This window comes from Podarcis melisellensis (assembly GCF_964234715.1).
Source record: "Podarcis melisellensis genome assembly, chromosome: 1".
In the NCBI taxonomy this organism is placed as follows: Eukaryota; Metazoa; Chordata; class Lepidosauria; order Squamata; family Lacertidae; genus Podarcis; species Podarcis melisellensis.
In genome coordinates, this window is record NC_138528.1 from 62,843,584 (window position 1) to 62,915,672 (window position 72,089).

At 43.2% G+C, this 72,089-nt stretch overlaps 2 protein-coding genes across 2 annotated transcripts; one reads left to right on the top strand and one right to left on the bottom strand.

The window, feature by feature from the left end:
• Nucleotides 1–382: 382 nt before the first annotated feature.
• KCNA4 (potassium voltage-gated channel subfamily A member 4) lies at nucleotides 383–7,200 on the bottom strand. Its single transcript, XM_081917861.1, has 2 exons — nucleotides 6,164–7,200; nucleotides 383–5,084 (listed from the first exon to the last, which is right to left on the bottom strand). Exon 2 carries the CDS (start codon nucleotides 4,294–4,296, stop codon nucleotides 2,311–2,313), a length of 1,986 nt encoding a protein of 661 aa, XP_081773987.1. The 5' UTR covers nucleotides 4,297–5,084; nucleotides 6,164–7,200; the 3' UTR covers nucleotides 383–2,310.
• Nucleotides 7,201–48,209: 41,009 nt separating this feature from the next.
• Nucleotides 48,210–63,508, top strand: FSHB (follicle stimulating hormone subunit beta). Its single transcript, XM_081883383.1, has 3 exons — nucleotides 48,210–48,345; nucleotides 62,352–62,511; nucleotides 63,033–63,508. Exons 2-3 carry the CDS (start codon nucleotides 62,353–62,355, stop codon nucleotides 63,267–63,269), a joined length of 396 nt encoding a protein of 131 aa, XP_081739509.1. The 5' UTR covers nucleotides 48,210–48,345; nucleotide 62,352; the 3' UTR covers nucleotides 63,270–63,508.
• Nucleotides 63,509–72,089: the final 8,581 nt, after the last annotated feature.

The window sequence follows — 72,089 nt, forward strand, 5'->3', positions numbered from 1 at the left end:
GAAAAAAGATCAGCCAGGACTAGAATCTTCAGTCACTATGACAAAGTGTGACTGAAAATGTACAGTACCAGTTTGGGTAATCTATATTTTTTCTCGATCCCAAGGAAATATCTTCTTTCATTACTAGTATTTTCAAGCATTTCTTCTGACTAAAGCACACATTTATTTTCTGCCCCACAATTGCATTGGTATACATGCATGCTTTGTAAATGGATTTTGCTTTTTAGAATTCCGAGTCCTAGCCTCAACATTCTTTTTTATAAATAGCATGAAGTCAACTGTATTAATTGTGGAAATGCCACAAGGCTTCTCCCAGCTCATATAGTCCATCATCAGTAACTCTGGATTCATCATCCCTCTTGTTCTTTGCCTCTACAAGTACCGTATTTTTCGTTCTATAAGACGCACCAGACCATAAGACGCACCTAGTTTTTGGAGGAGGAAAACAAGAAAAAAAATATTCTGAATCTCAGAAGCCAGAACAACAAGAGGGATCGCTGTGCAATGAAAGCAGCAATCCCTCTTGCTGTTCTGGCTTCTGGGATAGCTGCGCAGCCTGCATTCGCTCCATAAGACGCACACACGTTTCCCCTTACTTTTTAGGAGGGAAAAAGTGAGTCTTATAGAGCAAAAAATACGGTATGTGTTAGGTTTATGAAGACCTTCTCAGCTCCTGAATGCAGAGTGAGTCTTGTGGTGGCACCACAGCAACACCACAGCTCCCACGATCTATATGAGGCATTTGGGTATGAAAAGGTTGTTCCATTGGCCCAAACAGAAACCACATGGGGTGAATATATACTTAGCTGTTTTACTGCCTAGGCTTAACCATGTTTATTACAAATCTCACACTTTTTTTATCTTTAAAGCTGTTTCAAAACACGCGGAGAAGGGTGCATGCCGCATGTAAAGGTGGGTGGAGAAATTCAGACCCACTAATAGCCCATTTGCAAGTTAAAGATTGCTGATCCCAATTTGCCAGTTCAACGGTATATTACTATGTCTGGTCCACAGAAATATTTAACCAATATCAAAGTGCATTCTGTTACTCATAGACTTTGATTGTGAAATTACGTGGTAAACAAAAAACAAAAAACATACAATACATTGCAACCTCATTTACCTGATCCTGTGAAATCTTTTCTGCCCTGGATTTGCTTATCTATGGCTATTGCTATATTTGATTCCCATTCCCTGCTTCTCCAGTTCAAACACATGTACATACATGCATGTACACACACGCACACACACACACACACAACCCCTATTCAGAATACATTTTCTATCCTTTAAGCAACTTTTATGAGTGAGCTTGTTGTTATTACTTGGTATGATGGTTTGAAGAAGATTGATTTAGGGGGGGAAATGATTATAAAATTTTACTTCACAATCCTTTTTTGTTCAGATAACAGATATTCATAATTAAAAGACTATGGAATTCATGTAAAGTCAGCTGCTTAGCCAATCAGCATCGCGCAAAAAATAATACAAGAAAATAAATATGCAGGATTCACCCTTCCAATGATTGTCATTGAACATTAGTAAACATTCACAGTATGAAGTCTCTGTCAGAATATCTCCAGCATATAAAGTAGTGCAAAAAAAGCAATCCAGTCACTTTTCCACTGCATCCAGACCATGTTAAATCATTTTCTAACTTCAATTCTTCCATGTATTACTCAACAAATGCCACACGGTCTCCAAAAAAGCATTATAAAAATAAACATTTTCTGGGGGTTTGGTAGTATCTTCAACAATTACATATCCAGGTTGGTTGGTTTGTTGTTGTTTTTTAAAAAAACAATGATTCTTTAAATATATTAGGATCAAATTTGAAGTTTCGATAGAATAATTTTTTCCCCACAACCATCTTTAGCATTTTAAAATCAAAGATTATGGAATCCACTGAATCATGGTAGCTGTTCTTAAAGCGTTAACAAATGAATGCATGGCTACTGAACTTCATTGTTTCTTACATAGTAAATACCTTGAAATGCTAACTTTTACCACTGGGCAGTGAGTGAGGTGGATAAACACATCCTCCTTAAAAGTAAAATTGTTTCCCTCATGTGCAAAACACCTGCATTCTAGTAAAAATATAAACTTTGAAACTATTTCAGGTAAAACCCCCTCCACAAGGTATATCATTGACTTGATATGCAATACAAGTTTCCTAATGCTTTGTAATTCATGTTTAACAAGTAAATGGCATATTTCTATATGCTTGTTTAAACTCCTGTTTGCATATTTCATATTTTTTAAAAACCAATGTGCACTTTAATGCATAAATAGATTTGGAAACAGTCAAAGTTAAACATCCGTTTCCACAGATTTTGCATTAACACAGTTCTGTTTTGCTGTCTCACTGCCGTTTCCTGTGACCTGACACTTTTTCTCCTTCACACAAAGAGACTCTTTAACCCCTTCCTCCATCTCCAAATACTCTGATTTCTCCTCCATGGACGAAGATGATGAACTTCGGATTTTCTTGAGTATCGTCGGAAGGTACGGACAGCTGACTGCATTTTGTGTCAGCTGGGTATTTTCCTCATTTTCGGTCTCTCTGTGATAAAAATAGTTAAAGTTGGAGACAATCACTGGCACTGGTAAAGCAATGGTTAACACACCTGCAATGGCACATAGGGACCCGACTATTTTCCCACCAACAGTGACGGGCTTCATGTCCCCATAACCAACTGTAGTCATGGTCACAACAGCCCACCAAAAGGCATCTGGGATGCTGTGAAAATGAGTGAGAGATTCATCAGCTTCTGCAAAATAAACAGCACTGGAAAACAAAATGACGCCAATAAAAAGGAAGAAGATCAGGAGGCCCAGTTCCCTCATGCTGGCCCTGAGAGTATGGCCCAGGATCTGCAAACCCTTGGAGTGTCTAGAGAGCTTGAAGATGCGAAACACCCGGACGAGGCGGATGATCCTCAGGATGGCGAAAGACATAGCCTGCTGGCCGTTGCTGCCCTGCTGCTGCGCCAAGTCTGTACCCAGGGTGATGAAGTAAGGCAAAATGGAAACAATGTCTATGATGTTCATGATGTTCTTGAAGAAGACTGCTTTGCTGGGGCAAGCAAAGAAGCGCACTGTAAACTCAAATGAGAACCAAATGATGCAAACGGTCTCAACAATGAAGAAGGGGTCATTGAAAATCGTGTGTCCCCCACCCGGCATCTGCAACGTCTCATTCACATTCTCCACGTTGTAGGTCAAAATCAGCTCCTTCTCATCTCTGAACTCCGGCAGCGTCTCCAGGCAGAAAATGACGATGGAGATCAAAATGACCAAAACCGAGACGATGGCAATAATTCGGGCAGGGCTGGAGCTCTCAGGGTACTCAAAGAGCAGCCACACCTGCTTCTTGAATTCGTTTTCAGGCAGTACCTTGTCATCTTCTTCCTTGACGAAGCCTTCATCCTCTCTGAACTTCAGCATGGCCTCCTCCCCGAGTTCGTAGAATTTCACCTCCTCGCTGAAAATGTCAAAGGGGACATTGACTGGCCTTTTCAGACGCCCTCCGGACTGATAGTAATATAAAATTGCATCAAAGCTGGGGCGGTTCCTGTCAAAGAAATACTCGTTCCGGAGAGGGTCAAAGTACCTGCCCCGCTTTGCCGGGTCACCCAGCAGTGTTTCGGGGAACTGAGCCAAGGTCTTCAGCTGAGTCTCAAACCGCAGGCCAGAAACATTGATGACAACTCGTTCGCAGCATTCGTACTCGCTGTAGCGGACAGAAGTGTAGCCACCGGGCCCAGCACCGTCATCAGGAAGCTGATCGGAAAACGAATACTCATCTTCACCTTCTTCATCACTGCAGTAGAACTTCCTTTCCTCGTCTTCTTCATCCTCCCCGTCATCTTCCTCCTCTTCTTCCTCTTCGTCCTCCTCACTCAAGTCCTTCAGGATCTTCTCCTCTGAGCCACTCAGGGGCAGCAACTCAGAGCAGGGGAAAGAGGCACCAAACTCCCTGCTGCCAAGACAGTAAGCTTTTTTCCTCCTTTGCTTCCTCCTCCTGCTCTCACGATAACTGCTACGTGATGTGTTCCCACCACAGGAGGAAGAGGAGGCCCCACGATTCTGTTCCTGGTGATAGTGGTGCTGAGGTCCTCCTCCTCCAGAGACCCCCGTTTCTACGGCAGCCGTTGCAGCTGCTACAGCTGCCGCCGCCGCCGCCCTGGACTGTGCCAGTCGCTCTCTTTCTCTGGCTCTTGCTTGGGCTGCATATCCATAGGGCATGTGGCTGTTGCACCCAGAGCTGTCTGCACTTACCATTGCAACCTCCATGTTGGATTTCTTTGTTTAGGACACTCAAGAGGGGAAGAAAATGTCCCGTTTCTCAATAGTCATCACTGGGTGTTTTGCGTGAGAAGAGCATGACCACCGAGGTTTGGAAAACAGTATCTCGGAAGCATCGTCCCTCCTTGTGAGCATAACCTGGGTTTTCCCTCTGCATTACTTCTCAAGGAGAAGTGTTCCACATCTTACTGCCCAGAAGGTGCGATACAAATTATGGAGATGTGTTTGTAAAAGTCCTCTGGTGTCGTCAAGAGATAATCCTGGACCATGTCCTTTTACACTTGAGATCCCACTGCTTACGGTATTCTTCAGTGGGTCACACAAAATCCACAGGTCCGAGTTCATGATTTTCTGTGGACACTTTGAATCAAGCAAGGAGTGCACCTAAGCAAAGTCAGAACTCTTCGAGAACAAACACTGGTCTTGAGTTCCTCAGGACAATCAAGTGCAAAATAGCCAACATCCCCAGAATTGCCTCCACATGATACTTTGGCCTAGCAATGAAATTGCTGGTGAACACAGCTGTTTAGAAAGTTGAAGGAACTTCCAGTCTTCACTTTGTTTACACAGTGCGGAGGTCTGAACACACTCTCGCTTTCGCCAATCTGTCAGCAACGTCTTAAGCTTGAGAAAGCATCGCCCAAGTCAGCAGCAGGAGGGACTGCGGCCAGAGAAGGACAACAACAAGAAGGCTGAAAAGCTGGCTCTGAGTTCCCCATCGGAGAGGAAGGAGTGGATCACCCTTTGGTTACTCTCATGCAGTAGAAATGTCTATCCTGAAACACATACATGCACACAGACCAAAAAAAAAAAGTGGGGGGACAAAAGAAAAGGATGGGTCATATTCTATAGATGCAAGTGATGGTATTTCATATTAAAGGGTTCAGATTTGCCTACTTTCACTCCTCATCATTCTCTACCATTGTACACCCACCCACACTGCATGCACAGTTTTTCTGTGTCTGTGTGCATCTGTCTATATATAGATATAGTTGAGGAATATGAAGGCATATACACACCCACATCTCACACAGTGTTCTTTTATCTCCAGAGAGAGGATTTCAAATGCAAATCTCTATTGCAACAGAGATGTAGCTCTGTATTGCATATATATGTAGAAATATACCTGTGCATAGCATAGGTATGAATGCAGACTAGGTGTTCCTGCACACAACGCAGCAAGGTGCATAGCTATGTATGGTTTGTGTCTCCATACACTATTTCACACAGAGCATTTGACTGCAAATCTATATTGCAATATGCATTTAGACTGACATTATTTATCTCTGGGTAACAAAGGTACGGTATTCACTCTCTCTCATACACATACATCTATTGTCCATACAATAGAGAAATTGTGGGTTGCATAAATCTAGGTAGGAAATATTTCCAGGTACCCACCATGGCTACAAATGCATGGATGCAGACGTATTATGAATAATTGGATCATGAGAGCACCACACATAAATTCCACCCAGCCTCTGTAACAATACCTATATAGCAGAATACATAATTAATCCAAGTCCGCCAGCTTGCATGCTACATCTTTGGAACTCATTAGGTATAAAGAACATCCCATCTCTCGCTAAAAGTCAAATTTCGTTCTTGGAAGTTGATGCTGGCAATTTTCACCCAAAAGGCGAGCGTTGGGAAATATTATAAGAGGGTGACTGTGCTGCATGAGGAATAGTCAAACAGCAGGGGCAATGAAGCTCTAACACGCGTACGCGCGCGCGCACGCACACACTTAGCATTTAAAAACATGCTCCCGAGACAATCTTCTTAAGGATAGCGCATATAACCCCTAAGCATCATGCGGGGAGGGGGCCGTGGGGAGGCATTGCTGTCTACTTACCGCGACGGGCTGAGAAAAGGCAGCACTCAGGATCTGCAAAACGAGAAAGAGAGAGCGAGAGATCTTGGTCGGCGGGGGCGGGGAGGCTTTTCTGGGCAACCTGTTTTCGCAGGTGCCGCGCTCCGAAGGAGGAAGGTGCGCGGCGCGGGAGGGGTGGGGGGCGCATAAAGCGGAGGGGCCACGGCGAATCGCCTTCTCCTCTCTTCTGGGCGAGCCGAGGCAACAACAACAACAAAAAGACTCCTGGAGGCTTTGGGCGATGCAAAATTCCGGGCGCAAAAAAAAAAAACCAACAAAAAAAACCCCGGCTGCCACTCCTTTCAGCTTTGATCTTGACCAAATCGAGGAGGATGTGCAGAAACCCCAGAAGTTGACAAAAAGGAGGGGGCGCTTTGGGGACGAAGAATGGGGCGGGGGTGGGGGGTGAGCGCCGGGGCTTGTCTGCAATGGTCTCGGATTATGGATGTTGCGTGTACAGCTCTCTGTTCTTTTCCAAGCGCAGCCCCACCTCCCCGCTTTTCTCTCTTTTGGCTGAGCAATTGTTGTAAATCACCCGTTCCCAACAATCTCTCCTCGCGCCCAGACAGGCTGTTGCTCTCGCAAGGATTTACAAAGGAGATGCGCTGCTGCTGCTGCTGCTACTGCTACTGCTGCTGCCTGGGGGCGCTTCCCCTCCCTCCTCCCGGCTTGCGCGCTCCAAGCTGCAGCCCCTTCGCCTTTCCCCACCACCACCTCCCAATTTCGGCGTGCAAAGTCAGTCGCTCGGCTGGCGGCGTCCACTTGTTGTTGTTGTTGCTCTTCCTGGGCACCGTTTCCTCCCCTCTCCCTAACCCCGACCGAAAACGATCTATATGCTAATCGATAGAGGGTGGTGTTTTTTTTATCCCCTCCCGGAATTCTCCGACCCCATCCAAGCGCCCGCTGCGCATCAGTTAGTTCAACATTCTTCTGGGAACAAGTCTGCTGCGGCGCGCGCACTGCGCTCTCTTGCCCGGTCCCCCGTTGCAGAAGTCGCCTGCCCAATTCTCAATCGTGTTTACGTATCTATCCACTGACGGACAAACGGCGGGGCTAGGTCTGATTTGTTCCCCAGGTTTTCCAGCTCGCGATCGGCCCCTAGCGGTCGATACTCCCATTAACACCTTCTCCCCCATTTGTTTCCTTCTCCGGCCCTCATTCCCACCCCCACCTCTCATTTCATTTTTGCGTCCCCTTTCGGTGTTAAATCTATGGAAAGAAATATCCCCAAATCCAATGATCTTAACTAATAATCAAACTTCCCACTCAAGGGAGGAACCCAAGGGGGTCAGGTTTTCTTTAAAGTGATGGTGATGATAAGCTCTGCGCCGCTGATGTGGCTGCAGTATCCGGGTTTCAGGGAAAGGCAAGGAAACAAACAAACAAAAAGTTTCAAAGGGGGAAAGGTGGAAGTGAAACTGGATTAGTGGGCGAGACCAGTTGCGTGGGTGGAAGCAAAGGGAGTTCTCCAGATCTGGGGGCAGGAGTGAGGCGGAGAAGGAGAGAAAAGGGAAGTTCTGTTATGCAAGCAGAAGGCTGTTGTGGTTGCGTCTGGGCACAACTGGGTGTCACCCACTCTGCACTGTTGGCCAAGGAAAAGTCACTGGACTTTAGGGCATGGCCCCATTCAGCAGAATGAGCATTGTGCCCCCCACCCCAAGCAGTAGGGTTGGCCATTGGCTTACTACACTTGACATAAGTGAAGGAACAGCACAATATAACAGAGTGGCCTCACCATCCAGGCAGGCTGGTGTCTGGTGCAGGGATTCCTTAAGCCATGCAGGACTTGAAAAGTCAGAATAAGCAGCTTGAACCAGCCTCAGAGATGAACCGGTGAAGCGTCTGTTCCATAGCTGTCAAGTGTCCCTTATTTGAAGGGACAGTCCCTTATTCCAGCACCATGTCCCTTATTGATGGATGTCCCTTAAATGTCCCTTAAATGATGTCCCTTAAATTTCAAAGGAAGCAGCTCCTCTCCCTCCCTCCCTGCCGGCCAGGGAGGAGGGAGGCTCCAACTGTGTTGCTTGGCTGTGTTGCTCACCCAATAAGAAGTCTAAGAACGACTGGGGGGGTGGAGCTTGCATGCCTTGTGTGTGGCTAGTTAATGCAAGCTGAGGGGTTTTTTGAATGCTGGACGCCATTTATTTGCATGTGCTGCTGTAAACTTTGCACTGCAAAGCCAGGCCAGGGAGCCATCTTAAGCTGAGGCTGCATAGGCCTTGTGGTGCATGTGATTCAGATTCTATTCAGTTGAACCTATGGTTACAAAGTTGGTTGGACAGTGTTCTCAAAGCTACCAGCATGAGTTTGACCAGACTGCAGGAGGACAGGAAGACTGGAATGCGTGGAACAGGTGAGACTGCAGGTCCCTTATTTTCAAGGCTGCTGGTCCCTTATATTCAAATCTGTAAGTTGACAGCTATGATCTGTTCCAAGTCCTGATCCTTAAGCAGGATGACTGCCACTTCCCCATGGGTACACCCCACAATGCTCCTGAGAACATAAGTGAATCAGACCATACAGGAGGGACAAGATCATGTGGGAAGAAGCATCTAATACTGCTGCTCCTTCAGCCACCTAGAGGCTGGTGCTGGGATGGTTCTTCCCTTCTGATTCTTCCCCTCCTATATGACCTCTATCTTCTTGCTTTACTGGTAGCAGGAATAATATACTATGGCCAGAATACACAGCTATGCACATGGACTCCCCATTAAAATCAATGGGAATTGTGACAGATATCGAGCAATGTGAATGCTTTATATTACTATGGATATATGTGTGTGCATTGTGTGTACATGTGTGTGTGCATGTACATCATTGGCTATATGTTGTGTATACCGCATACTGCACAAAGGAGTGTGTATACTCAGTCGCTCTAGGTGCTGTACAAAAGCCCCCCCCCCCCGGCCCATTTATCAGCATCATCCTTTCCTTGATGCTTCCCAGGAAACAGGTGTTGGAGATGAATTTCTATAAGCAGGCCCATAATTAGAAAGTCATTCCATTAAATCTTGGCCTCCCACCAACAAGGTCCAATGCCAAAAGACAGAATACCTGACCATGCCTAATGTGCCTTAAAAATAATCGAGATTGTGACAAGTCCTGACTGATAGCAGCTGTAAAAACCAAGAATGGCATACAAATATTGCCGGGACTCTCCATTTTTGGCTTTTGCTATCCACAAATTACATTACCAATGGCAGGGGGGAAACAGCGGTTTTTACTTCTCGGAAACCCTCGTTCTCCTGATGCATCCAAGTGGATGAGTGCCGAAACATCCCAGACAGGGTTAGTCATGTTGGGCCTGATCCAGCCATACTTCACTTTTAACTCCCATTGATTTCAGTAGAAGAGGGCATTTGATTGGAAGTGCTTAAGCCTGGGCTTGAAATGTCTGCAGTGAAACTCAGTTGCACTTTAATGTACTTAAATTTGGCTTTGAGTTTGCCCTAAATTTGTCACCATCATCTGCCTTATTGGCCATTGTTGTTGAAGATGACCGTGGCTTCACGTAGCAGGAAAGCATCCAAGCAGTAGCCTCCAAACCAACTGCTATATTTTCACGTGAAGACAAGGTTGTGTGCCTTGCCAGTACTTGCTCCTCCTGAGATTCTGTGACTGACTGCAAGGCATGAGTGGAGAACTGGGTCTGAGCTGCAGACAGGATCCAAAACACCCCTGCCTTTGGCAGCTTGGTTAGGTCCGCTCTGCTTCAAAGAAAGAATCAGGAATGTAGCTCCGATTTCTTGCTTTGCAGCTTGAACCCAGAATCTTGTCTTTTACCATTCTTTGACTATTCGTGGTTCTGTGAACAATAGGGTAATTCCATGGGCCTGGGATGGAGTGGCAGATCTTCCACCATCTTTTATTGATTTGTTTTTATTTCCACAACATTTATATACCACTCAGCTGTAATAAAGCCTCTAAGCATTGCACATGCTAGCTCCTCGGGAACAGGGAAAGACCGTATGCGAGATCATCTGTTCTGTCTCAGCTTCAATCCCAGGCTAAGAAATACTTCTGCATGAAGCCCTGGAGAGCTACTGCTAGCCAGTGTAGACAATACTGGGCTAAAGGGACCAATGATCTGGCTGAGCATAAAGCGGTTTCAACTCAGTGTATGGCAGACTCCTATGTTCCTCTCATCAATCTTTTGCATGTAGCCAGTTTGTACCATGGATATGTTTATTCATTTATTTATAAGAACAGTAATAAACCACCAACTGAGATAGATATATAGGTTACGCAAGGCCATGTACAGTAAAAACTATTTACTTATTTATTTATTTAAATCATTTGTATATTGTTTTATAACTTTTAAATTTAAACTCAAAGCAGTTTGCAACTCAAAGCATCAAATAGAGCACTGGAAGATATCAAAACAAAACATTACAGATTAAGGTCAAATTTAAAATACAATGGTACCTCAGGTTAAGTACTTAATTCATTCTGGAGGTCCATTCTTACCCTGAAACTGTTCTTAACCTGAAGCACCACTTTAGCTAATGGGGCCTCCTGCTGCTGCCGTGCCACCGGAGCATGATTTCTGTTCTCATCCTGAAGCAAAGTTCTTAACCTGAAGCACTATTTCTGGGTTAGCAGAGTCTGTAACCTGAAGCGTATGTAACCTGAGGTACCACTGTACACATTTAAATTCTTGATACTTTGGAATCTGTGTTTTCAGTTGGGAGTTCACCATGTGTGCCAACAGTATTGTAAAGCATTGTGATATAGCGTCAGGGTTAGCTTCAAGTTGAGAGCAGAGTCTGGTGGGGGCTCCTGACATCATTGCCCCACCCCCCACCCCAGGGAGTGACAGGCAGCTGTGTTATGACCTGCGTTGGGCAGATTCAAACCACCCACTGTTTTAATTATGCACCACGTCCCAAAGTAGCATCACTCTAGGGTATCATGCAAAAATCTAAAACAGTGGGCATTTTATTTTTGGACAGTGAACTATGCTGCAAAAAACTGATTCTAAAGTTTCACATGGTTCCAGCCGGACAGAAAAATCAGTACAGGCTGTCTCCATTCGGTTATGTGTTCATAAAAGTCTTTTAAACCCCTTTTATGTCAAAGAGATTGCCATGCAGCCTTGCAGGTGTACAAATGCCAAGCCTAATAGCAAAAATGTCCCCGACTTCAACAGAACAGCAAAATGAGCCATCCTCAGCCATGGCACGACAAATGGTTCTTTCCACAGGAGGATGTGGAAAATAAAACAACAAGGCCAGCAAGCATGTATAACCTGTAAGGTGATAATTTTCTGCTTCTTGCCCATCACAATTCAGCATTATTTGGCTGCAATCAGAGGCTACATAGCTCTGCATCACTTGCAGCAGTGGTACATACAGGAGTGAGGGAGAGTGCATTATTTGGCAACTATCAGGGGCAACTCAGATGAGGAGTGGGCTTTCTTAAAAAGTAGCTGAAGAGAGAACAGACCACAGGCAGACACTGAGTATCTGTCTACTGCTGCCACTATGTGGCAATCATTGATAAAACAACAAAAACAAGAAGTCTTTCTTCCTCCTCCTACTTCTACATTCTCTGCTAGCGGCCTTATGTATGGCGCACACCTCCAGTGCAGGAGATGAGAGGTTTTATTTCCCTTCTCCCAATCCCTTCACCAGTCCCCACTGAGCCATTTAATTAAAAGGAGCCAATATAGAGGCAGTGCTTAGTCCTGTCCCTGGCACAGAACACCCCCTTGCCCCCAATAGCAAAGTCGAAATGTGCACCATAGAGAATGCATATGAAAGAAGAGAGCAGGGGTGGGCAGGTAGTCATTCCCATTTGCAGTGCAGAACCCAGGAGAAGTCTATCTTGTCAAATGACCACCTCTACACGGTATTGATCTACATTTACCATCATGAGTAGCCTAGGCATGTAATCATCAGTTTTTGAGGTCATCTGTTCCATTGGAATGGTCATAAGAACATACAGTAATTCTGAGTTATCCGAAGCTTGCAAGCATAATATTTCTTTTTTAAAATGACTTTGGTGACTTTGCTCTTATGTCTGACGTTCACTGTTAATGAACAAAAAACAGCAGTGTACAATCAGAATATAACATTAAGCAGCTTATATAAGATGCAGTGGTTGAGAGTGGCATGCTTGCGTTGAAAGTTGGAGAATCAGTTATGAAGGGCAGCCATGACATTCAATCTCTCATGGTCTTATTAATCTTATTAGAAGCAACAGGTAAGATGAACTACAATGCTTTCAGGGGGGGGGATTAAAGTTAGAGCTACAGAAAGACACCTATCCATCACTGATGTAGCACCTGAAGATATTCCCCATAGCATGCAAAAGCAGCCAGGAATATATTAATATATCCAATCTCTTCTCCACCCCACCAGTTCTTCCATATGCATTTACTAGGCTGCAAGAGTTTAACTGCAAGGACAAGTCTGTGTTCACTCAGAAGTAAATCCTGTTGAATTGATGGGGCTTACTCCCAGAGAAGTGTGATTAGCATTACATCCCCAATGGGATTTCACTTTTCGATGGAGGTCTATGTCAAGGACTGCATTCACACAGCAGTTTATTCCATTTTCATGACCTCTCTAGAACTATTACGTTTGGCTTTATATCTGACCTTTCATATGAGGTAAAAACCACTTCTGAAACAACAGTGGAATTTAGTGCAGGTTTAATGCTCATTTCTGTCTTATTTGTTTACAGGAAAAAATCCATTTTCAAAGAAGGTGGAAATGAGTGCTAAACTTGTGCTATAGTCCAGTATAGTTCTGCTATACTCTACTATATCTCTGGAAGTGACTTTTACATCATGTGAAAGCTCAAATGTAATGTGTGCAATATCTGAAAGACCACCTCCTTCCCTATTGACCATCTTGGGTGTTAAGAGCAGCAGAGGGAGACCACATGATCCTTCTGCTTCCCTCAGAAGTCTGCCTGGTAGTGACCAGGTAGAGGAAGCCCCTAAGCTGGTACCTTAATTATGTAGCTTTCATCGCATGCTGAAGCTGCACCAATTTACCCAAGATATATATTTCTGGACCCATCCTATTCTCTTGACTGTAATTCGTTTTAAACTGATTTGATTTTAAATGGTTATAACCTGCTTTGGGACCCATGGTGAAGGATGGATAAGAACTCAAATTAACAACAGCAGCAACAATCAACATCTGCATGAACTAAACTAATCCCAATATATGAGCCCTATTATTTACAGTTTGTGTATATTCAAAAGTTCCCATGCTAAGGGTGTTAACGGGGAACAGATGAACAAATAAGGGTTGTCAAAATATGAGCTTCTCTGTGGTTCGGAAGTCCTTTCCTGAACCATATTTGTGCAATGTCTTGTGCAACACTGGAAAAGCAAAGGGATGTGAAACTAAGGCTTGAAGCTACATGAGACCTTCATAATGCTGGAATTGTGATTTACAAAAAAACCTCGGTAACAATTCCTGTAATTAATTGCTTTAGGGCTGGACAGCTAAGCTTATGTGCATTCATTTAATCATCTTTTCCTTCACGCTTTTACTCTTCCTTCCTACACTTTTTCCAGTAGCTCATTCTTTTTAATTAGGATAGCTGTGTCTTGTAGGCAGAAACATTTAGCTGACTGCTGCCAGATGCCAGCCTTGGTAAGGGAGATGTTTAAACTGACCCATGTGTTGACTGAATCAGCAGCAGGTGAGAGCAAAGCACCTTCTTCCAAGCAACAGAGGGTGTAAGCTGAGGGCCAAACTGCACTTTACACTGCAGCTCTGTGTTTGGATCACTCAATGACATGTTATGTTTTGTAGAGGTATCTGTAGGAGTCCCCCCATATTTGGACTGGGGATGCTGTTTGTGGACTGGGGCTCTTTCCTCCATATCCATTTTGTCTCTTCCAGAGCAGCAACTAGTCACAGAAGGGGGAAACTTGCAGACTGAAGAATTTAGGCCTCCTCCATGGCTCAGACTAGTTTGAGAGGAACAACCTAAACTGGGACTGCAGCATGGGGAAAGGGTTGGAGTTCTCCATGCCAATACAAAACAGCTCAACTGGATATTGGGGATGTCTGCAGCAGCTGTTATAGAAAGTAAATTAAACTAAATATGTAGTCTGGTCCTGCGATCCCCTTTGTTGCTATCAGAGGCTGGGAAAAGAGAGAAACAGGTGTGTTTTGCCAATGATTCCTGCAGAAGTAAATGTGAGCAGCCAGTTTGTGCCAGGACAGAATTCCATTTCAAGAGGCTGGCCACATATGCAGTGCTTTAGATCATGTGTGATTATTATTCCCTAGGAACATCACCTGGCAACTCACAACTATTGAGTAATCTGTGTCTCCGTGCTTATGTCTACTGAAGGCATATTCAAATCATCCAATCAAACAAATTACAGCCAGGACAGGCAATTCATTCTTCTCTCAATACTGTTTCGTTCAGAGAATGGGGTGCAGGTAGCAATATGTTGGTTGCATCATAGGACATTGTGGGGTGTACATACATCATACCTGTGCGTGCAGCATTTCTCAGTTTGGGTTCTTCACATTTGTAGGTTCAATATCCCATTACTGCATCATTCATCAGCAGCAAAATGAGAAGATGCTGATAAGCAAGATCTTTTGCTCAGGGTTGATGGGAATAAGAGCACAGATATTTCATTGCCTAAACATGACAAACTTGCTCAGTCTAAACTGAATTCCTGTTCTCTTCGAATGTTTTGACATTTTAGTTATAGCTGACATTTACTCATTTACTGCAGACAAAACGTACAGGAGCGGCCAATTATCATTGTTTCTTCCCTTCTCCCACATCATCACTTGCTGCTGTATGTGCAATTGAGTTTGGACAACAGTTTGGCAATGAAGTGTAAGGTGCCCTCACAGCTCCATCCTTGCTTGCAGGGAAAGCATATCTTTTGGGGGCTGGGATGGAAGCCAGAAGTTCCGTATTCTTTTGTATAGAATGGTTTTGTTTTTGTTTTTTAATAGAAAGAAGTCAGAAAATCAACACTGCAAATAGTTTTGAAATACACTGGTTTCAGAAATGGTTATTTAGAGGCCTTTCAAAAGTGCAAAGTGAAGACCAATAAGTGGAGGGAGATTGGGAGAGAGAGCCTGAGATGTGGATTTTGTCACTGTGGTGGAGGAGATTCTTGTTTCTATTTATCTTCCTCGGGGATATTCTGTATTGGAGGCACTGAGCTGCATTCAAGGTTGTCCTAGAAACATAGGAACTTAGAAAGCTGCCTAATACCAAATCAAACCATTGATCTATCTAGCTCTGTATTGTCTATACTGAATGCCAGTGGCTCTCCAGGATTTCAGCCAGGGAGTCATCTTCCAGGGAAGAACATTGGCAGAGATTTCATGGCGGTCACCCTGGAGGAGATGTTTCTTCAGCTGAACAAGGCAGCCGCCTGGCAATGATTGCACTTTCAGACCACCATCCAGGAGCAAACCATTGACTTGATAACCCTGGACAGTTCCTCAATGCCTGCCTTTGGGAATACAGACTTGGGTAAGAGCAAAGAAGCCACACACTAAGAAGGGGGGAGCTCAGCTGGCTGAGGTCTAGTGGAGGTAGTTGTTGCCTGCTGAAAAGGTGCCTGTGGCTCCCAATGAGATGTCTATAATTTTCAAGGATGTGCTTGTGAATTCCTTTCATGAATGGGCTGCCTCAGGACCTGTGGGAAAGGCCTTTTACTATGATCACATGACAAAGAATTTTGAAATAGTGCCCTCAGTAGACTGTTATGTACTGGTGAAAGAGCTAAATTTGGAGCTAAATTTCCAAAAAGAAAGTTTCCGTGAGGTTTTCCAAAGGAATTGTAACCCAGAATCCTGGGCAAAAAGATTACAGTGAGAGTTAGCATGAGGCAAAGAATTGGTCCTGGGCAAATCATCCAAGGGAAAAAAGAAGGGACCTTCAATTGTGATACTGAAGGAAGTTTGATTCATGATAGTGATAGGAAAAATATTGAACCAGAATATGTCTTCTGCATGTGCATCCAATATGGACAATTCTTTGCATCTTCTTCTATGCTTACTGCTCATCAAACAAGCCACACACAAAAGTCCGAGCAAATGCTAGACGGTAGTTCCCTATATAATGCATTTTCCTTTGGCTTTTTTATTGTTATTTCCACTAAGATAAATGCCGGCCAGCTGGAACTTCCACTGCTGGAAGCAGAATCAGCATGGCGTGGCCTTGAAAAATCATGATGGTAGTCCAACATGGCACACCCTGCGCCATTGACCCTCCAAGGGCTAGTCTTCATTATTTTCTGTAACTTTCACCCTCAAACTAATCTTACTACCCATTCAGACTATATTCATTTGGAAGAGGGCAGGAGGAGGAGGAGGAGGAGGAGGAGGAGGAAGAAGAAGAAGAAGAAGAAGAAGAAGAAGAAGAAGAAGAAGAAGAAGAAGAAACTTGCCTAAACTGAAAACATTGTAAAAAAATATATATAGAAAGCAAAAGGTATTGTAGCAAATTTGTACTTTAATCCTAATCCTGTTAAACAATGTAATTATGTCAATGAGACTGATGGCTAAGATTATGTGTGCCAAATCCATTTTATACACAGTGGTTCTCAATTACGGGTGCTAAGCTGATAAAAAGGCTAAAATAATGCAGATACACAAGGCTAGCCCTCATTCTGAGCTGGTAAATATTAATTTTGGCAACGGGGCTTCAATCACATTTCTATCTGCATGATACTAAACAAAACTAAGGTGTGTAGTCAAAGAGCATAATGGCAAAGTGACAAGTATTTAGAAGCAGTTTTACCTGGGATCATTTCACAGCTATTCTGGCTCCAGTTCAAAATGTGCCATTCATGAACATCTCAACTAGCTGCTAAAATAGGTAGCAAAAAGAGAGACAAAGGCACAGGCAGCCTACACACCGTCCATTTAAAGTACATTGAATGTGCATTATTTGGAGGAGGGGAATGTGCTTTAAATGTGTGGCATGTACACAGCCCAGGATGTGCTATGTTATTATTCATCATATTACAACACATTTGCCTCCTTCATTTCCTCCAAAGACCTTAGGGCAGTGTATACAGGGGTTATCTCATATTATATTCAGAACAGCCCTTGGTATGTACACATTGCTGTTTTAAAATGCAGCTAGGTTCTCATTTTTCTAAATTCACATCAAAGCTAGTTCTGGAGGAAATGTATGGGAAAATGCAATATTTCATAAGAAACAACAGGATAGATATGGGTGGTGTCTAACATCCAGGGTACACCGATTCCCAAACCAGCAGTGGGAGTGTAGTGGATGCAGAAAATTTTCCTGTTTTTACTCTCGTATCATCTACTTTCAAAGTCTCTTCCTTGATTTATAATCTGTTGGTTCAGAAAAGCTTAGCAAACCCATTGGATGTGTTCTGTAGCATAGAATATAGGAGTGTGTCTATTCCCCGTTCTGTCTCCTTTTGCAGTACATTGTTGTTTTGTTGTTGTTGTTTTATTTTTTAATATTTGATGTTTTATTGTGCTTTTATATACTGTATGTTGTAAGCTGCCCAGAGTGGCTGGGGAAACCCAGCCAGATGAGCAGGATATAAAAATTTTAAAATAGCATTATTATTAAACACAATTGTATACACAGGGCCTGAGAGGTAAGATAGGTTGAGAAGTAGGGAATGGCCCAAGGTCAATGGGCCAGGGAATCTGATCCCTCCCACAGTGGCAGTCAAGAAGCAGATAAAAAAGAATTCTTACCAAGCCTTATATTCAAGATTCACAGTGAGAGACACAGCAATGCTGCAGCTCTTAGATAATGGTGTTGCTCCGAGTAAAGTCCCACCCCCTCTGTCTCTCCTATCAAACATCACCCCTGCACTGGCTGATCTGTGTTTTCTGCCTCTGAGCTTTCTGTTCTACTACAGTGGTACCTCGAGTTACATACGCTTCAGGTTACATACGCTTCAGGTTACAGACTCTGCTAACCCAGAAATTGTACCTCGGGTTAAGAACTGTGCTTCAGGATGAGAACAGAAATCATGTGGCGGCGGCACAGTGGCAGCTGGGGGCCCCATTAGCTAAAGTGGTACCTCAGGTTAAGAACAGTTTCAGGTTAAGAATGGACCTCCAGAATGAATTAAGTTCTTAACCTGAGATACTACTGTACTCTCAATGCTCGCCAGGGCCTGGGAGTGGGGGCATGCTTTCCAAAGACACTGAGTCTGTCAGCTGTCTCTCCTCTGGTGCATCTTCTTCCTCCCCCAATATTTCCCAGCTTCTCCCCTCTGCAGCCTCTGAACTTTGCCCTTCTGCAAACCACTGTTCTGAATCTATACTGTCTCCCTCTTCTCTGGGAAGTGCAGTGGGGGCAGCCGCCACCATTCCTCCTCAGGCCAGTCCCTGACAATGGGTAATTGGGGGTGGGACGATCCGCTATGATAAAAGCAGTGGTCCCAAACTAATATCCAATCAACTCACAGTGTCCACCCTGCAGTCCCAACCAGTCCCTGTTGTCCTGTTACAGGAGATGGAAATTGTTAACAAGAAGTACATTTGACTCTACTGCAGGAACGAGGAGGTGAAGAGTCCCAGCTGTCCAGGGTAAAGAGGCATTAAGGCTTAGGCAAGTGTAAAAGGGTATGTGGAATGCTATAATAAATGAGGATCAAGAGACCCTATTAGAATAGTCTATGGATAGTGTGTGTGTGTGTGTGTGTGTGTGTGTGTGTGTGTACACAGCACATACTAAGAAAAGAAAGCAGTGGTGTAAGCTGATAGGACAACATGGAAAAATGCTTGAAGCCAGCACTGGTAGAAGACAGGATGGGTCACTGATCAGACCTGTTGATACTCATCTCGTGTTTCTGTGAGTCCTTTGAGGATTTCAATTTGAATCACACCACAACTTCAAAGGGAATGGGATCCTATGACATGGAATCTCAGATGTCTAGAAGGCCTTTGCATTTAGTAAGGGCCCAGGCATCTATGGAACAGGCCTGCACAAACACAACTGGCATTCATGTAGCTGAACATGATAGGCCATTAGCTAGATACTGGTCAGTCCCAAAAAAGCAAGGAGATCAGGAATATCAAGCCACTCTCAGGCTACCACACATGACTGCTAGGTGGTAATGACTCTCTCCATGCCAGTCTCCCCTTGTGGGCTGTGATCAGCTTAATGGGTCTCAAATTCTGCAGCCCCCTTAATAGTTTGTTCCTTTGTAACATTTATCATTGTTCCCCCAAAGGGACCACTTAATGTAAAATTGAAATTTATGCATATAAACTCAAATTTCACAATGCTATATTATTCAGTACATGGATCTACTGCTGAGCAGAGACTATTTCATCTTCCCCCCCCCCTCCCTTGTTTGGAATTTATTATCATAATGGGACATAATGGTTTGAATTCTCTTTTTTTAAAAAATGAGGCTAAGGTCATGCATGCCTTGCACTAGAAAGGAAGGTAGTAATACAACAATCCTTAGATCGAGCAAACTGACATTTTAGCATCCTCATCCAACTCCTGAGAAAGCTCTCTCTTACATAAACTCTACTTCCACGACACCAATACACTCTATATTATCCAGCATGTTGATCTACTGCAGTGCTGGGTAGAGATTATTTAATCCTTTTTCCCCTCCCTAGTTTGAGCACTGTGCTTCTACAAACCAATAAACTAAATGCCAAGCAACCAATAAGCTGGCTGTACACAAAGATACCTGCTTTCTATTTTTACCTGCAGCATGGAAAATCCTAGGGATTCAGCAGCTCTTAGTTCTTTCTCTGTCACTTCTGCAAATGTATAGCTTTTTGAGAAATATGTTGTACTTTGCCCTCAGGTCGGTATAAAACAGATGTCTTGATCCGGTGGAGCCATTGTACCATCAAATAAGTGTGCAGGGTCTGTGAAAGGAACGGTTTGCTGCTGCTACATAATCATTTGTCCTGTTTCACACAGCATTATGAGCCAACCATGTACGTTGCATCTGCACAGCAGCATGGAAACTACTATCCCAGCAACAACTGCTGCCACCAAATGATACTCAGAATTGTTATGCAGGAAACATAGAGAGGGAGATTGGCAAATTTTGGACAGACTCTTCCATGCATTTTCTCCACATGTTTATGCTTGTTGAATATTTGACATGTTTTTAACAAATTCTTAATGAATTGGTAATGTATTCAAGTTGGTCAATCTTCTGTGAACTGCTCTAAGCACATTGTATTGTTGGGAAATGTAATGGATAAACACACACACCCAAACATCCATATGCATATACATGCAAAGAATCATAGAATTGCAGAGTTGGAAGGGACCAGAAGGGCCATCTAGTCCAAACCTCTGCAACCCAAGAATCTTTTGCCCAACATGAGGCGTGAACCCCCGACCCTGATGCAACTGAGGTACAGTGAACCACAGGAAAACCAGGAAAGCAGTGTCAAGCAACATAATGATGATGAGCAACTTTCAGTGCTCAAGGTGCTGAACACACATTATATCAATAATACAATAACAACGTAAGGTCGTTAAGTCAGTCTCATTATCCCCATGCTATTAAAGTGGTGATTGAGGCTGAGAAAGTAGCTTGGAAGTTGCTGACTGAAATAAAATTTGAACCAGGTGCTTAGCATCACAAAGCTGAAGGAAGAGGAGGCAAAGAGAAGGTAAAAAAGAATATACTGAAGGTGTTCATCACAGCTATTCAGATTCAAGAAACTGCATAAAAGAGAAAATTAAAATTCCCTAGAGTGAGGAGCCTGTCTGTTGTTCCATCACTTATGCTGTACTGCTGATCTCTCAGAGGCAATACATTAAAAGTCTCACATTCCTTTCTGAAAAAAGAAAAAAAAGAAAATAATGATTTTCATGCTCCCCAAATGTGCCTGATTTTCAGGGACTTCTTTCTTTTTTGCATCCAAAATGTTGCCTCTTCTATTGTCAGGCTGTTGTTTTTCTCCTTGGGAGCAAGTAAACAAAATAAAGAGCTGCAGAATATTGCATTCTGGAGTCATATAAAATAGGATGAAGCTCTCAGGCTTATCATTGCAGTTCAAAGAATGTAGAGGATTTCCATTAATATCATCCCCAGCAGACTTTAGAGGCATGTGAAGCTGACAGATTTCAAAGTACCTGCCTGCCAGTGGTTTATTACAAATATAGAAGATCACATCCAGTTATAGGTTTTGTATAAATGTGAGTAACGGTATAGGTAGCTTTTCTTCATGCACAGGAAGGAAGGAAGGAAGGAAGGAAGGAAGGAAGGAAGGAAGGAAGGAAGGAAGGAAGGAAGGAAGGAAGGAAGGAAGGAAGGGAAACATCTTCCTGTTAAAGAAAATAGTTCGTTTAGATAGATAGAGAAAGAGAGAGAGAGAGAGAGAATGTTATTAGAAAATTATCAAAGTCTATCTAACAATAACACAAAACAGTTCCCATTCAACTTTATGTTCACGTGCTCGTTTCTTACAGCAATGTTAGGAATCTCAGGCCTAGGTGCCAGGCCTTTCTATTTAACCCAGACTTTTGGCTCTCAAATTTCAGCAACGCCCTGTGTAACACTAAAATCCCCACCCCACCCCCCACACACTACCCCTCGCTCTCTGTTCTACAGCACTCTTGGGACACTCTGTGCAGTTGCACTACCCTAAAACCACCTCTGCCCTTGGCATTCTCCTCAGGCCACAGCCACTCTCCAGCCACACTAACTCTTTCCGAGCCACATATCTCAATGGCCTTGCCTCATATGCTCCTTGTGAGGTTTTTTGCCTGGCTAAAATGTATCATAGAACTCTGATAATGACCTTTGCTTGCCTGGGTGGAGCATAGAGAGAGGAGTGTGAATGTGTGGAAACTCGCCTACCCTCCAAAGGTAACATTTGCACCCATTGCTCACTTTTGCTTCTCACCATGCCTGTCAATGGTATGTGGCTCCTGGAAGGTTGCACAGTAGCACATATAGCCCTCAGACTGGAAAAGGTAGACACCGTTGTCTTATATGGAGAACTCAGGTAGATGGGTTCCTTCTTCCAGAAGGAAGTTTGCATATCAGGTGGCCTAAGTGCAGGCAACGCCCTCTTTATACATTTTTAAAGGGCAATACAGGTCACAATAAATTAAAAAAACTACCTTCTCCCTCAATCAGCTTCCAATTGGGCATAATCCACTCACTGATTGCAGGGAGCTGTTTTTATTTTTTTATCTGTGTCAGGACAAAATCTGAATGCTGTTTATTCCCAGTCGTGGCAACAGGCTATGAAGCTATTTTCAATAAGTATTACTAAAACAAGTATCACTAGTATTTTTAGTTAGGATGTGGGAAATGCATATTATACCTAGGGATGTCAGAGAATGTCAACAGAAGCCAGAGGGGAACTTGCTGGTGGGAATTCACTTATTTGTCCCATGTCTGGAACAATATGTAATTGATGGCTCCCTCTCCCCCCTCCCCAATTTGCTTTGCATTTGCTTTGCACTAAAGCTGAGGAGCTGTGTTATACCAATGGGCCATCTAAACTAGCACTGATAGCAGCTTTCCAATGCTTTAGATGAATTCTTACATAATGCACATAGGCAGCAGGTCTCTATTCCTTTATACCCATCTCTGCATTTTCACCTCCTCTGCACCAACTACATCCCTGCTGTGGTCACGTCTTACATTCTGCCACTTCCTACAAGGTGCCGCGATGTGGGAGGCTCTGCTGTATTGATTAATTACTCTCTGAATGGTACCTGGCAATATTGCACCTGATGGATGGTGTTGCGTTGTGTAATATCAAAGGACGTAAGCCTGTGAGACTCAGGGTCGGAGCATCATTCAAGGTGTGCGAGTCTTCTCCCTGAGCAGAATATCAATTAGGTGTCGTCTCAAGGCTGGATCATCATCTGTCTCAAGTAATTTAGTCCTGATAAAATCCGATTTACACATTGCATTAGTGAGGTTGCAAGAAGGTCAACAGTTAGGGGCGTGTATTCACTTATTTATTTTCTATCGCAGTTTATCACTGGGATGGAAGCAGTCCTTCCCAGTCACAAAACAACCATCATGCAAACCATGTCATTTCTAGGGATAATAATCAGTATGCTACTTCAATGGCTGTTCCTAGCTCTCAAATTATTCCCTTTCCTTTATTGAGGGAATTAAGCAATCACCTTTGCACTCCAATAGAGACATAGCTGCTAATGGCTGCTGATGAACCAGTACTTAAGCTAGAGATATGCCCATGTGTCACTTGCCTGTCCATCATCCTCTCAAAGCTACTGCTGAATCAAACAAATGATTTCTAATCACACGGACATCAAGATATTCAAGATATTTTCCTACATAGCTTAGCTTAGCGTACATAGAATCATAGAATTGTAGAGTTGAAAGACACCCTGAGGATCATCTAATCCAATCCCCTACAATGCAGGAATATGCTGCTGTCCCATACGAGGATTGAACCTGCAACCTTGTCATTATCAGCACCACGCTCTAACCGACTGAGCTATGCATACCATGAATATGGATATGAATTCATCTAGATAACCTAGATTAAAGCTAATGGGTTCAGATTATGGACTGTAGCTGTAGCTGGAGTCCAATGACCACAGCAAAGCAACTTTTAAAAAGCTACAACACTCATTGCATGCTGAAACCACCAAGATAAATGATGGCTTAACAGAAAGACAATCATCAGTCTGCTTCCAAGTTCTATTCAAATGTGTCCCTTTTTGCAAATTTACCCTTTCTCCTGTTGTGCCTTGCACCACCTCCCATGCTGTTGGTTAAAATTGTTCCCCAATTCTCTGGAGCAGATTTGTAGGGTACAGTGGGCTTCAAAGGGAAGAACTGAAAGAAACACCTCCCCCCACCCTTTCTACAAACAAGTGTCCATTGGAACAAAGAGCTTTCCATCAGCAGGTGGACAGAACTGGATACCAGCTCCATTTTGTTTACAAATATTAAACAATACTGCTTGCTTAACTGCTTAGTGACTTTGGACCCAATGATATATTTGATTCTTTCAGTTAACTAGCTCTTTGTGAATCTTACTGTATGGTGATCACAAAGGTTATCAGATAGTAAAATGACGCATTATCCATACCCAGCTCAAGAGTGCAAAGTATTTGTGAATTCAAGAATGCACCCTTTGTTTTTGCACCATCTGGCTGATTAAGTTTGCATCAGTCCTCAAAGCATCTAAATGAAATCGAAACCGACAACACAATTTCATTAAAGTCTGAGTTACTCATGTGAACGATTCAAAGTCCAAAGTGCTCAAAGGGTGCTCGTGTAAATGTGGGCGCTCATCAAAGGAAACAAATCCTCATGTTTTACCTACAAATTAGAAAACCGCTTTTGCTTTCAGCTCAGTTTACAACCCATTTAAAAATGGCAAATCGCTTAATTGGTAAAGTAAAGATCACACCTGGAGCCCAAAGGCAGAAAAATGCACTGAGCTCATTCTATTTTTGTGGCTTTATACCAGTTGGTTCAACTTCTGCAGTCAATCTAGGTGACTGGTCCAATACTTCATACTTCCCACCACCTTTTGTGCCTTATATATAAAGTGTGTCTGCTAAGGGTTGCTACAGTTTTACAATGAAATATGCCAGGACTTAACTCCAAGGAGGGAGAGAGGGAGAGAGGGAGAGAGGGAGAGAGGGAGAGAGGGAGAGAGGGAGAGGGAGAGGGAGAGGGAGAGGGAGAGGGAGAGGGAGAGGGAGAGGGAGAGGGAGAGGGAGAGAGAGAGAGAGAGAGAGAGAGAGAGAGAGAGAGAGAGAGAGAAGAGAGACTGGCCCAAGTTCACCCAGTGACCTTTTTTCTGAGTACTGATTTGAACCTGAATCTCTGTTATTTGTTCTTCTTACAAACTGCTATAACACACCAGCTTTCATTTAACTTGATTATGAATTGGAGTTTATAAATTTCAGGCCTCCCCTTTCCCTTCCAAATCATCATTTAACAAAAAGATTTTAAGTGTTAAACAGGCTCAACTAAACAACTAGTTAAAGAAAAACTGCAGCGGGAGATGCTGAATATGACAATAGAATTCTGTTTCCAGGTGAGCACATCAGTATCTTCCTAAGGATATGCCCCTCCAAGGAAAATGACTATAGAGCTATAGGTAGCCAACATGGTGTTCTTCAGATGTTGTTGGATTACAGCTCCCACCTTCCCCAACCATTGGCGCTGCTGGCTGGGGCTGATGGACCTGGAGTCCATACACTGGTGGAGGAAGAGGCATGCGGGGGGAGCGCACTGCCCCCGGCAGCACAATCCCAGCGGGATGCCATCGTGGCTTCCACCCACCCACACTGGGTGCCACACCCCTACAGGAGGCACACCATGCCCCCGGGATGCACACAACCCGCCCCTGCCTGCTCTCTGCTCCCTGGTTCCGGAGCATGAAGCTCCACCACTGAGTCCATAGCAACTTGATGGCATCTGCTATAGCACTAGTAAAGTCAATTCAATGCCATCAAGAAATATTTGCATGCCTATTTCAAATGAAGCCACATTCCAGCAATTGCAGCTACATTGCTGCACCAACACAGCATCCAATATGCTTTGCTGGAAAGCACCGGCTTCATTACCTATGCTGATAACAATTTTGTTTCCTTAGCAAGCTTGGGTTTTTTAAAGCCTTTTTCTCTCCTAGATCCTTTAGCTTTTGTTTCATTATAATGCAACGCATGTCCCTTATAAAATGATCTCTGAAGTGTACAGCTTAAGTGTGTTTCGTGTATAATCATATGTGCCCCATTAAGCTCAGCAAAATATGTCCTGTAAGTATATGCTATTAAGAGACTGACTTGCTCATTCTGTTTCTCTGTTGAAAAATGAAGTGTTCTTCAATAAGCCATGAGTGATTCTGCTAATGCTGCAGTCATTAATTCCTCAACTATCTACTTCTGCCCCTGGATCTGAAGTCAAACTTTGATAATGACGCCCAGGTGTCTTGGGCCTTATGGATGCGGGGGAGTTGAAATCAAATAAATTAATCAATGTCAGCATACTGATGGTTGACTAAACAGAAGAAATTAATTATGGTTGAGGATAAATATTGTTGGAAGGTAAATAGGGGGAGAAAGAGTGTCAACCATTGGGCCATTAAGCTCAGAATTTCCGACACTGACAGTTCTCAAGGAATCCAGACAGCAATATCTCCCAGGCCTACCAGGAGATGCAAGAGATTAAACATGAGAACTTCTGCAGCCAAAACCAATACTTTACCACTGAGCTTTAGCCTTTCCCCAAATAATAGGTAGAACTGCAAAGAGGGTAATAGCAGCTATAACTAGAATGTCAAAATCGTTTGGTGCGTATTCTGTAGAAAGATCATATCAATGGTAAATATCATAAAACAGCAATGCTGGTGATCAAGGAGAAATACATAATGAAATAATGAACAAAAAGAATGAAAAAGCGCTATGATCCTTCCGGGGGGGAAATGGCCAAAAGGTTTTGTTAGTGTCCTATTGGGATAGTAAAATTCTAGTACTTTGGAATAATTAGATATCAGTTTTAATACTATGACACAGCTGTTACAATGTATTTCGTTGTCACCATTGTCCTCATGAGTGACAGCATTTGTTGTTTTTGGTGCAACAAACTGACATGGCAACCTTTCTAGAAATCATTTAATGTTCCTGGAGTGAAGGAATGGGTTTCCCAAACCCCAAAACTGACCGTGCAGGCAGTTTTTAAACTGCACCAAAATCCCCATTTCTCCTTAGCTAAAATGCATAAACTTTAGCCGTTGAGGAAATGCAAAACAAGAACACAGCTCTCTCCCTTATCAGTTTGACGGCAAGACCGGCCTTGACTTTACCAGTAGAACAGACACAGACATATCTTATGTCCTGACCACAAATGACGCAGAGACCCAAGTCTGGGACTAACGCCAGAGCATGTTCTCAGAAGTAGTGACCTCTTGCTCCAAGATAGGAGTAGGAACAGGAATATCCTTTTATGGTCAGAAGTACAGGAAGGAAGATCGTTTTATGGTGGAGAGTAGCAGAGCAGGAACATATGTGATGTCAACCTGTGTACGTACGCCGACGTGGTTGGGCTCCTAGGGGAGGAGTGAGAGGGTGCCTGGAGGAGATATAAACTACATGAAACCTGTCATTTCTTTGTACTTGCTGTGGACTCACCATGCAGGTGCCTTCTGCTATCCAGAGAACAGAATAAAGTCTTTCTTTTAACCAACCTCGGTGTCATTTTGACTTCCTTCCTCCTGTCCCGGAGCAATGCAGACCCAATCAGTGAACTCCAATAAGGCTACAGGAGAAAGGGTTGAACCAGCCCTTAATGTGTATATACAGATATATTTCTTTACCAAGGTTGGATTCACATGTACGTGATTTGATTTCTCTATTTGTGATCACTGTTTGCTTTGGTCTAGTTTGCACATGCAGCAGCAGAATGAGGCGGAGTGGACTGCAACACTTCTGACTACAGGTGGGAGATGTCATATTTTAAGTATCCCTAATGTTGCAAGTCCCCTTCATGGATCACTGCCTTGCCATGGCGAAGGGGCTTGAATAACTCAGAGAAGCTATGAGCTATGCCGTGCAGGGCCACCTAAGACGGACAGGTCATAGTCGAGAGTTTAGACTAAATGTGATCCACCTGGAGAAGGAACTGACAAACCACTCCAGTATTTTGCCACGAAAACTCAATGGACATAACAACAACAACAATCTTTATTACGGTCCAGAGACCCAACGAAACATTACAAATCAATACACAGTTCATACAGCCTACCTCCAGGTTAATCAAGCATTTTGTTTAGAATATTGGGCTCATTTGTTCTTGCAACCACCAATAAAAACTTTGCCACTGCCAGCGTTCTAGCTTTTGTCCGGTCTTCCAGTAGGAACCTGACATAGTGAGCCTCTGATTTTCCCGGGAAAGGCACCAGCAAGGGTAGTATCAGTTCAGCCCTGGCCTGCTCATACTTCGCACAATGCAACAAAATATGATTTATGGATCAATGGACATAAAAAGGAGAAGCTTTGAGAAGAAAGTGAGAGTTTACAAGGCATGCTCTGGTTCATGGGGTCACTGAGAGTCAAGCACGACTAAGACGACTAAACAGCAACAAATTCTGCAAGTAATTTTAATTAGATTCTGCAAGTAAAAGACTAGCAAATGAGAGAGGAAGGTTCTAGACCAGCCTGCTTCTTGCTATGTTAGTTTTTGAATTGCATAGGAGTGAATGGAACTAAGGAGTGGAGGAGAAAGACTGGATAAGGACTAAATCTGCTCTTATTTTGTTGGTGATGCTAATGACCAGTCAAGGAAGAATATGTCGGTTTCAGTTTCACTCCATTTCTCATTTTTCTAACTTAAGCTAAACTCACCACATGTTCATATCAGTTTGCAGTTTTTAAAGAAAAAGACCAGCAGCATTTTGGTGTGCATTTATTTTAAATTTAGTTTTTTTAAAAAACAAACCTTTTTTATATATGCAATTGCTTTATGTATGTCTTGTATTGTGAAATCACTTTGAGATGTTTCATAGGAAGTGATTCACACATAGAAATAATAATAAGAAAATTTACATATGCAGTTATGCCTAATATTCACATTTTTGCAAGCAATTTTGCCTGAATATAATGTCTTTTGCATGCTATTATCATGAATATATGCATTTTAGGCACACACGTTTAGAGGACTGCATTGCAGAATTTGGAGAAGTGCAAACTTTGAAGGATTGTGAATATGTATGTATGTACTGAAACTCTGGGAAAATATAATAAATAAATAAATAATTTTTTGCGAAGGATTTATGTTTTGATTTATGCATAGTTTTGGAAAGTGCAAATTAGGTAGGTTTGCATTAAAATATGAAGCAAAAGTAATTTCTTCCCCATTCCTAGTAGTGATCTAAGCCATTAAGAAATCTGCTTTTGCTTGTAGCTGCCTAGCCCCATTCTAACGGAATGTTGGAGAATTTATAGAATATTGAAAAAACAAAAAAAAATCCTTCCAGTAGCACCTTAAAGACCAACTAAGTTAGTTCTTGGTATGAGCTTTCGTGTGCATGCACACTTCTTCAGATACACTGGTACTTCTCAAATGCAGGGGGGATCCTTATTCTGCAGACTTGATGAATCACTCCAGGAAGTATGATGCTTAAGTTGCTTTAAGAAGCCCTGCATATAATTTCACATAACGATGTGACATAATTTGCTTAACTGAAGCAATCCAAAGTGATTCATTCTAAAACGATGCATTATTCAGACTTTTTTATATTAAAAAAAATAAAGGAAATGAAAAGCTTGTCATAGACATGTGACTTGAGAAACAATGTTTGAGAATAGATAATTGGGCAGGGGGTGTTCCTGTAATAGGGAAAATGCATGCAATTAAGTGGCCATATTTCAATTATTTGTTGACATTATCTGGGGGAAATGAATTTGAAAATATATCTGTACCTTGTCCCGTCCATACTAAGGACAAAACACTTCAATTACTCTTGCTGACCTTGATCAGTAGAGTAAAGGGAACAATGTTGCCACTGGTGATGATAGTAGCACCATGGTTGGCAGTCATTCTTACAGGAAACATTGGGGAGGAACACTTGGATAAGCCACAGCTAAATTGCAAATAGAGGCGCAGCCTGGCCCATCTAACCACCCAGATGTCTTGCCATTTTTAATCCGAGCCAGAGAAAAGTTTGACAACTTGTAAAGCTGTCCTTTGAGTCTTCAGGCCAGGTGTTTGGTCTTTGAAGAGACTGTAATCCTCCAAAATGTGCAGAGCATAGAGGTGGCATGGTGATAAGGCTCAAAAGGCTTCTGCTTACTTCCAGACCTTGTCAAGCAAGTTGCTCATTAGGAGCTCTCCATGGTGCTATGACAACCTACCAACCTTGCCCTCTTGCCCTGTCGGCTTTTTCCCAGGATCAGAACAGGATAATTGCATAGCCATGGCTGACAGGCTACAAGGTGCTATGATGTCACCAAGTTTGCTCCATGATCTCTGGTTGTCTAGGATTGTGCAGCGAGGAAGCTTTTTTGCAAAAACGAAATGTTGCAGAGGCTGAAGAAAGACATCAAAACGTGCAAAAAAGATTTCATTCTCCAAAACAGAAAATTTTAATGGGACAACCGTACAGGTGATTAAAAGGAACCAGAGGAAAGAATCAGTGAACACATTGTTATTGTGGCAAATTTCCCACTGGATTTAGATACATAATGAGCCAGTTCACACAGCCACTTTCTTCCTTCCATGAGGTAATAATGTCACTCTCACCTATTATCAGGCAGTCATTTTATACATGAAGAAGGCAGCAGACGCCATTTCAAGTTTCAATGTGTGTGCCTGTATCAAGAGGGTCAAAGGCCTGCTCCAATGTGGTTATCCCAACCAGTAATATCAAGTTCAGGCCAAGAACCCATTCTGGATCCAAGAGCCAATGGCACTATATAGTCCAACTCAGCATCCTGGTCACTGCTGAACTCCAAGATTATGATGTTACTCAGGCCAAGGCAAGCCTTCCCACTATTCTCATTCTGAGTAGTTAGAAAAAGTGCATCTCCATTGCTGAAGCAGTCAGACCAAGAGTAACCAGAATGGGAGGGGGGGATCAGTGTCCCAGTTGTATGTGTCCCCCCCAAAAAAAATCACCATTTGGCAGGGGCTCAAATATTCAGAAAAATGCACCCATTGGGTGCATTTCAGCTTAGCACTAATCATAAATATTCCAGAAATCCTTGAAGCATTTCGCAACATAGGCAATTACATCTCCATTTTCCTATCGTTTTCTTTGGCTGTTTTGTTTTTGAACAAAGCATTCTCAGAGTGCATTGTACAGCCCCCAAGCAAACCAGCACTGGATTTAGAAAGTGTCATTGCTTTGCCTAAGGTCTGATCATTTAGGAGCAGTTAAATAATTAAAAGGTAGCAGCAGCAGTTTGTTATGGCTTTTGTCAATGCCTGGGAATTTGTTTCCATGTCACAAACATTAATCAGAAGCAACCTACCTTCCAATTGTCCCTTGAAGCCTAAATATTACTTCTAAAGTTCAAACACTGCCTAGAGGAAAAGGCAAAGGCAGCACACAATTAATGCAAAGTTTTTGCTCCAGAGTTCAATATTTTTTGGTCTCATTTTCATAACACCTTTTGCTCTGTTTTCCCGCTGGAACGAAAGTGACTTCTCAAGTTACGTTGAATGTTGACAGATATTTTCAACAGTCTCCTCATACAGATAAGCAAATTGGGTGCAACTAACTTCTACTCAGAGTAAACCCATTGAAATTGGACCTGAGTGAGCCATTTCATTTCAGTGGGTTTACTCCAGTGGTACCTGGTGCCCATTGAGGCTGATGGGATGGGAGGCATGGAGCTCAACAGTGGGGGGAGCCACAGCCAATGACAAGCAGAGCCAGTTTACCCTGGTTTTGCCATCATCCTCGTCCACACTGTGTTCCACAAGAGAAACACTGAAATTAAGGGGGAGGAAGAAGCTGACAGGCTGTGCCACTTCCTGGACCAGTTACAACTGGGAAAGCTGAGGGCAGACTGAGGTTGGTGGAGCAGTAGCCCTTTTGTCCTAATGGACCTACCACCACTGGTCTACTCAGAGTATACAGCCATATAATTTTTAGTCCTTTTTCAATATGAATTTAGGGCTAAATAATTTCTTTTCTTTTTTAATAATTTTTTATTGATTTTCTTTTCTATCATTACAAACATTGCATATCAATAACATACATATTACACATCATCACCCCCTCCCTCCCTTTGGACTTCCCTCAGCTTCCATTTCTCATTTGTTGTCCTCCTTATTATATACAGTACTGCTGATTTTTACAGTCCACTATATCATTCCTTCATCACATTAATTGTTCTTTGTCAATAAAGGTGTGAATGTTTATTTAAATCCTACCATTTGTTTCTGCAAATATAAAAAAAAGGTTCCCACTCTTTTTTCGAAGTCACTGTTGTCCTTTTCTCGCAGTCCATCCGTCAGTTTTGCCAATTCTGTGTAATTCATCAGTTTTTCTTGCCATTGTTCTTTTGTTGGAATTTCTCCAGTCTTCCAGTTTTGTGCTATCAAAATTCTCGCCGCTGTAGCAGCATACGTAAATAGTGTCCTCTTCTCTTTCGGCAGATCTTGACCTAAGATACCCAACAGGAAGGCTTCTGTGTGCTTAACAAATGTTATTTTGAACATTTTTGCCAGTTCATTGTATATCATTTCCCAGTATATTTTTACAATCCCACCACATATGATGAAAAGTACCTTCAGCCTTACACCTCCAACACTCCTTCTGTTCATTTTTATACATTTTTGCTCATTGAACCGGTGATACATACAATCTATACATCATCTTCATATAATTCTCTTTCAACAATATACAGTCCGTAAATTTCAAATTTAGGGCTAAATAATTTCACATGGGTGTGGGGAACAGCATGACAGTGGCAAGCACCTTCCATGAATTATGAGCATCAGTTAGACCATGCGTAGGCAGCCCTGGGTTTACATTCACATCTCAAAGGTTTGTGTGGTATACATGCATGTGTACATGCATAGGTTCCCACCTAGATGTTTGAAAATACTCCTCTCCTTACCAGTCTGGGCTAGATGACATAGCCCATGCAAGCGGAATAAGGGCAGAAACTAGCAAGTGATAGGGGGAATTTGGCAGGTTGAGCCACATCAGAAGCCGAATTTGGCAGGGGTCAGTGCAGCCAATCTACTATTAGAGCATCCCAGATTGGAGGACACCCAGCACCCACTTAAAAACTTATATGATAACAATGGAAACATAAACTTGGAAATGTGTGCCTCAACACTACAACATGAGTGGGATCCTCTACGCATGTAACATCTCTGCTCAGAAATCTATACTGGTTAACCATTTGCTACCGAGTCAAATTCAAAGTGTCACTACAGTGGTACCTCGGGTTAAGAACTTAATTTGTTCTGGAGGTCCGTTCTTAACCTGAAACTGTTCTTAACCTGAAGCACCACTTTAGCTAATGGGGCCTCCTGCTGCCACTGCGCCGCCGCTGCACGATTTCTGTTCTCATCGTGAAGCAAAGTTCTTAACCCGAGTTACTATTTCTGGGTTAGCAGAGTCTGTAACCTGAAGCGTATGTAACCTGCAGCGTATGTAACCCGAGGCACCACTGTATTACTTTAGGAAGCTGTTAACGGTTTACTTGCAGGATCACCTCGCCCCCAATATGCCCACCTGACTGCTTTTCTCTGCATTGCCACAGGTGTCGCATATTATTCATTCTGCACTTGTATGAAATTGACCTTTCGGTGTGGCAGCAGCAATACTTTGGAACTCCCTGCCGATTGACATCAGGCTGGTGCCATGACTGTCTTTTCAGTGCCTGCTTAAAGCATTTTTTGTTTAGGCAATCCTATCCAGAAATGTGCTTTTGAATTCTGGTGCTGGAGGAGACTCTTGAGAGTCCCATGGACTGCAAGAAGATCAAACCTCTCCATACTGAAGGAAATCAACCCTGAGTGCTCACTGGAAGGACAGATTGTGAAGCTGAGGCTCCAGTACTTTGGCCACCTCATGAGAAGAGAAGACTCCCTGGAGAAGACCCTGATGTTGGGAAAGATGGAGGGCACAAGGAGAAGGGGACGGCAGAGGACGAGATGGTTGGATAGTGTTTTCGAGGTTACCAGCATGAGTTTGACCAAACTGCGGGAGGCAGTGGAGGACAGAGGTGCCTGGCGTTCTCTGGTCCATGGGGTCACGAAGAGTCGGACACGACTAAACGACTAAACAACAACAACAACAACAATCCAGAAATGTGATGTCTCCTTGCCAACAAAGGTCCATATTGTTAAAGCTATGGTTTTCCCAGTAGTGATGTATGGAAGTGAGAGCTGGACCATAAAGAAGGCTGATCGCCAAAGAATTGATGCTTTTGAATTATGGTGCTGGAGGAGACTCTTGAGAGTCCCATGGACTGCAAGAAGATCAAACCTATCCATTCTTAAGGAAATCACCCCTGAGTGCTCACTGGAAGGACAGATCCTGAAGCTGAGGCTCCAATACTTTGGCCACCTCATGAGAAGAGGAGACTCCCTGGAAAAGACCCTGATGTTGGGAAAGATGGAGGGCACAAGGAGAAGGGGACGACAGAAGACGAGATGGTTTGACAGTGTTCTCGAAGCTACCAGCATGAGTTTGACCAAATTACAGGAGGCAGTGGAAGACAGGAATGCCTGGCGTGCTCTGGTCCATGGGGTCACCAAGAGTCGGACACGACTAAACGACTAAACAACAACAACAACAACACAATCCAGAAATGTAGAAGCTGCAGGCATTTTATTCCTCCTTGGCTGTTGTTGGTTTTAATAATCTTCTGATGACTTTTAAATATTTGCTTTTAACAGTTTTTATCAATAATTTCAGCAACCTACCTTATATTTTTGTAAGCTGCGTAGAGAGTTTTTTACAATGAAGGGATAGAGCAGACAGTTCAGTGCAGGCAACAACACTGAGCTTTATGGACCAATGGTCTGGTTTAGCAGGAGGCAGATTCTTGGGTTCTTAGACATGTTTGCCTGCAAGTATCGATAAAGGTTTTTTCTTTCGAACGCCATTTGATATTTATTTTCCTTAAAGCTGCTGACTAAAAGCAAAACAAAACCTAATACCAAGCTGATTTGAGCAACCTGTTATTCCAACACTGGGAGGTTCTGTTAATTGAAATAGTAAATACTGACTTCAGCATATATCACCTGGAGCACCTAAACACCCAAGTGAAACTCAGCATTTTTGGATCATGTGGAGAACAGAGCAGGGGGGGGGGGGCGAGAGAGAAACTTTCCTTCAACATTGCTGTATATGCATTTTTATTTTTTGGATATTTTACTGCAGCTTTGCAATTTGATGGTATGCAAAGTCTCCATGGGATAATGTACAACTATTATCACTATCTATTTAGGACGTTACCTGAACAAAGTGCTTTCCGAATTCTTATCATATTGGCCACATTGACATATTCATTTTTTCCATTACTGTAACTAGAATTCTTCTTTTAAATGAAGGCCCCGGTTAATTATTTGATGCTCCTGTCAGACCAAAGGTGGAAACAGCCTCGCGATGTGGGCAGACCTAACATGCAAATGGGAATTAGTATTTGGCTTCAGGTTTCTTTTACATAAATGTGTCAAGCTAAATGGTGCCCATCGTTCCCATGCAGAGTTCCACCACAATGTGAAGTTAAAGGAGTGGTGGCATGTGAAAGCTCCTTCTCTGCAACTGGCATCTCCCATCAGGAGAGCATCTGGCACTGACACTCCTGACTTTTGGTTGGTTGGTGAAGAACAAACCTCTTTGGATGGGACCCTGAGGGTCATCTAGTCCAGCCCCCTACAATGCTGAGATTCCTGCAGTGTAGGTTGGACTAAATGGCCCTTGGGGTAATGAGCCACTCAGGTTGAAGCTATTTATCACCTGCTGCTAGTTGATCTAGACAGTTTGAACATATTACACTGATCCTAGTCCGACTGCACTGGCTACCAGTTGGTTTCCGAGCCCAATTCAAAGCACTGGTTTTGACCAATAAAGCCTTTAATGGCCCAGGACTGCAATACCTCAAGGACTGCCTCTTTCCATATGAACCTACCAAGAGCCTGAGGTCATCTTCTGAGGCCCTTCTTTGTGTGCCTCCTCCTCAATAGGTCCGGAGGGTGGCAACACGAGAACGGGCTTTCTCTGCAGTGACTCCCCATCTATGGAATGCTCTCCCCAGGGAAGTTCGCCTGGTGCCTTCATTATACACCTTTAGGTGTCGGGCAAAAACGTTTCTTTTTAACCAGGCCTTTGGTTGATCTGGTTTACATCCTATGCCCTTTTAAAATGTGGTTTGGGGAGGGGAGCTATTGGTTGGTTGGTTTTTATATTTTGTGGTTTTATATCTTGATTTTATTCTGTGAACTGCCCTGAGACCCCCAGGTATAGGGCAGTATATAAATTCTAATAATAATAATAATAATAATAATAATAATAATAATAATAATAATGCATTTTAAGGATCAGCTTCTACCTTCTAGCTCACATAACTCAACTCTCAACTTTGCCTTTTTTCTTTCTAACTACCATCATGCTCCCTTTGTGTGACCCTGGAGAGCGTCTTCCAATCAGAGAAGAACATACTGGAAGAGATGGGCCAATCATCTGACCCGGTGTAATGCAGCTTCCTACATTGCTAGAGCTGATAGAGTGGCTAAGAATGTGTGAGCTCTGAGCCAGGAAGCCATCAGTTTAAATATCAACACAGATATGAATGCACTAGGAAACCTGAGACATGAAACCCATCAAACTCTCAAAATATGTCTGAGTATTATTATTATATATTAATAGAAATATGATTCACCAACAGCACGACACACAGGTAGCTGTGTTTCCATCAGCCCAACGGTGGGACATTATTAGCACAGAGACTCAGAAGGGTGGGAGCTGCTATGACTTTCCTGGAAATGAAGAATCCAAAGAGTTTACTTGCATAAGGGGATGTGTCATGAACCCCAAGCAAAAAAAAAAGTTTACTTCCACAAGAGAGAAATTATATTTGCAGACTGAGTCAGTCTACCTGGCTTCCTCTGGAATCCCAGTTGCATCGTTCCTATTTATATCGAAAGGGAAACCTCATTGTCATTGACATTGTCAGGGACAGGCAGGTGTCTGAAGGGTGGGCAGAGGAGCCAAGAGGGTGATCCGGGGGAAGGGGCCAGTAATCTGTGGGGTTCTGTGCCCCCCATGAGGCAGGGGGAGGAGGAAGAGGCTGGGCAGCCAAAGATGGAAGAAGAGGATGTGGGGGGGGGGAGCTGTAAGGAGGCAGAAAGCTGTAAGGAGGCAGAGAGTATTGGGCCTGTAGAACAGGCATAGGCAAACTCCGGCCCTCCAGATGTTTGGGACTACAATTCCTATCATCCCTAGCTAACATTGTTTCCAAGGTCGAGGAGGGGCTTAAAATGACAGGAGCAGCTGGAGATGATGTGCAGAAGAAGTAGCTGGTTGCTTGCATGCACCATGTCAGAAGAGGGGTCTAAGTGTGCTGGAGGAGGCATGGTACACAGTTGCTCCAACTATTAGACCGGAGCACAGGCCTGAAGAAGGAGATGCTCTGGGGCATTTAGCAGGAGCAGAGCATGTGATCGGAGCTGATGTAACTGAGTGCTTTGTCAATACGGAACTAAACTTCTAACTCTGTGTTCTGCTCTGCTGAGGCTGGATGTGCTCAGGAGCTGAAGCTGCAGCACCACCTGCAACCCCTCCTAAATGGATCAGAGTGATCCATTCATCCACTTGAGCACTGAGGGGAAAACAGGGTGCTGAACTAGACAGTTCCCCCAGAGATTGGTGTGGGGACCTATGCTTTTTAAGTTGTTCATAAATGGTCAGCAGTGAGGAGGCCATGTTTGCTGATGACACCAAACTGTTCAGGGTGGTAAAAACAAAAAGAGGTTGCCAGGTGGTCCAGTGGCATCTCTCCAAACTGGGTGAATGAGCATTAAAATGGCAAGCATGGTTCGATGTAGCAAGCAAATTTAAGGGAAGGAGAGTAGAAAGTTCTGTTGTGCAAGTGCAAAACCTTGCACTTACAGAACAAGTTATTTGGATGCCGTCCCGTGGCTGCATATTTATTTATTTATTCATTTATTTCTTTAATGTATTTTACCTTGTTCTTCAGCCAAGGGGCAGCATCAGAGCTAAATAAAGTATTATTTATTATGCTAATATATACAGCAAGTCTCTATATCAGTAAATGGCAGAAACCAGCAATTTACCAACACATTGGCGTGAAAGGCTGGCCTTCTTTCTCACCGTCCTTTGCACTGTAATGTAAAGAAACAGAAATAGCATAAGGGAATAACCTCTTGGCCCCTTGCTCTTTACAAATTTCAGTAAGATCAGAATACTTCACCATTATGTGTGCTGCTAAATTAAGGCCTTCTGTATCCAGGACATCTTGTCACAGGTCAGAGAGTGTAGGCTCTGCTGTGACAAAGTTCAAGATGTCTTTAAGTGCTGGGTTCCAAATTAAGAAACCCGCAGCACTACAAGATGAACGCATATGCTAAAGCAGTTCACCAGCATCACCAAGGAGGTTCATGAATTCTTGAAAACCCCTTGAAAACCCCCAAAAACGAACAGGTAGAAAAGCATCCTGATGAAGTTCCTCTAATACACACATGGAGGTTTTGCATATACAGGCTCATTCATTTCAATTCATAGGCACAAAGAATAGATCAAACAGGCAGAGGAGATCCATGCACTTATTAGCTCTGCCATGCTAATAGGAAATCATTGAACTGGCACCACTGCTTTTGTTTGTTTGACTGCAGCATTGTTTTAGAGCAAACTGATTTGCAACTGTACCTTAGATCAGTGTTTCCCAAACATGGGTCTCCAGCTGTTTTTGGACTACAGTTCCCATCATCCATGATCACTGGTCATGCTAGCTAGGGATGATGGGAGTTGTAGTCCAAGAACTGCAGGAGACCCAAGTTTGGGAAACACTACCTTCGATTGTCCATAAAAAGGATCCTCTTAATTAAAATACATTCCTTTGCTGCAGCATAACTGCCATATCCCTGCCATCACAACACAGATACTGACACAGTGCAGTATATGTGATCCTCACCTACCATAAACTAGTGAAACTGCTGATTTCAACTCTCCTTCATCAGCAGTATAAACTGGTGTCTGGAACATAGGGTGAATGAAAAATAAACCCAGTAATCAGAGGATTTTCAGTTTGAAAAACTAATGCACAGAGTTAAATTGATCATATGGCAGACGGTTCACATTTTGCATGTAGCCCTTCTGTCTGTTTCTTTAAATGCAATCCCCAATAGTTTATTCTAATATAAACAGGTGGCATGGTTGCAAAAGTTCAATACATGTAGTCTTTTTTTCATCTTAAAAAGATTATGTTTCAATAGTTACTCAGTTATCTCAGAAAGGAATTCAAAATAAATTGAATGAAAAGGAAAAAACACAAAGCAAATGTGAATATTTTCTGTCTTGGCATGAACAACTTAGGAATCCAGATTTGGTAGGTAGCCATGTTGTTCTGATGCAGTCGGGGGGGGGGGAATGTCCAGTAGCACCTTAGACACCTTATATAATAGTGGGAGGGTGGGGTGGAGTTTTTCTCAGAGGGGTAGTAGGAGATGGGTGATAGGCTCAATGGGTATGGTAAACCTGTTAAGGACTGTTAATGACTGCAATTAGTCCTACAGGAAAAAGCAAGGGATAGTATGCAGATGACCAAAAAATGGCTTTAGCTATTTAGCTAAACGGTGTTATTTTTTTAAAAGAACTATAAAAGAACTATAAGCCAAGCAAATGTGAATATTCCCACATATGAGTCTATACATATATATTAATTCTATAAATTAACTCTATTAAATGGAGACAGGGTCACAGTATGAATGTGCTGATAGAGAAATGACTACTATTTGAGGATTTTTGGAAAAATTATTAGGGAAGGGGGGCAATTGTAGATATATCATGGTGTGTAGATATTTATCAGTGTAATTCTCTTATCATTGGAAAAAGGAGTATTAGAAAATGTGTACAAACAAATCCCATAAGGTCATACGCTCAAAACAAACATGCAGTGGAAGCACAAATAAATATATGTCATTGCATCAAATATTATTGTAAATCTAACATTTTAGAACAGCAACAAGATTGCTTTATATCACGCATAGGCAACCTCTGGCTCTCCCGATGTTTGGGACTACAATTCCCATCATCCCTAGCTAACAGGACCAGTGGTCAAGGATGATGGGAATTGTAGTCCCAAACATCTGGAGGGCCGGAGTTTGCCTATGCCTGCCTTATATGTATTGCTGTTCATTTTAAATCATTGGTTCATGAAGGACATATATAGAGTCCATCAGATAAATTTAGCCATCATGGCTAAATGCCAAGTCTTTTGAAACCACGCATTCACAACTGGTATGATGAGAAATAATTTAGAGGCAACCAATTTATTTTTACAACACTTCCTGCATTACAGGGGGTTGGACTAGATGAACCTGATGTCCCTTCCAACTCCACAATTGTATGATTCTATGAAACCAAAATGGACAGATTCACCCAACTTAAGACTGGGCAAAACAGAGAGAAACTGAAATCAACAGATTTGCCATCCCTATCTATGCGAGACAATACCTGCCACATGTATATGAAGTCAGCCCCTTCCTTATTGCACTTCCAGCATATGAGAATATATTTTGGCCAAGTCCTGTGGTATCAAATAAGAGTAATATGAAATTTTAAACTAGTTTTAATTTTATGTTAGCAAAAGGCAAAAAACAACAACAACCAGGTCATTTTGTAAGTGTAATTTCAACCTTTTCTGACCTTTCCCCGTATTTTTCTTTTTAAAAAGCAAACAAACAATACTTTTTAGCCTCAAGGTGTGGGTGATCTTGAACAGCAACTATTTAATGTTCCCACTTCAACTTATTAATGTTTCAAAAGGGGGGGGGGGGCAATTTAGTTTTTATTTAGTCTGTTCTTGGAATTCTTCTTTGGTGTGGATTGGGTTTTTATAATAATATTTTTTTAAAAAAAACCCTTCTCAGTTGTTGGTGTTCAAACCAGGATGAATCTTGCATTTCCAGTTTTCTGTCTTTACACAGGGTTGGGGGGGTTTTAATGAGCAAGAATCTTATACTTTATTTATGTAGGAGATGGAACTATTTGCTGTGTGTAGGATGAGGAAACCTGTCCTTTCACAGGCTGTACAATGGAAACCAACCACTTCTTTTGATAATTTCAGCAGAAGATCCCATGAAAAGCTTCTGGTACTGATACAAATTGAGTGACTCTGAAGGATGCATTCTTGTTTTTGTTTTTATTATGTATTTTGTGTTTTTTATATTGTGATTTTAAGCTGTGAACTGCCCTCAGACCTGCAGGTATTGGGTGGTATACAAATTGTTGTTGTTTAGTCGTTTAGTCATGTCCGACTCTTCATGACCCCATGGACCAGAGTACGCCAGGCACTCCTGTCTTCCACTGCCTCCCGCATTATTATTATTATTATTATTATTATTATTATTATTATTATTATTCAGTGTGTTTAGGATTGCAGACTTTTTTTCCCTAATGGTCATACATTATTACATTCTTGATGCTTTTTCAAAAAATATAGCACAGAAAAGATGGTTGGAATGTACCAAAAAGGTTATGAGATTAATGCCTGATTGGCAGTAGTTCACTACAACTTTGACAGAGAATCGTGTTACAGCTCCAGGCAGAGGCCCCAGCTGCTTTTACGTCAATGCCAATTATATCCTCCAAGGAGCGATCAAATGGAACAATTTACGGACATACCGCAGAAATGCTACTCTTGTGTCAAGGATATACATGCTTCCTGTATGACAAGAATGTCTGTGCTCCTTTCAGTTCCCCAAAGGCCAAAATTGGACACAGAGTTGAGCATTGGTGATTTGTCGTCAATGCCTATAGCCAAAAAAAACCCTACCCCAAAATCTACCTTCAATAGGAAGAGGTAAAATATGGATGATGACATCAGTTGGGTCTTTGAAGCAGGATTTCCCTTTACGCCAATGGGAATCGATGCTGATATTCTAATGTTATCTCTGCAAATGCATTGAGTTCAAACCTCTGTATGCTGCTGGCTGCAGATTTTGTTATAGTCAAAATGTTAGAATCGGAAGACTGCCATGCGAAATCACACCAAAGGTACTGAAGCTGAAAAGTGCCTTGCATTGGCTACTGAGGAAGAGCTGAGGATACCTTCTTAATAAGAAACTCATGATGGCAACTAAGGAAGACATATGGAATACATTGCGATCAGACCAAGTGCACTACAGCCCAGTATAACTCATCCTGGTTTTTAGCTTTGGGTGGCGTCTGAATGGTCTCCATAAACGTAATGCAGTTATTTAGTTGGCCCTCATCATGTTTTCCATAGGTTTTTAGTGTGAATGCCCAAAGCTTATTGTATATTTCTGATGACGACTGCATGACTACAAGAACAGACCTACTGGATGAGGCCAAAGGCCCATCTAGTTCAGCTTCATAGGAGCCAACGCCTAGGGGCTGAGGTGCCTTTGGGGGGCCCCAATAAAATATTTGAGGGGGCTGCTCCCCAAGTTGATGAACATTGCCATTCAAATGATTCATGTGTCTTGTGACCAATTTTGTGAGGTGGGGCTTACCTGGGCTTTCCCCCCACACACACATATTGTTCAAGTTGGCTCCACCCAGCATCCTGTTCTCACACCTTATTCTATATGAATTTGCCCAATCAATTTCAAAAACTATCCAAGTTGAAAGCCAGCAAGTTTGTGGCCTGCCATTGCATGTTGTGGGAGACGGCAAGCGCATTAACTCAGTCCAGAGTCTTTCAGTTTTAGCCAAGGCACAGCAAGGTGTGTTGTTACTTTTAATGACTCAAAATAGGTAGCCTACTCCAAAGACTCCCATGGTATAGTGCAAAGTCAGCAACCAAGTGGGGAAAGGGAAGCAGAAAGAAGAATACATTACTGCAGCCATAAACACTATCAAAAATCGTTGTCAGCAGCAAGGCCTCTTGAAGCAATGTCAGCAGCATCAGAAAACATCTGCCAAACCCAGCAGGGAACTCATAGATACCACAGTCCAGAACACATTGCCTTTGAAGTCAGTCCTGTTGATTTTTAATGGGGCTTCTGTTCAACTAAGAGTCGGGCTATGTGTGCCGGTTGCGGCCTATAAAGCCCTATGCGGCTTCAGTCCAAGCTATCTGAAAGACCGTCTTCCCTAATACAAACCTGCTCAGGTTTTGAGATGTTCCAGGGATGCCCTTCTCTCGGTCCCACCACTCTCGTAGGCACTCTTGTCGGGACGCAGAAAATGGCCTGCTCAGTGGCTGCTCCCAGATTTTGGAACTCCCTCCCTGGAGAAGCTAGACTGGCTTCCCTTCCACTGGCAGGTGAAGACCAGGCTTTTGGGAACTGATTGCTTTTAATGCTGTTTTTATTGTAATCATGTGTAATTATTACACAGATTTTGTATAGGTATATGGTTTCAATTGTATGAATATTTCATTGTTTTTAAATGATTGTTTTTTCTATGTTTTTAGCAATTCTTGTTTTTCTCTGTAAGGCACCTTGAGTGCCATCACAGAAAAAGGCAGGCTGTTGCTGCTGATAATTATAATAATACATGTTACACTTGCTGTAGGAATGTCAATGACAACAACATTGTTGTAGTGAGTTAGCTCTTTTTCCCATTGTAATGTGTAAGAAAACACCACACACGTTGCATCCTCATCCTGGCATTAGTTACTTCTGGGAAAAAGCAGAGAATTGTGATAAAAGCCAGATTTTTCAATGAACATCCCTCCCTCATTCGTCTCAAAGAACTAGTATTTGGGAAGAGCTGTAGATCTGCAGTTTAGTTACACATCTACAAACCTTTATAAGAACTGGTCCGACTATTGTGCTTATAAGGTATACTGAGGCTATTCTGGTTCCCCTTTCCCTGCTTCTAACCTCTACCAAATAGCATAAGAAGGCGTTTTTTTAATGGTGCAGGAAGCTGTGGCACATCACTTCCTGTTTAATTCTATGCACAAGGGGCCATTGCACATACAACAAAATGTCTGTCCCCCAACAGTACATAGAATTAGATAGGAAATGGACTCTTGTAGTTTCCTGCACCATTAAAAATATTTTTTTATCTGATGTGGTGATGCCATAGTTTACAGAGTAATTTGTGTTGGGGGTGTGGCTTTTGGGGGTGTGTTAATTTTTTAATATGAGTATCTTTTAGAATTTTCCTGGATTTATCCTTAAAAATCTAACCAGAAACTGGGTAGGAGATAATTTGAGATGTCCACGGACCAAAACAGGGTGGAACAGACTCGTTATTCCATCTCTCTATTATCTTATGCTGGTGGGCGTGGAGAAAAGGGATGAGGCTGCTGTGATACATGATATGTTGGGGACTTTTGGATTTTACACCAAGGAAAATAAAAACTCACCAAGGCAATGCCTTTTTAACGGCATTGACATGATGGTCATAAAGTGCAGCTAAGCTTAGGATAACAGTGAGAGATTACCCGGTGTATGTACCCTTGAGGAAGGGCAAATTGCAAATATGGCAAATACATTTATGGATGTAAACCCTGTTTAATATGTCACATTGGGGGATATATTTGCCCTCTAACATGTAGTTTTTAGAAGCCATTTTTCTGATGAACACTTGGTACCATAATTGTGGCTTAAACTGTGGCTTGTAATAAATAGATAAACCTCTCCTAAGCCTGCTTTCACTTCTCAGTGGGAATAGCTTGGGAATTCAGGATCTCCTTTAGCTATGTCGTTATTCTCTTTAAGAACTAAAGCATAGCTTTTCATTTGAATATGCGAGCCCTGGTGATGTCCGGTGATTGCATTTTCTATTTAACAGAAACAATATCTGTGTCTCCAGACAGTACTGTACCAAGTGTCTTAGTAAGTGCAATAATGATTTCCAGTATGTTTATTGTCTCTGAAAGAGGAATAATCTATATTTGGCAGATAAAAACATTTTAAAAATATTGTAATCAATTAGACCTCTTTTCAGCTAAGTAGGTCATTCTAGACTTAAAATAATCTCTATGAATTCAAAAAACAGGTAATGGCAACGGTGGGCAAGTAAAAAAAAAAGAATCAGATACATGTTTCACTGTGGATGGCAAAAATGTTCTCTCACATAATTGCTCTTTTGATGCAGGATGAAAAAAGCTCAGAGGGCTGAATACCTTAAGCTGGTTGGGTGGTACTTATCTCAGCTGTTTACATTAAGTCAGGGACTGCCAATGTGGCACCTGCAGGCTCCAGTGTGACCTCTGGTATCTCTTATGACACCCACAAAAGGTCTAAGTAAATATTCATTTTGTGATATGCCATGCCCTCATGGGAACCATTTTGTGACAGGGACCCACAACACCTCTCCAAATTCTAAATGTGCCCACTGGACCAAAGGGGTTGGCAACCCCTGTACTGAGAGTTGGTCACAGTCTTAATTAAGGCAAGCCTAGTCATGTGGTGAAAAGTAGGCCTGAGCCGTCGTTCCCCCCCCCCCCCACTACAGCATAATTTAACATGTGAAATGGGTACTCCTTAGAGAAGCATGCACTGGCAATAAACTAAATTTGCACAGTCTCTTCTTCCAGTGCTTTTGCAGGGAAGTCACACAATTATCCTCTGAAAGTTGGTCCTCCACATTGAGTACCTGCCTCACGTTACTCTATGTGCATGGTGGGAGGGCAGGACATGCAGCCACTTACCCAGCCTATGAAACAAAGTGCAGTGGTACCTCAGTTTACTAGCTTAATCTGTTCCGGAAGTCCGTTCTTAAACCAAAGCCATTCTTAAACTGAGGCGCGCTTTCCCTTCTAAGGCCTCCCGCTGGCAGTGCCCTTCTACCGTTCGGCTTCCGTTCATAGATCGAGGTAAAGTTCGCTAACCAGAACACCAATTCCGGTTTTGCAGAATTTGTATACCGAATATGTAGTTCATTAACAGGGCTGTTCGTAGACCAAGGTACCACTGTATATGATCCAAAGCAAGGAATCCCAGATAGAAATATAAGGACAACGGCTGCCCAAAACATAGGAAACTGTAGGATACTTTGTGACACTACTGAATTTGACAAGCTAATGGTTTTACATGCATTAAGGTGATTTCTCATAGGTTGCTGATAATCTGAAGTCACTGTTTGTTCTTTATGACAGCCTCACCCTGTATAAAACACCATTTCTGAATTGTGGATGTTCTCCCTAGCTCTCATGATAAATGAGCTTGCAATTATATATTAAAACTGGAAGAACGCTGCTGCTACTGCTGCTACTGTTTAACTTTTATTTAGCGCCAGCAGGGGCTAGGCACTGTACAACCCCTTCTGTTTAATTGCCAGCTTTCACGTTGCGTTTCCCCTATTCGCACATCTCATTAACACCTGAAGTGTGGACGTGTGCATCTTCCCTGCAAAGAGGAGCATATGATGCACATCTCCCATGGGGCGAGATATACAAGTTTCCATTTGGGCAATAATGACTTTCTCCCGCATTTCCACATTAGTGTCCATAGCTGGTCCTCAAGGTATTATCAATTCCATCTGTAAATTTATTTCCACCTGTCTCCTTTGAAACCCCCAAACCCTGCAGCTTCACCATCCTATATCATTGCTTCACTTGTCCTTTGAGCATTCTGGCTCCAATTTATTGGCTCACGGTGATTTGCAGTTATTCAACACCACAATTCATAAAGAATAAGACTTAATACTGATCTTTCCCTCCCAAGAGGAAGAAATGTTGTTATTTCACCAGGCGTTTAATGGATTTTAACTGTATGTTTTAACTTTTGCTGGCTTTGGGGTTCGATATCATTGTTTTTGTACTGGTTTCAATGTTCTTGAATGTTGTGTTTTTACTATTGTGAAGGCCCATGGAGGTCCTGATGGGAGGTAAAAAGCAAATGACAAGTGTTTGTATAAATAAACAAACAATTAGACTACTATAATGCTGAAATCCATTTGTAGCATAGATGCACCCCTAAAAACATTCAGTGTTCTCAAATCAACCAGTGAAAGCCTTCGGGAATCTTTGCCCCATCTCTCTTTGCTATTTGACAGTAAGTTTGTAGTCATTTTCACTTGATCTGGAAGGTCTCTTAAAACATTAAGAGGACCAGTATGTTGAACAGAAAGAAGAGCGCTTTTCCCCAGAGCATGCCACTGTTAATAGGGCGACGTGCGATTTTAGACAAAGAGGGCATTTCTGAGATTTGCCTAAAGGGTGTTGTTCTGTGGCTTCAGGCAAGGCTTCTCAACACATCCTCCACATCTGACAGGTGTTGTTATGCGAGTATCCTTCTTCTTATTCCCAGAATGTCATCACATGCTTAGAAAGCACATGTATTTAATTTGGATGACAGCTGCAGGGCCAATGTGAAAATTTGATAAAGAGGTAATTCGGGCAGGAAATTAAGAATCTGAAGTGGCATGGAGATCACAGTCTTATCTTGCAGCTAGATGTTGCCCATTGATTCACAGGGTTTAACAAAGAAAAGGGGGCATCAAGCAGAAAATGTCAAAGATAACAGCAAAATTTGAGGACGGGGAGGAATAAATGATAGCTCTGAGTTTGAGATTCCTGTCTGCCCAGAATTGGACAGAGGGAACAGTTGCCTAGAGAATACAGCAATTCCTTTAGTGTCTGCTCATGTATAATTCCAATATAAAACGGATGCTTTCCTATAATGGTGCACTTGACGAAGAGGGCTCTTGCCTGCATTGATGCCACAATAAAATGGTTAGTTTCAAAACTGTTACAGCAATTCATCATGGTATAAAATGATAAGTTTTTACTTGCCTCTTTCTATTGTCAAATCAAATGTTCGCTTTTCCCAATATCACTGAGTCGATGAGAGCTAGAAACTCAGGCCTTTAAAAAAATTGTAACTGTAGCACAAGCGGATTGGATAGAGTGTGGATTTTCCCACTTTCTGCTAAAAGCCATACATGTCTCTGAGAGGAAGCATGCCAAATAACCCTGTGTTTGCCCCCTAATGGATCCCAGCAGGGATTGGGGAATGCTTGTTAGCTCTGGGGCAATCCTTTGTCTTGGATGGAGGAGAGGTTGTAATCTCTGCCTGCCCCTCCAAACACTGGGGATCCCATTAAAGAGATCCGGGGGGGAGGAGTCATGTCTGTGTGCCCAGGCGGGGCCAGGGCCAAAGGCACTCCCCCAAATAGTGGTCCCTGCAGTAGTCACCCTATGTGATGTACATACGTCTTAGGAACGTGGCTTGACCACGCATGACTTCCGGTGGGCCCCAAGCCCAAGCCAAACTTCTTTCATCTGTTTTCAATAAAGTTGTGGCCTATTTCAATCCAAACCAGTCTTAGTGGTTTTTTATTTATCTAGGGTTGGGAGCATGATGCCTGGACCCGCAATGCTTATTGGCTCTGAGCAAGAGCAACAGGAGTTCTAGAAGGAAACAGGAACAATTTGCTGTGTTACCTGCTGGTCACACACACACACACACAGCAGCTGTGTGTACAGTATTAAGGAAAAAGGGAAGCAGTGATACGGACAACATCAAAGCCACTGCTCTCCTTTCTTACAGTTCTTTAAGTGGGAAAGGACTCTCTCAAGCAGATGACTGACAACTCTTCAAATGGAGGACTGCCCTCCGTAAAGCAGGGCACATGGACCCCCTAAGTGTGAGTAGAAAGCCGTGGGTAACTCCTGTGGTGAGCTCTAGGTTTTTTTGGACTACAATTCCCATACAACCAACACAATTAATGATCAGGAATGATTGGAGTTGTAGTCCACTGAATGTGAAGGGGGCTACACTGGCTTTCCCTTATGGAGAACAATAGAAGCGTTTTGTGACACAGATTGCTATTGGAGTGAGGGAAGAGATAGAAAGAGTGGGCTGAGCTGACTTTTTGAAGCTGTATAAACTAACAGCAAAGGGGGCTAAAGAGCCACCCTCTCTGGAGATCTGATATGAGGCTGCAAAGCTTGCTTTGTCGGTGTCTTTCAGCTGTGTGCTTCTACCCATGCTCAACCTGTATATTTGTAAATAAACTCAAATATTGCAAAACACAGTAAACCTCCAGGAATTCTTCCTACCAAAGGAAATGTGTGTTTTTTTTATTTTTAAAGAATGATAATGAATTCATTAATCTTGACACTTTTCGGGAAATGTAATTTATCTTTTCTGAAAGGCTGTAGTCTCAAGTAAAACTGTTTTGAAACAAGACCTGACATGAGTTCTGGTCGGTGCCCATGTTAATCAAAAACATAGCATGTGGGTTGCCTTCTTTTGCTTCGCTTCCCATGACTTTTCTACTGTGAAATCCTGAATTAATGTCTTCATTAGGATGTGGGAATATTGCGCCATTTAGCCCAGATTCTCTACAGCTTTTTTGTGGAGATATGTCATTTACTATTTGTCCAGGTTTGGTTGCATTAGTGCAGGAAGCTCACTGTCGAGCCTAGCAAACAAATTAAACGGTTATTTTTCATTGCAGAAAGAACAATGCTTGCTAGGATTCAGAGTGACATTAAGGAAGAAAAACTCTTGGGCTAGACCAACCGCCCGCCCCCATCCCCCAGAAAAAAGGATATGAGGAGAATATCCAGATAAATGAATTCTTTTACCCAGTGGAATCCCAGGAGAAAATAAGTAGACAGAAACAGAAGTGTGCAGAATACAAAATGTGGTGATGGCTGCCACTGTGGATGGATTTAAAGGGGGATTAGACATATACATAGAGGATAAGGCTATCAATAGTGACTAGGCATGATGGCTTCACACTACCCCCCAGGAAGAGAGGCAGTCTGAAATCTAGTCACTGGAGAACAGCAGTGGGAGAGGACTATTGTTCGCAAGTGGGCAGTAGCTTGTGGACTTGCTAGAAGCATCTGGCTGGTCACTGTGGGAAACGTTATGCCATATGAGAGAGGAGTTTGGTCCCGCTTCAGCAGAGCTATTCTTGTGTTCCAAAATGGTGTGAGGAGGGGTCTGTATATTTGTGGATTCCACCAAACCTTGAAATTGGAGCAACACAAAGTCGTGCCAAAAAATGTGAGGCAGGCATCTCTTGCTGCAGGAACTAGATTGAAAAGCAGGGCTTAATTGTGTGTTTCGGAACTTTTCCATGTGTAGCACAGGTTCCAAGCTGTTGGCATTTGGAGGCTCTTGCAGACTCTCCAGATGTTCCTGTTTTCCAAGGATGTCCCTGATTTAGAGAAGCCATCCCGGTTTCTGATTTGATCCCGGAATGTCCCACTTTTCCTTAGGATGTCCCTATTTTTATTGGAGAAATGTTGGGAGGTATGGAGTTATCCAACCCCTGAGCCGTCTGAAGGCAATCCTGTATAGGGAAGGTTTTTTTAATGTTTAATGTTTTGTTATGTTTTTATATATGTTGGAAGCTGCCCAGAGTTGCTGGGGCAACCCAGTAAGATGTGTGGGGTATAAATAGTAAAATTATCATTATGGAATGGGACGTTCCTATTTTCATTGGTTAAATTTTGGATGGTATGCTATTGTTTTGTTCCAGTCCTGGTTGTCTGAATCCACCTTAGTTGTCAGATTGTTTTCTAGCTGTTGCATGCATCACTTCCTCCTGAAATGTGAGCTGAAGACACTGATACACAAGGGTTGGCAATATATCAAAATGAGCAGGACTCCCATCCTATACATTTAAGAATCGTGTAGAAAACGAGATTTATTTTTCAGGATTAGAAGTTCTGAACATTCACTTTTTTACAAAATGAATAAAAATGCTGGAACGCTGTCCTCTTTTGTATCTGGTCACCCTAATTTGCACAATCAGACAAAGATCAGATACAGTCTTCCCAGGCAGCCCAAAATCTATGGAATCTCACTGCTGGTCATTACTATAGGATGGTACAAAGGGAATAATCCAACAGCCTCAAACAAAATCTTCTTACAGCATGATCCTAAACATGTTTGCACAAAAATCATTAACAGTGAATACAATTGGACCAGTTCTGACACAATAATAATCAGCCTTCATAGAATTATGCTCCTAAGAATAATATCCACAAAGGTTTGTAAACACACAATTATATTACTCCCTGCTCCACCCAAGGTTCTTTCCTTGGAATTCCACAGGGAATTTACATTCTGTTATTACAGTTTTCATTATGCATTTCTCCATGAAGGAAAACCATTTCACTGAGCATCCTGCACACTGATTTCCAAAGGGGGTGCCATTCAGTGAAGCTGTTAAATCACTCCCATTATCAGTGTAGCAGGCCTGGGTTCCGCATTTGGGAAGCAGACAGGACTTCTCTTATGAATGCCCTGATTACTTTTTTTTTAATGAAAAGGCATAACAAAGAGGCAGACATAATTAAGTCACATGTTTTCCATCCCTGTGTCTCCATCCAGAAAACATTTTACATGTTGATTTCTCTCTGTTGCCCAGTTCAGTAGTGGCATAGCTACAGTGACAGCATGATGGTCCTATTGAGATGTGGCAAACCACACTGAGTTCCATTGTTTCGTTGCAATGCAGGGTTGCATTCAGCATAATGCATTGTTTCGTTGCAATGCAGGGTTGCATTCAGCACAATATATCCTGGCGGGTCCCTGCCCCCCCCCCCCCGAGCACATTTCAAGTTATCTGCATCTATATTTTTATCTAAGTGGCGTTTTTAAGTTTTAACAATGTACCCTGATACATTATGGTATGGGGGTACAGAAATAGTTGCATGAATAAATAAACATACATTATTCTTAATATACGGTACATTAATTTGTCGAGATTAATCAAATGCATTGTTTGCAATTAATAGAAATAGAAATTTCTATCCTGCCCATTTCCCAAGGATCCTACTTCAGTAATCTTCCTCCGCTGTTTTAACCTTTACCCACAGCAGGTCTGTGTGGTTGTTTAGCCTGAGAGGCAGTAGCAGATCCAAGAACACTCCGTGTTTGAATGAATATTTGAACTACGGTCTCCCAGGAGTGTTAAGTTCAACAGTCTTTTCAGTAGTTTCTCCTCCTGTCCCATTCTTGCTGCCACCTTCTTATTGATGAACCAGCTAAACAATGCCAAATGCTCAGGGAACTTCTGGTGGCAAGTTAACATTTTGTTGGATCAAACTCTAAAGCAAGGGCTCATTATACATATGAAGTACCGGTATGTGCTAAATTCAAAGTTTGGATCAAGTTTCAGAACCATCACTCGCTCTTTCTGGCATAGAGGGGTTTAAATATGCTAATTTAATCACCCACTAGGTGGCAGTGATGGCACATTTAGGCCCACTGTGTAAGACCTGCGGGTCAAATTACCACAGCATGGCCATGGCATATTCAGCAAGATCACTTATTAGCACCTCAGTCAATATGTTTACTTCTAATTAAGTTCAACTGACTTCTGCAAGCTTTATTTTGGAGTAAGCTTCATGTGTCACTCCAGTGTGGGCTCCCACAACCCAATGTAGAAGGAAGTTTAAGAACACCATAAGGAATATTATGGGCTGTATTCAGCTGATAGCCTTATTCAACCTTAGCCTTAGGGCTACACTGAATACAATCGAATACTTTTCCAAAGAGGAACGATGTGCCCTACAGCTCCCATGAAGCAGCATCATGCTTGGCAAAAGGTGACCACGAAAATGACCACCACACTTCCGTGTTTATTGCACCAGTATATTAACGCCCTGTATTTTAATGCTGCATACATGGAGTTATCCCAGGGCTGGCCGGCCCATAAAGTGTGGTGAGGTGGTTGCCTCAGGCGATAGGGAAGGGCAGCAGATCTGGGCTCCAAGAAGAATGCCTCTTGCTGCCTCCTGCACTTGTCACCTTTCACCTCCACCACTTCTTCCTGCTCCTCTCCAGCCTCCTTTTTTCTCCCCCACTGCCTTCAGCACATCGGAGCTTCCCTGGGCCACCTCCGCAGAAAAGGAGGCAGCTATGTGTGGCTTCCATTTTTTGTTTTGCCTTAAGCAGCAAAACATTCTGGGCCAGCCCTGGATCATCTCGTTACATCCTCACCCCCCAAGACTGTGAAGAGCACAACCCTGTGCTCAGAGACAGTCACTTGCCGAAAACCACCCAATGAATTTCACGGATGAGCTTTCTCCTTCTAAATGATACACTCTGAGCCACCCTGGTTCTCATGAGTACAGTAGCACCTTGGTTCTCAAACACCTTGGTACTCAAACAACTTGGAATGCAAACACTGCAAACCCAAAAGTGTCCTGGTTTGCGAACTGTTTTCAGAAGCCAAATGTGCTCCATTTTGAGTGTTACACTTCCGTTTTTAGTGTTATACTGAGGTCCGTCTGCTTTTGCTATTTCTTTTGCATGGGTTTTTTTTGTGTGTGGCTCTTTTTATGACTGTGTGGAACCCAGTTCAGCTACTGATTGATTGATTGATTGATTGATTGTGTGACTGCAATATATTGTTTACTGCTTTCATTTTATGGATCAGTGGTCTTGTTAGATAGTAAAATTCATGTTAAATTGCTGTTTTTTGGGGGGGGTTAAGTGTCTTGAATGGATTAATCCATTTTGCATTACTTTCTATGGGAAAGTGTGCCTTGGTTTTGGAACGGGCTTCTGGAACGGATGAAGTTTGAGAACCAAAGTACCACTGTACTGACTAGAGTTCCAAATCTAGCCTAAGAACCTTTCATTCTGCTGCAGTGCATGGGAATTTAACAAAGCCTCTCGCCGACTCCACCCTGTGCATCCACGCAAAGGCCCTCAGTCGCATTTTCAGTGAGGAACGGTTTTCAAATGCAGACACTATTCAATTTATCCAGAAATATATCCGTTTAACAAGGTCTAAAACATGAAGCAATGAATCAATAATAAATCTCAAAGGCCTCAAAATGAATCCCAGGACAGTTGGTTTTTAATCTACTAAGAACTTAAAGCTGATATGAAGTTTGAAGAATTTGGCAATGATATTGCATTACTTTGCGTCAGGCTTTTGCACTTACACTACCTGAATAACAAATGCAGAGTCTTGCTGTATATAATGAAAGTTACAAGCCCGCTACTGCAACAAAGTGTGGCTAGCTTTTCTAGCTATTTCAAAACTATTGCTGTTTGGTTTCCTTCTGGAGCCATAAAAACAGAGAAGCCAAATTAAAATAAGATTGGAAAATGGCTGTGTGTAAATCACATGAATATAATGAAATAGTTAAGATGACAGATTTAGTGAGAATTAGGAAAGGTGACTCTATTCAGAATAATCTCATAACCAGGTGGGAACCAATGATTGCTGCCAGCCATTGCATAGAGGTACAAGTTTTGCAAAGCTATCCACATTAACCTTGGCACTGTCTAACCCTCTAATTATTGCTAATTGACTGTTTTCCTCTCACAGTACAACAGTGGCTTGTACTTTCTCATCTTTAGTTTTAGTGGTCTGTATTAGGGAAGGAGGGATTCTTATCAATCACCATCCACAATACAGTTTGTAGATACAAATATATACCAGTATATCTGGTATCTCTGTTGCTCCAGCAATTCATGACCACCCTGCTGAGAGCTTCAGGCCCACTCTTGCCTCTCTCCACTGGGCCCAAGGTGGGGCCTGACAGGCTTCATAAGGACTGCTCCTGCCCAGCAGAGAGCGCTGTTTCTTCTTTTAAATTTTTTTTGTGTGTGTGTTTAGTGTTTGAACTGTTTTTAGCTGTGTTGATTGACACCCTATGCCCTTTTAAAATGTGTTGGGGGGGTTATTGGGTTGTTGTTGTTTTTATTTTGATTATGTATTTTGTGGTTTTATATTCTGATTTTATCCTGTGAACTAATCCCACTTTAGCTAATGGGGCCTCCTGCTGCCGCCACGCTGCCGAAGCACGATTTCTGTTCTCATCCTGAAGCAAAGTTCTTAACCCAAGGTAATATTTCTGGGGTAGCAGAGTCTGTAACCTGAAGCGTATGTAACCTGAAGCGTATGTAACCCAAGGTGCCACTGTAGACTGGAAAGAGAAGTTGCTGAATTGCAACTTATTACCAAACTTAAAACCATGGAGAGACCTGGGTCTGAATAGAGACATCGGATTCTTATCTCATTATACATGATACAGCTATTTTTAGCCATCTCACCCCTTGCTTTGTCCTGTAAGACCAATTGCAGTCCTTAACAGTCGTCAACAGGTTTACCACACCTATCAGCCAATCACCCATTCCCACCACCCTTCTGAGTAATACCCCTCCCCACCCTCTCACTATATATAAGGGTCTGGTGACTTCTGTTTCAGTGTATCTGGAGAAATGTGCATGCACACGAAAGCTCATACCAATAACAAACTTAGTTGGTCTCTAAGGTGCTACTGGAAGGAATTTTTAAATTTTGTTTCAACGATAAAAAATGTTCAACTTGTGTGTCAAGTTTAAATATACCATTTGTTTCTCTAGGGAGGAACCTCATTGATCTTAGAAAGGATGGTGTAGAGGGGGGCCAACACTGCAGAGAAGGACCACAGTGCACCCATGTTGCTGTGAGGAAAGGGTAAATGAAAACTAAATGCACTGGCATCTGTCTGACTTTCATTGTAAAGCAATACAGTACTGTGAAAAGCAGTGGGAGAGGTCTGAGCTACAGAAGAAAGGTGGGGGTGCGAATTATTTGATTCCTGAGAGTATGCGGCAGCCTTACACAATAGGCAGCCTAGTATCAATTAGGTTTCCAAGACAAAAGGCTCTGTGTGTATTCACCGCTTGCTCAGAAATAAGGCTATTGAAGCATATCGCAGCTCTTTTGCCTGGAAGCAGAGATTAGGAGCAGCTGTGTGGGCTCTCCCTGCTGTGGGTGCACAAGCAGTATAATAAGGGGGTGTGATTGGGTAGCGCAGGGGGCAGCGGTGGCACTGCAGCGAAAGCTAGGCAAAGCCAATCCAGCAAAGATGATGAGAAAAGTCTTGAAAATACTGTACTTAGCTTTTTTTTTTAACCACAGAGGAAACAGTAGGCTTAAGGTCCCAAATTATATGGGCTCCACAAAATGAGCTACATACCTCTCACTCTTGCAGCACCAGCCCCATCAACACAAAGCCACTTCCAAGATGGAGAAGAGGTGGGGTTGCGGGCTTCATGCCCTCCCCCCATGTGCGTGGGGGCTGGCTTGCAGCCCCCGCGAGATCAGGGAAACCTCGGACGCGTCATCTCCCTTGCCAGCCAATCGGCTGGCCCAGGAGCCATAACCTGCGCTATTTAGGGCTGGTGCAGCCGAGGATTTCCCTCTTTCTCTTTAGGTTTGGCTCTCTGACATTGCTATGGACCTTGGTTGGTCGCCGTTAAGGGGCCTGGTAGGATTTTTTTCCACTTGGCAAATTGGCACCAGCCACTTGGTTTTTCGCCTACCTCGTAGCAAATCGTCACAACTTCCTCGGCATTGGCAGTTAGGGATTGGTAAGGGTATTGTTATGCAGATGAATGGGGGGGGGAGGAAGCGCCATCACCTTCCCCCATATCGAAGGGTAGTCCGGTAAAGGATTCCGGGGGGCGTTGCCCTGTCCGAAGCCTATGGAGGTGTGGGCCTAAGGCACGCCCCCGAGCGGTGACCCTGGGGGAGCTCCTAGTTGACGTGCCTCAGCAGGACTCCCCCTCTGGTGGTTAACCCATGCCGGTCTTCAAGCAATTGGGCTAAAGCCGGTTAGTCGATAGAACCAATGCCTAAGCCAATACCGCTCAAATTCCTGTAATCAATAAAGTTGTGGCCAGTTTTCACCCATTAACCTATAATACCGGTGTCCTGTGTCTTTATTTCCAAGGGGGAGGCGGGAACTCGCCACGCAATAAATAAAAAACAGTATTGTGCCGCTTTAAATAGGCATAGCTTCCCCCTAAGAATCCTGGGCACTGTAGTTTGTTAAGGAAGCCAAAAGCTGTTAGGAGACCCCTATTCCCCACAGCGAGAGACAATCCCCTCATTCCCAGGAGAGAAGGATTAATTGTTAAACCATTCTGGAACTCTGCCACCAGCAAACCCACACAGCCCAAATGTTGCTGCCACCCCAGCCCTGTGTTTGGGGGTCAGCTCCACCCCACTGCACACACCACTACTGGGCACAAGGTGTTGTACAGGATGTTTCAAAAGCCATGGCGAAGGGAGGTTAGAGGAAATAGGTTTGGCCGATGTCAGTAGGCCATAAAAATCAGAACTAAACATGACTTTCAGACTAGGATGCCTACAAGTTGCACGGGCTGCACCAAATCCACTTTAAAAGAAGCAAGGCCATATTTTTATGGAGGGTACACACAATGGCCAGCTGATTTTGTGGAAACACAGCAAGTTTTCTAATGGCAACAAGGACTTCAGGTGCATTGTAACAGACATAGACATCCTGTCTGAATGTGCCTGGGCTGTGTCTCTTGACGCTCTAAAACACAAAACAGGCAGAGAATAGCATTCAGAGATTTAATGATTTTTTTCCCCCAGACATGATAGAAGGAAGTCTGGAATGCTCCAGACAGATAATGGTAAATAGTTTCTAAGCAAGTCTGTAAGCAGTCTGTTTAAACAACTTGGGGTTCATCACTTTGTCACCAATAATGATGTCAAAGCTGGTGTTGTGGTGCAATTTAATAGCATTACAGACAAGAATGTGGAGGCATTTTAAATCTAACAATACCTTCAGCTATAGTGACATGCTGGCACAATTCTTAAAAAGTTATAGTCAAAGCTACACAGAAGTATCACCACCAGGTTTGTCAATATTAAGAGTTGGGAGTAGGGAGAGGGAGAGAATCCTGCTGAGCAGAAAAGGACATATTCCTAACCAATACGCTTTAAAAAAAACCACCTGCCTTTCACAATGGACATCAAAGGAGTTTTTGATACTTTGTGCCTTTCACAAACATATTGTTGAGAACTTCTTCGGACCCTTACTGCATTGTGTAGTATTTCATGAACGCCTATAACCCCTGGACCCAGCAAGTGTTAGAATTATCAAGGCTTGGGGTATTAAGATAGATGCCAGACCTTTCTAATTCCTGGATACAGCCAGTGTTAAAAGCTAAGCAAGCCTTCAAATTCCAGGAAATAGCCAGACTTGCACCTGAGAGATGGGTCATTAAGAGAAGAAAGAATCAAAGGGCTCCTATGAGACGGCAAATGGGTTTCCCTCAACAGATAAAGTCAGAGTTGAGAGGTTAGAGTTAGGAGTGATGTGACCTAGAAGCAAAATAAAGGGTAAAGGTAAAGGGACCCCTGACCATTAGGTCCAGTCGCGGACGACTCTGGTGTTGCAGCGCTCATCTTGCTTTATTGGCCGAGGGAGCCAGCGAACAGCTTCCAGGTCATGTGGCCAGCATGACTAAGCCACTTCTGGTGAACCAGAGCAGCGCACGGAAACGCCATTTACCTTCCCGCCGGAGCGGTACCTATTTATCTACTTGTACTTTGACATGCTTTCGAACTGCTAGGTTGGCAGGAGCTGGGACTGAGCAATGGGAACTCACCCTGTCACAGGGATTCGAACCACCAACCTTCTGATCGGCAAGCCCTAGGCTCTGTGGTTTAGACCACAGCACCACCCGCTGTAAAGTAGCAAGCTGGAAAGCCAGAGAGGCAGATTACGATGCTTGATGTCTGTTTGCATCCAAGACTGTGGCGACGGAAGAAACAATATTCTCTTGGGGTGTTAATGCTGTGAACCCCTCTATTGTAGGCTCAGGTTGTAGATGTGTAAACAAACCATATATCTGCTTTCGTAGATTTTCATGGGTACAGGAATGCAGGTTTTGGTGTCCACGGGAAGACACCCGAGGACACCAAAACCTGCAAACCATATATCATATAGACATCACAATATTTGTTGTGCCTTGTTTCCAAAAGGAAGCAGGAACTCTAGTTAAGCACCTGGAACCCCTGGAATCTCATAATGCTCGGAAATGGGGTGGCAGGCAGCAGTATAAATGTGCTTTAAATGTATGACATGGATGTGACCAAAGATGGGGATGGTTTACTTTCAGCTAAGAAATACATGTTTTAAACCACCATGGTTTTTATCCACCATGGCTCTGAAGAATGTACTAATCTAAATGACATCTATATCCAACTGGACCTCCACCAACCATTACTGAGAGAAGCTTGTTTAATTAGGTGCCCTGCTGGCAGCCCTGACAGAATCCACATTGCTAGCCTTTTCCATTGTAGGAAATTATGAAGGTTATATGGATTTAAACAATGCATTGCTGTACATGTGCTGCAAAACTGCAACTAAACATGGAACAAATCTTTCCAGCAGTTAAGAAGTAGGCCTGGTGATTTATCCAATAGCTTCTATGATTAGTCAACTCAATGTGACATTGTGAGATCACCTCATCAGCCAAGAGCAACAACTGCTACCTTTATAGAGTTTTCGTAATACTCTAGCCACACAATTCTCTGCAGGGCTATTTTACACAGATACAACTGAACAACACAAATCAACTGAAAGCCAAGAAATAGACCTTCTGGAACATCTTTAGGTTGACCTGCGATTTTTTTGCGCTATAAAGATGTAGTTAACTGGTAAATATGTGGAAATGGTCTGCTTGATGATAGGCAATGCTCATACTTCTTAACTTCTGAGGCTCATGCTTCTTAACACAATTTTCATACTATAATTATAAACTTATTTTGCTCCCTAGGCTCTTTTCAACCCCTAGGGTTTCATTCCACCCCCTCCTTCCCATCCCATCAACATGTTGCATTCAACCCTTTGGGAAACTGGTCTAGAAATAAATGATAAAATTGGGAAAAAAGCACAAACGTGATCAAGTCTGCCTTGTCGCCACAAGGCTCTGGGTCATGCAATGACTTCCATAGCCACACATCCAAATGTGGCTTAAAGGTTTAAGCACATTTTAATTTTATGTCTGGAAAAACAGCCAGGTTGGAACACTAGCCACTGTGTAGAGTTTTGTTGAAGCATTGTGAGAAATAACCCACAATTGTGTAGCTCTGGTGGTAATCTAAAACTTCTCTATTGGCAAGGTTGCCCAGTGCAGAAGTGGAAGTTTTTAGTTCAGCCATGGCTCTTGTTAAAACATCCCAAGCTCCTTTTTGCATTTGGCTCATAGGGTATGATATGGAATGATTCCCTTGACCAAGTCCAGCATATATTAGAACTAGCTATAGCTTCCCCCTTGTGTACACAAAGGTTCATTTGTTATCTCATGAACACACACTCTTGTTCTGCATCATTTTGTTTAACAGCAGCCTGGTGGGGTTCTTCTGTCTAGCAGGCAGACTGCCCAGTACTTCTCGGAAGATTGTGTCAGGATTTTGCAGATACTTTTGCAGAGGTCTGCTGTGAGGCAGGGGTAGAAGATAGTTTAGTTTTCGTTACATTCCTCTGTCTTCATAAGTTAGGCGTTTTTTAAGCAGAGCATTATGACATGTGGCTTCTGTTCAGTCACCCTTATGAGGAATCCCCTTCATTTCAGTATCAAGGGGTTCTTCTCAATGGGTTGCTTCTGATGCTTTCTTATTTAGGAAGGCATCCTTTTAATTGTTGGCATTGATGGCTGTGGTCCAAACATATCTTCTCAATATAGACCATTTGTTGTTTAGTCATTTAGTCGTGTCCGACTCTTCATGACCCCATGGACCAGAGCATGCCAGGCACTCCTGTCTTCCACAGCTTCCTGCAGTTTGGTCAAACTCATGTTAGTAGCTTCGAGAACACCATCCAACCATCTCGTCTTCTGTCGTCCTCTGTTTCTCCTTGTGCCCTCCATCTTTCCCAACATCAGGGTCTTTTCCAGGGAGTCTTCTTTTCTCATGAGGTAGCCAAAGTATTGGAGTCTCAGCTTCAGGATTTGTCCTCCCAGTGAGCACTCAGTGGCCAGCATGACTAAGCCACTTCTGGCGAACCAGAGCAGCGCATGGAAATGCCATTTACCTTCCCATCAGAGCGGTACCTATTTATCTACTTGCACTTTGGCATGCTTTCGAACTGCTAGGTTGGCAGGAGCTGAGCCCAAGCAATGGGAGCTCACCCCGTTGCGGGGATTCGAACCGCCGACCTTCTGATCGGCAAGTCCTAGGCTCTGTGGTTTAACCCACAGCGCCACCCGGGTCCCTTAATATAGACCATACACACCTCATATATATTTCCACTGAAGTGGGGTGCGGACAAGTAAATATGTGACTGCTAAGGAAGCAACTTGGACTCTTAAAATGTACTCCTGGACAAGTGGGGCTTGTATTCAGAGTCTTTTAATTTTCCACCAAATGGAAACCTCCCCCCCCCCCCCCGCACTGCAATTTGTTCCTCCCGAGCGACCTCCCAAGCCAAAAGAACAGCACAAAGACAATGCCGAAGCCCCCTCCTCTTGGAACGAGCTACATTCTGGAGTTTCTGGTCAGGGACTTCGAAGTGCAGCTGATCTAAGTAGGACTTGAGGTCACCATCAATCAGTTCAGCAGTGACTTCAAGCCCTGCTTGGATTGGCTGGGATCTTCACTTGTAGTGCACCTTGAGTTCAAACTGCATGGTAAAGTGTGTGGGGGGGAGTCAGCTGATGTCATGGTGATGTCAGGCGGCTGACAGACAGGTGGTCCCACACGCCTGTCAGAGTGGCCCACAAGGCATGGGGCAGCTGTTGATCCAGCCTACCATGTTGAACAAGTTCCCACCCCTGACTGATTTTAAGATCCATGTTTTCGAAGCCTGGATGGAAATTTTTGTTGAGACATAAGAAGATACTGAGACAGACCCTATTGGTCTCTTTAGCTCAATGTTGTTTGCATGAGATCTGTTTTTTAGCAATCATAATAAGGATGGAACCTACATTTATGCATACCACTTTTAATCACGGGCAAACCCTGGAAATTAGAAAGGAATTCCCTGCAGATGGGAGAGTGATATACCTGTATAAAGTGATACACCTGTATAAAGCTCTCTATCCATTTTGTGACCTTGTCTAGTTATTTCCTAACTGCCCAGTGACGTTGCTAATAGGACTCCTGGTATAATACGTAAACCAGCCCCAAGCCAAGGCTTTCTGGTGACATTTTAAAACAGGTACTATTGAAAACACCAGTAAAACCCATGGCCTTCATTTTGCAAGGTTTCGCCCACGCGTCTGGCTACAAATTTGTTCTCTTTCATCAGGGTGTAACCTAATGCCAGTTGTCTTAATACCCCACAAATCCTCCAAGGTGTTTGTTGCATCTAATTTTGTATAAAAGGGCAACGGAAGGCTTTCCGCTCTTTACAGCTACCATAATTCCAGCAAGGCAAGTCTAAGACAGGTAACTTTTCAACAGATTCTTAATTAACACTGCTTCAGAAATGGTAAGGTCTCTGTAGAACTTTTTTTGAAAAAAGCCATTTAAAAAGGAATCATCTCTGCCTTTTTAAATACATTTATTCTGTTTTGTTTGGTTTTTTGGTTTTTTAAAGAATGTAAAGCTTATTTGTAAGAGCAATTGAGATATCTTTCTATTCAGCAGAAATGCCTTTTTTCATTATTTCATTATTTTCTCTCAAGTGTAACTGGATTAAGACTTCATTCTGCTGAACAAATCTCTTATCCTCTGACAATAACCTTAGTACTGTTTTGCTGACTTTACTCTATGAATGTATGCATACGTACCACTATCCTTTCTTTTTAAAAGCTTGCCTTTGTATCAGCATGGGAAGAATGGTAATATTGTCTGCTTCTAAAGATATGTTGAATTGTAAGTCTCAGTGTACTCCAGGACCCCTCTGCTTTGCACTACAGGATGAAGCCGATTAATTTCTTCGTCGTGTTGCTTTTCTGGCAAACTGTTTGCTGCAATCATTGCCAGCTGTCCAATATCACAATAGCACTGGAGAAGGAAGAGTGTGGTTTCTGCATCAGCGTGAACACAACATGGTGTTCTGGCTACTGCTTAACAAAGGTGAGGAGCCAACAGTTTCTCTACTGACTACCTTGTTCAGTATATGCATTTGTATGATTTGTTCACATGAAGATAACGTGTACATTTAAGGACTTCTTCCGCATCAAATTGCATTGAACAGGTTGTTGACTTCTATATTCTCAGTGAACATAGCTTATGTTCAAGGCAGTAAGCACTTTATTGTTTGCTCAAAGAAGAAATTCTGCACACAAAGGAATTTGTTCCAGTTTATATGGTTTCCTATTTTGTTATAGAGCAATGTCACCCACTTGATACAGAACTAGGACAGCTAGTCTTGTAACAAATGTTTCAGATATGATAGGTCTTAAAATAGGAATTGATTTTAGTTTAACAAGCTGTCCAAAGATCACTGAAGTTAGGGAAGAACATAATCAATCACCTTAATTTGGGTTTTGGTAGGGTTTTTCAAAATCAAAGAAAGTCATGGTTAGACACTGCTAAAAGGCCGTTGGTGGCATATGGATTTAACATTCAGACTCTCTTTTTTATGTCATGATTAGGATCTAATTGATCAGAACCTAGCAATGAGATATGTCCAGAACGTCTGCACATTCAAGTCAGTTGTGTACGAGACTATCAAGATCCCAGGCTGTGCTGGTCACGAAGAATCATTTTATTCCTACCCAGTGGCAACAGGATGTCACTGCGGAACCTGCAACACTGACGTCACCGACTGCACCCGGAGAGGCTTGGACCCGAATTATTGTTCGTATGATCAATATGAGATCAGCGAGTGAGGCTTGTCTTTCTCATCTTGCAAAAACTGTACAGTAATGAATGTCGGGGAAAGGGGCAATGTGTGCAGATATTACAGTACGGTTGCATCTTAACTTGTGTTATTTCAATCTTGCATGGTTGAAGGTCAGCCGCTTGAAAATGCCCAAGTTAAATGCAAGGCAGAGAACTTAGAAGCTCTTTTCGTGCTGGGTAACACAAACAGACCTGGTTCAGAAAGAGCTTTAAAGCTCTATGCCTTGCTTGGGGGGGGGGGCTCCAGAAGGCTAGGGATGCTCATATGGGGGGGGGGGGGGTTTCCAAGGATTTGAGTATACACATTTTCATGTATATGCAGAACTTTTGGAACTGAACCCCTGCATAAGATGTGATTGTACTATCCTGCCAACTTTCTCTTTTTTTAAGTATGTGGGCAAAGAATACAACCTGTTGCATTCACCTTCAATGGCTTCATTGTGGCATCTTAAGCAAAAAGTGTTTTCGTCTGTGTCTTTCAAAGCACAGTTCCTTCACAGTCTGCTCCCGATACATCCTCCACTCTTTGAAATTCTCTCTTCAAGTGCAGGCTTCTCTTTCGAAACAAAATAAAAAAAATGCTGTATCTGAAGAAGTGTGCATGCACACAAAAGCTCATACCAATAATAAACTTAGTCTCTAAGATGCTACTGCAAGGATTTCTTCTTATTATTATTATTTGTTTGTTTTGACTACGGCAGACCAACATGGCTACCTACCTGTAACTGCAGCTTCTCTTTAGCATCCATTTAATAACTTACATGAGTTATTTAAGAGTTTCTCTACTGACTAGCTTGTTCAGTATGACATGATCTCTTTCCTATTAAAGTTATATAACAGCGCAATCCTATGCATGTCTACTCAGAAGTAATCCCCATTTAAGTGTGTGTATAGGTAAGTGTGTATAGAGAGAGCTGCAGCCCCATCTATGGATCTATGTTGGTACATCAGTTTAATTTCACTTGGAGTCAACTGTGAGAGAGTGCAGACTAAGGAGGTCCCATTGGACAGACCCCTAGCTTTAACTAGAAGAAAGTTCCCTTGCTTCAGGCATGCTGTTAGGGGGGATACTTTGTGCCTTTTGTGTAATTTCCAGATCTCTCGACCCTTTCTCCATTTTTAAGTCTCCAGCCACCTGCCACCTTAATTTGCCCAGGGGGCAAAATCCTGTTGGTTCCCCATAGCTCACAGTAAGCTCTGACAGTAAGAACTATAGTTATTTTTCCCCTCTAAAAGTTGCCTTGAATTGGCCTACCTTTGCATCCGATTTATAAAAATTAGCATGTGTATATTTTACACAAATTGGTATAATGAGCCTGGGCAGACTTCGGTCTTTTAAATTTCAGCGGTGCCCTGTGTGAGGCCAAAATTCAGTACCCACCCCATCCCCTGCCTCATCTTTTATTCTGTTCAGTTCACTTATGCCATAGTAGCAGCACCCCATGGCACTCCTTGGCTCAGCACCCAGTGTGGTCAAACCAGTTGTTCTGCCCTAAATCCACCTATGCCATGGACTGTCCCTCAAGTCGTTTAAGTATCTGTCAACACCCCTGCCTGGCTTCTCTGTGTTGTTAACATGGTGCTTCTGCTATAGTATGAAATGGTATAGATGCATGTGTGTACTTATTTGGGCAGAGTTTATTCTTGTATTGTTAGCTTTAATTGTTTACTGTTAAGTACGTATCTGTTGAACTTATAACTTCTTGTACTGAAAATATAATTTCAGCACATTTATGTCTCCAATAAACTATAAAAATAAAAATGGGAAACTGTGGGCAAAGAGATGCGTTTTCCGTCTGATTATTATTTTTCTTATACAATATGAGAATTTCTTAGGGGAATTCACTATGTCAGAGGCAGCCTACTGTGAATTCTAGGACCCTACTATTCTACCATTGATCTATCAGAGACACTGCATAAGCAAGGACTGTGAGTTTCGATGTGCATCCTAAACTGTTTCTGTAAATTCATGTGCTTCTTAGAAACACACATATATGGTTTTATTTTGTCGCACTTACACGACTTGGTTCTTTTTAATGAACTTGTAAATGAGTAACAAGCCATCTGTTCATGTATTCGCAACACAAGTTCTTTTCATGCTTTACTCCCAAACAACCAATTTCCTTGATTGACTTTGAAGAAAGGGCTTGTTCACTCAGCATTTACCCCCTGCTTGCACTTTAGAACAAGGCATCCCAATCTGTTGCTAGATAAACTGGTAGGTCAGTTGCTTTGGCCTGGGTTTCCTCCAACTTAGTAGGGCTTTCCAGAGGAGAGGACAAAACAGGAAAGAGGACAACCTAGCTTCTCTGTAGCCCAGAGGGATCAGAAATGGTGCAAAGGCAGGCAAACATCAGTGTATGCAAGAGAGCAGAAAATTTGCCAAGTACAGAAGAGTCAACACCACACTCAATAGGCATGTGGGAGACTAAGCAGCAGCAACAGCTCTGCCTCCTTCCCTCCAGGAGCCTCACTCAAACTGGTAGCTCATTGGACAGGAAAGAGAAAGGTTGTCCTTGCCACACCACGGTTGTGGTCAGATCTTGAATGAATGAATCCATGTGGAGTGCCTGCCCAATTAAACAGCTGTGCTGACACATTTTACAAGCCAAGTATAGCCAGAAGACCATAGCCGGCTTAGGGCAGGCATAGGCAAACTCGGCCCTCCAAATGTTTTGGGAATACAACTCCCATCATCCCTAGCTAACAGGACCAGTGGTCAGGGATGATGGTAGTTGTACTCCTAAAACAGCTGGAGGGTGGTGTTTGCCTATGCCTGGCTTAGGGGAAGGCCTGCAGCTCAGTGGTAGAGCATCTGTTTAACTTGCAGAAGGTCCCAGGTTCAAGCCCTAGCATCTCCAGGTAGGTCTGGGAGACAGCCCTGTCTGAAACCCTGGAGAAATGCTGCTGCTCCGTGTAGACAGTACTGAGCTAGATGGCCCAATGGCCCGACTCATTACAAGGCACCTTCCTGTGTTCCTGCCTTGTTATGTTAAATTGTAAATGCAGCAGAGAAAGAAGGAGAAATGCTACAGGTGTAAGGCAGCTCCACTTGCTCCACTAAACCCTTTCTATCTAGGGTTGAGTGCTGATGAATCCGATGCATGTTCACTCACAAGATAATGCCAATGGGACGTACTCCCAGTTTCATTAAACACACACATTTGTCAGCTAGCTGGTTTCAGTCAGGCCATTGGGCTCCTTTGCTTACAGTCCAGCTACAGTGGTGATGCTATAGGAATCTGAACTAGGAGTTGCCAGGATTCAGCTCCAGTACTTTAATTCAATGCCAGGAGGATGTGATTGAACCAACTGTAGAGAGAACAGTACCTTTCAGCATGTACAAGGTTCATTCACTTTACCACTGAGTATGCAGAACTGCCCCCATTCATCTCAGCACTCCTCAAACACAGAGTTGTCAGGGGATCCATTGCTGAAGATCCATCACACTGCAATAAAGGGTGGGGGGGGGTTTTTGGGGGTTGCTGCTTGAGTGAGTAAGCACTCCTGCTTGAATTCTTGCCATGAAGCAGTTTCCCACCTTGATGGTGCTTGCACCCTAATTTTCTCCGTGACTTGCTACTTGTGTTACCAGATTTCTATATTTTACATAGGTATTTATGGAATTATGATTTTGGGGTTCTTTATTAGAGGCAAATGCATGCCACAGACATTATTGTGATGGATAAAATTACCCTAGCAAACGCCTACGTCTGAAGAATTTAGCTATAACTCATAAATGTCAATATGATCTATCTCACTTAGGGGAATTAGCAGTGATCATGCAGGCTGATATCATTAGAATATTTATTTGCACAAATAGCTGTCAGAAAGTAAAAAAATGGCTCTGTGGCTTGAAGTGCCAGTACGGAAAAAAATGAGAGTGTATCTAACTAGACTTTCCTGTTAGTTCTAGGATCTCTGATTACACATTAAGACTTCCCCACCCCATTCCTTCCTCATGCACAGATTGGGGGGATGGATACACTGTTCACAAAGAAATCCTTTGGCTAATGGGACTGTGACTTAACGCTGCTTTAGATAAAACCCTTAGATATCAGGGGTCAGCAACCTTTTTCAGCCATGGGCAGGTCCACCATCCCTCAGACCATGTGGGGGGGGGGCGGACTATATTTTGGAGGGGGGAAATAAACGAATTCCTATGCCCCACAAATAACCCAGAGATGCACTTTAAATAAAAGCACACATTCTACTCATGTCTAAACACCAGGCAGGCCCCACAAATAACCCAGAGATGCATTTTAAATAAAAGCACGCATTCTACTGATGTAAAAACACACTGATTCCCGGACCGTCCGCGGACCGGATTGAGAAGGCGATTGGGCCACATCTGGCCCCTGGGCCTTTGGTTGCCTACCCCTGCCTTAGATATTACACAGGCTACCAAGCCCATGATTTGTGCACCATACATTTCAACAGTTCCCAGCTGAGATATGCTGTACACAGCACTTTGAGGTGGGCTTTAAAGCCAGCAGACCTGTAGGGGCACTTAATAAATTATATGAGAGGTTAAGATAATCTGTCTCCTGCTGAGGGTCTGAAAGGGATGACACTAAAACAACCAACAACAGAGCCAAACTTACTATTTTCCTTTGGGTTCCTTAGGGCCTTTCTATATAGTTATGAATGGCAGACAGTCTTTGCTAGGAAAGCACTGTCCTCTGAAAAGTACTCTGAATTTTCCTGGGCAAAACAACAAACAGGGATCAAAGGCAAGGGTATAGGGGTGAGAGGCAAGAAGGGGATCCTAACTAAGTTGGTGTGCTGGTCCTGGGGGGGTTACCGTGCGGCGTGGTCCGAGTGTGGTACTGAGTCAAGGGTCTGTAGGCTGCCCGCCAAGGGCAAAGTGGGGTCCAAGGCAAGGAGCCGGGCGTGGTCAGGAACTCTGGAAGAGCAGGTCAGGGTGCTGGCAGGAACAGATTTCCAGCGATGTTGCTCCCGCAACCTGGGACTGGGCTGACTGACCTTTATCTCCTCTGAGGCCTAGGGCGGTCCCGGCCCACAGGTGACTCGCCTCTCCTGGCCTTAAGGCGAGCACTCCTCCTGAGAGAACTTAGTTCCCTCCGCCTCTCTGCTCTGAGCCTCTGCAGCTCAGGAGAGTCTGGAGGGTTACTGGACCCAGAGGCAACCTCACCTTCCCCTGACAGGGCTGGGAGAGGAGCACCTGCAGGCAATGGGTCCTCAATCACGTCCGGAGCCAGAGTGGATTCATCTGGTGTCTGCTCCTGAGGATCCGGCACAGGTGCGGGCCCTTCAGATTCAAGCCCCTATCCTGGCTCAGCCAGCCCTGGAGGCGGGGAATCTGTGCAGACTGGGATTCCTCAGGTTCAGCCTCTGAATCAGGTTCCCAGGCCATCACAGTTGGTGAAAAGCAAGGTATGCTTCTGCCACAATTAATGGGGTCATATAATCTTCAAGAAGAAGCATGGAGCAGCCTTCTGGGCATGTCCCCAAAGTTGAACAAACTTGAGGATGGAAACGCAGTCTGGTTATATGGGAGGCAGTGATCTATGGGTGTTGACCTAACTTGCCAAGGTGATTTTCTTAATGTCCAGGAGGGGTATAGGAGACTACATAACGAAGCGGAAAACAGGTACTGAACTATCACAAGTCACTATCACTCACAGAATTGTGGCAGAATCACACAGTGGTCTTCACGAAACACATGTTTTAGGAGTGATCCTGTGCTGCTGGTGACGGCTGAGATTGGATTTCTCAAGAAATGCAAACTAGGGGGCTGCCTTTAATTAAGCTGGCACCTGTTTTCTGGATGCAATCCATTGCTCTCAAGGGGCAACCCTTGCAATAAATATAGCACTATTTGCTGTGGGGTTCACTAGGTTAGGCAGACCTGCTCATATTTTCATTATCTTACTAGAATCAGAGTTGGCTTATACTCGCTTGCACTTCCAGCTCAAAACAAAGCCAATTTACACACCCATAGTTTCGGGACACAGAAAGTTCTAAGTCAAGCTTCACAGTAACACCTGTCCCCATCCCAATGGAGGGAATTAAGACAGCAAGCAGGAGACAGCACCACTGAAGTTGGAAGAGGCCCACTGAGCCTCTTCTCCTTTCCTAGAACAAGTGATACTAACTGGCAGTGTTGCTCACTCTGCTGGTAAGGAGAAGAGGACATTATTGAGCTATGTCACAAAAGAGGAATTAATACTTAATGGCACAGCTGGAGTTACTAGGTTCTGAGCACAACGCTATTACAAAATCTAACAGTATTAACCAGGGGCTCATCCTGCAGAGAGATAAACACCATCATCTGCCAACAAGACCCTTCTGCTAGCTTCCTCATCCTTGATCTCTATCTGAGTGCACACAAAGTAGCTGGTGGGTGTGCTAACTAACAAAGGGCCCACGTGTTCTTTCCGATAGACTGGCTGCTATTAGGATTATCTAGTTCAATCTGTGAATATGTGGGTGTTCTATCATCTTCATTTTCATTTATTGTCCTGGCAACTCGGCCTTGATCTTATAGCTGGCTCCTCCGGTTATGATTCATGCTCTGCAGACACCTGGATAAGAACCCGATGTAACCATCATAACAAACCTTGTTAAATCATTGGCTTAATCCTAGACTTAATGAATATAGAAAATGTGAAATAAATGGCCTTCATTTGATTCTCGTTCCCACTTTGCAATAATCTCACATTGCAATAAAAAATATATGATATTCTTATTCTTATTCTTATGGCTTGTTAGTTGCTTGCTACCCAAAGGTCTGCAAGTAATTTACAACACATTTAAAAACATAAAGATAGCTACATTATATTAAAAAATCATACAAGCACACCCATAGTTTCGGGACACAGAAAGTTCTAAGTCAAGCTTCACAGTAACACCTGTTACTGTGTTAAAAAATCATACAAGCAAAAATCATAGCAAGCCGGGAAGGGCTGGGCGATGGGCTCTGCGGGGTGGTGAATGCTTCCCTCTGTGAGGGAACATTCCCAGATCCGCTGAAAGAGGCGGTCGTTAAACCGCTTCTTAAAAAACCATCTTTAGACCCGGCCAGTATGGCCAACTATCGCCCAGTCTCAAATCTTCCATTCTTGGGCAAGGTGATTGAGCGTGTGGTTGCTGAACAACTCCAGGCACGCCTGGAGGATGCGGACCATTTGGATCCCTTCCAATCGGGGTTCAGGCCTCATCATGGGACTGAAACTGCCTTGGTCGCACTGGTTGATGATCTCCGGCGAGCTAGGGACAAAGGTGAGAGTTGTTTCCTAGTTCTGCTGGATCTCTCAGCGGCCTTTGATACAATCGACCATAACATCCTTCTGGACCGTCTAGAGGGGTTGGGAGCTGGGGGCACTGTTATACAGTGGTTTCGCTCCTTCCTCCTGGGCCGTGTTCAGAAAGTGGTGGTGGGGGATGAGTGTTCAGACCCTTGGGCCCTCACTTGTGGGGTACCTCAGGGTTCCGTCCTCTCCCCCATGCTTTTTAACATCTATATGAAGCTGCTGGGAGAGATCATCAGGGGGTTTGGACTGGGTGTCCATCAATATGCAGATGATACCCAGCTCTACCTCTCTTTCAAATCAGAACCAGTGAAGGCGGTGAAGGTCCTGTGTGAGTGCCTGGAGGCGGTTGGAGGATGGATGGCGGCTAATGGATTGAAGCTGAATCCTGACAAGACAGAAGTACTGTTTTTGGGGGACAGGGGGCGGGCTGGTGTGGAGGACTCCCTTGTCCTGAATAGGGTAACTGTGCCCCTGAAGGACCAGGTGCGTAGCCTGGGAGTCATTTTGGACTCACAGCTGTCCATGGAGGCGCAGGTCAATTCTGTATCCAGGGCAGCTGTCTACCAACTCCACCTGGTACGCAGGCTGAGACCCTACCTGCCCGCGGACTGTCTCGCCAGAGTGGTGCAGGCTCTAGTTATCTCCCGCTTGGACTACTGCAATGCGCTCTACGTGGGGCTACCTTTGAAGGTGACTCAGAAACTACAGCTAATCCAGAATGCGGCAGCTAGACTGGTGACTGGGGGCGGCCGCCGAGATCACATAACACCAGTCTTGAAAGACCTACATTGGCTCCCAGTACGTTTCCGAGCACAATTCAAAGTGTTGGTGTTGACCTTTAAAGCCCTAAACGGCCTCGGCCCAATATACCTGAAGGAGCGTCTCCACCCCCATCGTTCTGCCCGGACGCTGAGGTCCAGTGCCGAGGGCCTTCTGGCGGTTCCCTCATTGCGAGAAGCAAAGCTACAGGGAACCAGGCAGAGGGCCTTTTCGGTAGTGGCTCCCGCCCTGTGGAACGCCCTCCCATCAGATGTCAAAACGATAAACAACTACTTGACATTCAGAAGACATCTTAAGGCAGCCCTGTTCAGGGAAGTTTTTAATGTATGATATTTTAGTGTTTTCTGGTTTCTATGGAAGCCGCCCAGAGTGGCTGGGGAAACCCAGCCAGATGGGCGGGGTACAAATAATAAATTATTATTATTATTATTATACAGAACACCTCCCCTTTATTCAAATATATACAGAAATATATACAGTGGTACCTTTGGTTATGTACTTAATTCGTTCCGGAGGTCCATTCTTAACCTGAAACTGTTCTTAACCTGAAGCACCACTTTAGCTAATGGGGCCTCCCGCTGCTGCCACGCCGCTGCCGTGTGATTTGTGTTCTCATCCTGAAGCAAAGTTCTTAACCCGAGGTATTATTTCTGGGTTAGCGGAGTCTGTAACCTGAAGCGTATGTAACCCGAGTTACCACTGTATACACCAAACAGTCACAGGGAGCTTATAGGCAGCCATTGGGCAGCA

What these genes read in the sequence shown, in the direction of transcription:
- FSHB (XM_081883383.1), top strand. Translation starts at nt 62,353, where the DNA reads ATGAAGCCGATTAATTTCTTCGTCGTGTTGCTTTTCTGGCAAACTGTT. An exon ending in CTGGCTACTGCTTAACAAAG is followed by an intron (nt 62,512 to 63,032) that starts GTGAGGAGCCAA and finishes TGTCATGATTAG; the next exon opens with GATCTAATTGATCAGAACCT.
- KCNA4 (XM_081917861.1), bottom strand. Translation starts at nt 4,296, where the DNA reads ATGGAGGTTGCAATGGTAAGTGCAGACAGCTCTGGGTGCAACAGCCAC.